The sequence below is a fragment of the Lissotriton helveticus genome, chromosome 1_1 (assembly GCF_964261635.1).
Source record: "Lissotriton helveticus chromosome 1_1, aLisHel1.1, whole genome shotgun sequence".
NCBI lineage: Eukaryota > Metazoa > Chordata > Amphibia > Caudata > Salamandridae > Lissotriton > Lissotriton helveticus.
In genome coordinates, this window is record NC_136057.1 from 195,626,010 (window position 1) to 195,698,098 (window position 72,089).

Sequence of the window (72,089 nt, forward strand, 5' to 3'; positions counted from 1 at the left end):
GTTCTCAGTTACACGGAGAAGAATAAAGACGTGCCAGCTTCCACTTATTCATCTCTTTACCAGTGCCATCACTGGAGTGCCTGAATGCATTCGTTGCTCTGAGGTTGGTGTAGAGTTGCTATTTGACCAGTATTTTACCTGCCAGACTGTTATGTATATGGCACAACAAGTAAAAGAAAACAAGGAACATCATAGCAATGTGGTATTGTTTCTCCAGTTTAACCAGTTTACCGCAGCAGCAATTCCGCCGTGGTGCGGCAGGTTTAATGAGAGGGCGGGGCCGCGTCAGCCAAGGGACGTGTGCAGCACTACAAAAGTAGTGCGCGGGATGGCCTTTGGCCGACAGAAGCACTCAAGGGGTTAATAGAAACTTAAAGGAATAAACAAAATACAGGTTCAAACAAACAAGACTACTCCTAATAAGACCTTTAGAAAAGTAAAGAAAGCAGAATGATAAATACAAGAAGAATACAAAAGACTTTGGGCCGTATTTACAAGAATCATGCGCCGCCAAAGCTTCACTTTTTTTTTCAAAGTAATTTTTATTGATTCCAAAGACAGAGGAAAAACAATCAAACATAGCGACAAAGCAGTAATTCCCACAAGGGGGGGACTCCGGGAACGCCCACCCAACAGAGCACAGTAATGCGAAAGGGCTAAGCGGCTACAAAGTGACTACAAAGCCAGTGTGCAATCGCTACGATGGCATACATCAGAACACCATCGGGTGCAGTAATCAATAGTCCAAGCTACCATCCAGGTAGGCCTCAGCTCCGGAGTCCTCTATAGTCCATTCCAAGCGCTGGAAGTCGCGTAAACCAATAAAGTCAACAGACCCCAACACAAACGCCCCCCCACCCCCCCCGTGGCGGCGACTCATCTCACATTCATACCTGACGCATACTTCCTTTCACTCAGATCTGAAACAGGTGAAGTGCACGCAGTGCTGGCGGACATACTGCTGACGGAAGACCTCGGGAGAGAAACCTGACTAATGGACCCCATGTAAATATGAAATTCTTAAAGTTGCCCAGAAATATATTGGACATCCTCTCCAGACTCAGTAATCGCCACAGCCGCGCATGCCACAGTGAGGTTGCCGGGGCCGTCGGCTTCTTCCACGCCGCCGCCAGTGTCAATTTAGCCGCACCCAAGCACAGCCAGACAATCCGTTTGTCAGCTCTAGTCTGGTGTGCCAGCATCGGATCCCGAAGCCCCAGCAGGACAAAGTCCATGGAGTCCGGGATCGGGTATCCAACCACCTCCTTAATGTGCGCCAATATCTCTGACCAGAAAGGCTTGATAGTTGGGCAATCCCACCATATATGGCGGAAATCTCCTAGTAAGCCACATCCCCTCCAGCACCTGTCAGAGGTCGATGGAAAAATGCGGTGCAGCTTGGACGGGTAGAGGTACCAGTCATACATAACTTTCAAATGTGCCTCCCTAAGTCCAATCGAATGGTTATGGGTCTTGATATCTCTCCATAACCCTTCCCACTCGGCCCTCGAGATGTCCCGCCCCAGACAAGTCTCCCAGTGCTCCATATATCGAGGTCTTGGGAATACTACTGTGTCAAGTAGTAGTTTATATATGAAGGAGATCGTCCCCTTCATACCGGAAGTACGGTTGATAAACGCCTCGAAGGGCGTCAGTTGTCTCGTGGCCGCATCTCGCACCTCCGGAGCAGTAGCCCAGTGCAGGAGTTGAACATGATGAAACCGTTCAGTGGGAGGGACCCCGTAGTCCCTCATGCAGTTGTGAAAGGAAAGGGGGTTCGACCCATGGAACAGGTGAGTAAGCGCCCTGCAGCCCCCCTCACTCCACAGCGTGAACGGCCCATCGCGCTCTGCCGGCGGAAAGGACGGATTCCTATGGATAGGGGTAAACGGGGACGGAAAGGTGGTCCAACGATCATCCCCAGTGACCGTGTCCCATACCTTCAGGACAGTACTAGTAGGAGTGCATATATAGGCATTCTTGGGTCGGTCCACCCTAGGTTTCCAGGCCAGACCCCAGATGGATCTCCCAGCCACACTACGCTCCATATGTAGCCAGTGCTTCTCCGAAAGGAGTTGCGACCATTCCACCAACACCCTCAACTGCGCAGCCTTATAGTATAACTGCATGTCGGGGAACCCCACCCCCCCTCCCCCCGCGCCCGACGGAGTACTGCATAGGAAAGCCGCGCCCGGCCCCCCTGCCACACGAATTTCAACATCAAGGTCTTCAAGCGCCGGAAGAAATCCAGCTCCACAGGTATGGGAAGAGCCTGGAAAAGGTACAGGAATTTGGGCAACAGCACCATCTTGATCGCATGAATGCGACCGAGCCAAGAAATAAACTTCGGCTTCCACTTCTCTAGCTCCCCACGGATCGCTGCTAATGCAGGAGAGATGTTAGCTGCATATAACCCCCCCAGGGTGGGGGTTAACTTAATACCCAGATAGAGCAAGGATGAGGATGACCACGAGAGAGGTGTAAGCATTCGCACACGGTCTACCTCATCAGGGGGCAGCGTTAGATTCAAAATGTACGATTTATCCATGTTAACTTTAAAGCCGGCAACCTTCTCAAACTCAGAAAGGACCTCATGTACATGAGGCAGCGAGTTGGCCGGCTCTCCTAGCGATAAAAGAACATCATCCGCGAACAGAGAGATCTTGTGCTGTTCGCCAGTAAATGGAATGCCGATAATCTGCTCCTTTTCCCTAATCGCAAGCGCCAGAGGCTCTATGCTGAGTGCGAAGAGGAGCGGGGAAAGTGGGCACCCCTGCCGCGTACCGCGGGAATGGGGGAAGCAAGCCGACCGATGTCCGTTAACCAATACCCTAGATACTGGCCGGTCATAATTAGCCCGAACCATTCGGACAAAGTGGGGGGAGAATCCAAAGGCTTCCAGCGTTAAGTTCAGAAACCCCCAATCAACACGGTCAAATGCCTTCTCCGCATCCAGACCCACCAATACTGCAGGTAAGCGAAATCGGTCGGCCTTCTCGATCAAATGCGCCACCCGACGTAAATTGTCATGGGTTTGTCTCCCCTTGATGAAACCATACTGGTCCGGATGGATAACGGCCGGCATTAGATCCTGGAGCCGTCTTGCAAGAATCGAGGAATACAGTTTGGCGTCCAGGTTAAGGAGTGCTATCGGACGGTAGGAGGCGCAGTGGGTGGGATCTTTCCCTGGCTTGGGGAGAATGGTGACTAAGGCCTCGGCCATCGATCCCGAGGTCCGCCCCTCCGTCGCCATGGAGTTGAAGAGGGTAACTAAAAAATCAGAAAGTTCTCCCGCGAATGTCTTGTAAAACGTGGCCGTGTACCCGTCAGGACCAGGGGCCTTGTGGAGCTTAAGAGCTTTTATAGCATCCATCACCTCTTCCCCTGAAATAGGGGCCGAGAGAAGCTCATTCCACTCCCCGGAGACTTGGGGAATAGGGAGGCTAGCCAGAAAAGCGGATTGAGCTGCCCGATCCAGGTCCTCCCCACCATATAGAGCCGCATAAAAACGGCTAAAGATAGCAGCCTTGTCCCCGTCCTTGTGCTGGTCCCGTCCTGCCTCATCTTTAATCCCACCTACATATTCCCGCTCCCGCTTATCCCGAAGCTGCCTCGCCAGGTGCCTCCCCACCTTGTTCCCCATGGAATAGGAAGTCCTCCGCAGCCGCAGAAGTGTAAATTCCGTTCTGTTATTATAGTGGGCCCGGAGCTTCCCCCGGACCGCAGTCAATGGCCGCAGGGTCAATCGAGATGGATTGGCTTTATGGGCCTGTTCCAGCACCGCCAATTCAGATTCAAGAGCCTCACGTTCCTTCCTCCTCTGCTTATTGAGATTTGCATTGAGACTAAGGCAGGTACCCCGCAGTGAGGCCTTACAGGCATCCCAAGTGGTATACACCGAAGTGTCCGAAGGCGGGTTGAGTTCCAAGAAATCCCGAATGGCCCTCCTTAGCTCCTTACAGGCAACATCATCACGTGTCAATGCTTCGGGGAAATACCATTTCTTCCATCCGTCCCTCCCCATTGACCACCGCAACCCAAGCACAACCAAGCTGTGGTCCGACACTGAGAGTGGGAAGATGCTGGATACCTGGAGGTCCCCCCTTAATGCTTGACTTACGAAGATGTGGTCAATTCGTGAATAAGACAAATGCACATGGGAAAAATAGGTGTAATCCCTAGACTGGGGATAAAGGAAACGCCAACCATCAACCAATCCTAGGTCCCCCACCTGCCGCTGCGTCTCAGCTGTAAAGACCCCCGCCCCGGATCTCTGGGTGCCTGAGCTATCCAGGACATTATCCCAGACCATGTTGAAGTCTCCCATCAGGAACAGCTGGCCTTCCACGAATTCCCCCACTTTATCCAACAGAGTCTGCAAAAAGCCATTCTGGGAAGCATTAGGCCCATACACCACTACAAATGTGCACATACGTCCATACAACATCCCCTTCACCATCAGCCACCTCCCTTCCTTATCTCCACACACTCCCTCCGGTTGGAAGTGGAGGGACACTTGAAACATTAGGGCCACCCCCCTATGCTTAGTGGATGCAGATGCCCTGTATATAAGTGGAAAGAGACGATGGCGAAGCCTGTGCTCGTCCTTCCTAGCTAAGTGAGTTTCTTGAAGACCAACCACATCCAGGTGGTGGTCTATTAGGTACTTCCACACCTTCTGCCGCTTCTGCGGGGAGTTGAGTCCCTTCACGTTCCATGTGCCTATACTAATAGTCATAGCCAATCAAGTAACACCCATGCGCCATGTCACCGACTTTGGAGGGAGATCCCATCACACCTCCCCACCCCGCTACCAACTCCTTGCCCGTCCCCAACCACCCAGCATATCTCTCTCCCCCCGCCAGCCCGTCCTCCACCGCGAAATGCAAGCCAAATACGACTCCCAAAATCTGAAAATCAAGAATGAATTGGAGAACACACGTCCCCCCCCACGCAGCAATCCACACATACCACACATAGCCGCCACCACTGGCCCCCCAACCCCCCCCCATGTCCCCCCCCCCAACGTTCCCCCCCGTCCCCACTCTCCCCCCTCCCCCCCCAAAAACAAGAAACAACAAAATGCAACTCAAGGCACTGAACCTGAACCTCGCAGTCAGCAGTTCCAGCAGGTCATGGTTCGGAAGTCCCCCACTGGACTGGAATCGGGGCAGGGGAGTCATCCTGGTGACCCCCAGGTCCAAGGTCCGGGGTGTCTTCTCCAAAAGTACCATCGTACCCCGGGGACCTCAGGCCCAGAGCCCCTCCGACGCCATTCAATGAGGCCGGGGTCACGCTGCTCCAGAACTCGCCTGGGAATCCGCCATGGTGGCGGAGGCCACTGAAGCCACAGCAGCTCCTCTCTCCTGTTCACTAGTCGTAGGATCTGGTCGTCGCCGCTCCGGGGATGGGCCCACCCTGTGCCAGGATGAAGAGCGATGCCGCCTCCGGGAGGGCGAGCTGCGTGCCTCCTGTGAAGGTTCCGTTTCCTCGATGCCCAGGAGAACTTTCGCCGCCTGAAGGGAATTGATCTGCCTCAGCCTATTCTCCCAGCGAAATATAATCCGGAAGGGATGGCCCCACGAGTAGGAGACCCCGTGCTCTCGGAGGAAGGCGGTCACAGGACGGAAATCCCTCCGCTTCTGCAATGTCGTCGCTGCTAGGTCCTGATACAGCTGCGGGCGGTGTCCTCTAAACTGCAGGGAAGAGATGGTTCTGGCTTTTCTCAATATCCTCTGCTTCAGCTGAAAATCATGCACACAAACGAGGATATCCGGAGGCGGACCCCCCCTCGTCTGGGCAACCCCACTCTGTGCACTCTGTCCATCTGAACGTCACGCACCTCTTCGTCCTCCAGAATCTGCAGAAACAGGGCCTGGACGTATCCCCGCAGGTCCCCCGCCTCACCGTCCCCCGGCACCGCTTTGATTCGAGTGTTATTTCTCCTAGAACGGTTCTCCAAATCCTCCGCGTGGGTTTGTAGATCCAAGTTCTGCTCAGTTAGGCGGATAACGTCCTGTTGAAGCTGGTGCACGTCCTCCGCCATGCTTAGGTCGTGGTCCTCCAACGTCGCCACCCTTTCACCAATCCCATCCACGTCCCTCCTCACCTCCCGTAGATCAGATGCTAACTGCGTGCGGAGTTCGGCGATGTCATCTTTAATGGAGGCAAAGAGCTCCACCATGAACGCTTTAGTGGCGGGCGCTTCGTCGTCCGAATGCCTCGAGGATCCACCGGCACCTGGTGAGGCCGGCTGCTGTGACGATTTGGAGGCGCCATCCTTCAACACCTTTCTACGCTGCGAAGAGGACATGGCGGCTGTGCTCGATCCCTAGAAGCACCTCACCCTGGTCCACGGTTCCGAAGGATCCCCGCCGGGAGTCAACCCACCAGGGATAGCGAGACTGCTTTCCTTCTGGTCCGTTCAGCAACTCGGCCTCAACCGTCCACTGCGGCCAGGGGCCGGTCTGCGCAGCGAGGTCCCAAGGACCGCCCTCCACTCAGGTGCACCGAAGGGCCGGCAGGTTACCCCCACAAAGTCAGTGTCCAGCTCGCAGGATGTGCTCGAGTCTTCCGGCCAGGGCCACCACCAGCGGCCAGCTCCAGGAATAAGCAGGGTGGGACCGCCGAGCTCCATGAAGAAGTCCCCTTCGGAAAAAAAAAATGGCGCCACAGCCGCAACCGGTGGTCGTGCCCCTTTCTCCGGTAGAGGCCGTGTCCAGCTCAGTCAACCCAGCCTCTGTACCTCCCCTGAGCCAATCCGCCGCCACACAGATGCCAATGTCCGGATCCAGAGAGGCAGGGCAGCCCACAAAGTCCCCGGGGGGGCGCAGGCCAGTTCGGCAGCAACTCTAGGGCAGGCCCGCCCCCAGGACAGGCCAGCACAGGCAGCGGCCTGCTCTACCGCCACTGCAGGGTCCGCTCTCTCCCCTACCGTTCTGGCTCACTCTGCGACCGGCAGCTCGGGAACTGAGCACTCACTGGCTCCCAGTCAATATGGCCCCTCCAGGCCCGGTCCGTACGTGCTCCGGTACCCCCAGCAGTCTCGGCCGGCCTGTCTCCCGCAGTCAGATGCTCCAGTCGGCACCCCTCGTCGGCCGGTCGTCCTCTAGTCCGGACCCGGCTCCAGACCTTCAGGGTTTCCGCTGCCAAGGCTCTGCCCAGCTCCACTCCGATCGATTCCGGGGGCTCCCAATTTCCCCTGACCTGTGCTGCTGATGTCTCCTCCTGAGCACTCCCGTCAGCGCCGACGAGGCCTGCCCTCTACTTCCGCTGGGCGCAGTGCACGGACCCAGGCACTCGCGATATCCTCCGGGACCGGAGGCCGCCCCGTCCCGGTCCGGCTCCGCAGCTACGCAAGTCCGCGGCTGCACAGGCCGCGACCCGGCTCCTCTGAAACGGCCGCCACAGACCTCGGTACTCTCCGCTGACGGCACCGGAGCACACCGCTAGATATCTGCGGTCTCCGCCGTCGATGAATCTCCGGGCAGCGCCCCCGGGACCCCGCTATCCGGTGCTTTGCTGGTCATGCGTCGGAGAGGCTCGAAGAAGCGTCCTACTTCGACGCCATCTTGGCCACGCCCCCTCCAAAGCATCACTTTTAATGATGCTCCAGTGGCATAGGCCTCTCAATCATATCAACAAGGCCATGGAAAGCCACCCTGTGTGGCTTGTCATGGTTCATAGATATGCTGTAAGGCAACATAGCTCAAGTCGCTCTGTTGCCTTACACTGCCTCTGGGAAGCATGCTATGGGTGTTGTGTTTTGTATTCCCAGTCAATGCCCATGGTTATTGACACATTCCCAAATTTACAAGATAGCGTGAAGCTGGGAATGTGTCAAACCCCTGCGCCTTCCCTTGGGTGGCATAACAGCTGTTTTTGTGCAGAAATGTGTGCCTTCCTAAACAAAAACCTGATTTCAATTCAGGCACCCTTGCTCCATGGTGCTAGGCAGCCATTTGTGCACAAGAGCAGTGTAGGGTGACCAACTGGCATGCGTGCAAATTCAGGACAGTGAGTTTAAAAATTCAGGACAAAGGATCAAAATTCAGGACAAAATTCAGGACAGAAGGTCAGAATTCAGGTCAAAAATTCTGGACAAAACATACATTTAACAGACACATCAGTGGAAGTCGCACAATATGTCATGAGTAAATAGACAATCAACACAAGTACAAGTCAAAATAAGTTTATATTAGGTTAAGACAACCTTGAACTGCATCTAATGTTTGTGAGTGAAACTTAAACACCTACAATTGCATATTCCCCCCCAAAAATTGAAAAAAGATCAAAAGCTGAAGGCTTCGCAGAACTTACACGCCCCCACTCCCCCATTGGAAAAAAACACCCGATCAATCATCCAAGAGGGGTGAGGGATGGGGGCGCAAGGTAAACATGAAAATAATATCAGCACAAATTACGAAATTTTGTACTATTGAAGCAAAAGAAATAAATAATAAAAGTGACAGTTTAAGAGGCTAACAGTGGCTGTACCTGGGTAACACACGCCAAAATGAAACTTCCACCTCCCCAGAGCTTGTCCCCTGGTGAGGTGACACGAGCCCATAAACAAAAGCAGTTTGCCATGCCCTGTGCTCTGGCAGGAGTAGCCCCAACAAATGCTGTCACTGAGCAGGGGGCACATTATAATTCTGTATGTGATAATTAGGCCGACCAACAGAATGATAATGGCTGATAACAGTCTGTGCCACATCGGGGAGGGATTTTGCAGGCCACAGATCACAGCAGGAGCGCAAGCTGGTCCCTGCTGTGAGAGTTACAGAACTTTCAGGCTGCTTGCAGGGGGCAGCTCGCTCCAAAGTCTGGAATTATGGACAAAAGGCGTGCATGAAAGAATTCCTCACGGACAACGCACAAGAGGCCCGAATAATGGACAGTCCATGAAACTTATGGATGGTTAGTCATCTTAATTACAACCTCCCCCAGACTACTGTGTGTGAGGAGTACAGTACTGTACTTACAGGCTCCGCCCTGAGGCTCCTGTGTGTGAGGAGTTCAGTACTGTAGTTACAACCTCCCCAGAGGCTCCTGTGTGCGAGAAATACAGACCTGTAGTTAGAACCTCCCCCCATGCTCCTGTGTGTAAAGAGTACAGACCTGTGGTTACAATCTCCCCCCAGGCTCCTGTGTGTGAGGAGTACAGTCCTGTAGTTACAAGCTCCCCCCAGGCTTCTGTGAGTAAAGAGTACAGTCCTGTAGTTATAACCTCCCCCCAGGCTCCTGTGTGTGAGGAGTACAGTCCTGTAGTTACAAGCTCTCCCAAGGCTCCTGTGTGTAAGGATTACAGTCCTGTAGTTACAACCTCTCCCCAGGCACCTGTGTGTAAGGATTAACGTCCTGTAGTTACAACCTCCCCCCCAGGCTCCTGTGTGTAAGGATTAAAGTCCTGTAGTTACAAGCTCCCCTAGGCTCCGGTGTTTGAGGGGTACAGTCCTGTAGTTCCAACCTCCCCCCAGGCTCCTGGGTGTAAGGATTAACGTCCTGTAGTTACAACTAAGCATGGGCGGATTTTGCGAATTGGCAATCCGCGAACTTGCGTATTTACAGATTCGCAATCCGCAAAATCCGCGATCTCTTGCGAATTTGCGGATTTTTTTTTTTGTGTTCGCAAGGGTTTCTGCCAGTTCGCGAGGATTTTGTACCAGTTCGCAATTGCAAACTTACTTGTCGGCTTGCAACGGCCGCGACTATGTTGTTTCTACGTCTGGTTCATCATCACAGGTTCACAGCACCCTCTGTTTCACCACTGCCACCCTCTTGTACACCCATGCCACCCTCTGGTACATCACTGCCACCCTCTGGTTTGTTTATCACTGTAGATTATGGGGGTGAAAAAAAGCAAGCACACCTGCCCTGCTTCAACTGACATGAATTAATTTGGGGTTGATTAATGTGTAACTGAATTTAAACTGCCAGTCTGGCACCTGCTTCCTTATCTGTAATTTGCTTTCTGTTGCAGTGCAATTTTTTTTCACAGGACCTTTGTGGCCTACTTGTAGCTATTCTATGAGCCTGCTGTGAGGGTCAGAGCAGGGTCATAGAATAGTTGCAAATAGGCAACTGAACTCTGTAGGGGCCCCTCAGGAAGCACTAGAGGGAATGGTTACAAATGTTAAGATTGAACTTTTGCACCTGCTGAGTGCTTTCAGTCTTGCAAAAATCGTTTTTTTGCACTTTTGCGCGATTTGCGGGGCGCGAATTCGTGCGAGATCGATTTCGAAGCCGCAAATTCGTGCAAAGACAGGATTTGTTTTTTTTGCGGCGTGTTTGTTCGCGTGATTTTTTGCGTGTTCCAAGCCGCTTGTAGCGCAAAATTTGCGAAGTTACCCTAGCGGTCGTACATGGGCGCGGCCATCTTGTTTGCGTGACGTAATTCCGTTTCCGGGCGCTATGTGTAATCTCGCAAAGTGTGCGGCTCGCTAGTACATGTTCGCGTGTGATCGCGGGGAAAATCTCGCGCGAACTTACCCACGCGGTCGTCAACGGGCGCGGCCATCTTGTTTTTCATTCATTGCTATGGTTCTGGGCATGCTTTCTGTATCCTCTGTCAATCTCTGCCATCCTTTGCTTGTTTGAAGTTGTTTTGGTTCTATTTTACTTATTATCTATCCCTCTATTTTTCTAGCTCTATATTTTTGTGTTTTCTGCTACTTTGGGTTGATTTTAAACTACTTTTTTTAACTCTTTTCTTTTCTTCTTCCCTATTCTATTTCTTCTTTATTATTTACCTTCCTTTCTGCTCAGACCATGGTAAAGGGAGCCGGGAAGCAGCCCGCGAAGGGGAAAGGTCCCGCACCCCGTGCCCGGCTCCCGTGCGGGCGTTTGAGGGGGGAGCAAGTTATAGCTCGGGAGATTTTTAGTGCGAAGGAGGTGGCCGCACTAGTCTTTCATGTCCAGCGCTGCCTCCCCAAGACCATCATGGGAGGCGGCAAGATCGCTACCGGCTACGGGATCCGGGAGCGCCGGAAACGGTGGGAGAAGGTGTGCTGGGCCATGTTTGAACACTCTGGGGTCCGGCGCACCTACAACCAGGCCACCCACCGCTGGACGGATCTCATGGACCGGGAACGCGACTTGCTGGACGTGCTCGGCGTCGAGATCCCCGGGCTTGGTGAGTAGTAGTAGCTATTTCTAGCGATTTCATCACTACTCTGTTTTCTCCCGCTCTGTGTGTTATTATATTGCAAATTTTTGTTTTTTTACCAAGAGCAATAATGCTGCCGATTACATTGTAGGTAAATTATATTTCAAAATCTTCTGTGCATTTCAGGTGCACTGCTCTCCTTCTCAGTAGCCTTGCTACTATGCTTATTTGTTTTCTATTTTGTGTTCATTTCATTGGCCTGAGAAATTATGTATGAGTGTAGTGTAAAGAACTGCGTAATGCTAGAGACTAAGGGTCAGATTTTCAATTGCCGGCGCATCCCTGCAAAGTAGCAGGGATGCGCCAGTAATTGTGTGCCACGCCACCACTACCCATGGTGCGCCGTATTTACAATGTGGCGCACCATGGGCCCAAAACGTCACAGAAGCCTTACGCATCTGTGCCGTAAAAGCGGCGCATTGCTGGAGTTGCGTGACAAGGATGGCGCAGCTCCAGCAATGCTCTGGGGTGCCCTTTCTCCCCAATGCTGCATCAAGCCGTACGTCTGCTTCAAGCAGGCGCAGGGTTTGAGTCACGCATCATTGTCCTAAAAGTGACTGATTGACATCTTGTAGATTTCCCTCAGCCACTTTTAGGATGCGTTCCTGCGCAGGAACGCCCTCCCTTGCGCCAGAACCCCCCCTGATGGCGCAGGGCTTTACAACGTGATGCATCTCCCATATGCGTCACGTTGTTAATATACGCAGCACCTTGGCGCCTCTTTTGTTCTGCTGCTGCGTCACAAAAGTCACGCAACAATGGAGCAAAAGAGCTGCAAGGGGCTTCTAAATCAGCCCCTACAGACTCAAGTCCAGTCCTTCCTTTGTACACATGGCGATTGATAGTTTGAGTATTCACTGATCTGCAATCACGATGGACTTTGTCTGTCACTTCGCGTGCTGCGGACTGCTGCCTGCCAGTCCTAGGCGAACCTTTTTAGTAGTTTGTTTAGTGAGTTACATAAGAACTTTCCAAGTCGACGGTCCGCAAATCAAGCAATACTAATAAAGTAGTAGACCACATGAGATCGGTCAATATATCCCGTGGAATAGTTGTCTATTTGCTATTTTGCCAAAATATTTTGTTATTGTTCTTTTGAAATGTTTGATTTGGTTGACAACAATCATCCATGTTTTCTGGTCTTTCTTTCTTTCATGTTGTACATCAGCTCCCCCGAGGGGCAAGAGGACAGAGGAGGAGGTGGTTGCTGCTGTAGAAGGCCAGGATCGGCCAGGCGAGGGCTCCTTTGCTGGCCCCAGTAAGTTTTCATTTTAATATAGAGTACCTATTTTTTCCTAACGTTCCTCATTCGATTTTTTCTAAATCGTCTTTGATCTTCTTGTAGACTGTATCTAAATTCTTATCCTGCCTCGACTATGACTCCCTGTGGTATTACTAGATTATTCTTATTAGTCTGTCTATGTAGCTTACTAAGATTGCACATTTGGCAATTCCATTGCACTCCCATCCCATTCTAGTCAGCAATAGCTCTATGCACCGAGCCTTCCCTGGATAAAGGAACATTTTTACTTTAGATTAGACAGTCACAAATTATTACATTGTTTTCTGTTTTTTTTCACATTTCTTTATTCCTAGACCAAATATTATATAGTAGTGAGTGGTGTATTCTAACAATCTTAAATGTACTTTGTAAGTGGGACATCTGGTGGCGGGGCCAGCGCGGAGGTGGTGGTGCTGCATGATGAGGAGGACAACGCTTCTGGGGAGGAGGCGGTGCAAGTGCCAGACGACACCAATGTGCCTGTGAGGGTTCACACGGTTTTGGCGGGCAGAGGTAAGCTATATATTCCTTACTTATTGAGATTGAAGACTGCAGAGTGTGCTTTCTGCACGGGTGTATTATAAATCAACCAGGTAGTAGCCTCCTCTAAATGTACTTCGACTTAGCTGTGAAGTTTTTGGCGAGAAGAATGCCAATCAGATCTGAGATGAACTTGATGGATGGGATGAACGAAAAGCGAAAGAAGGGTGTAAGTAAGTGTGGAAGGACGAGAAATTTAATGATGACTGGCAAAGAAGAATGATATGTGTTTGCTTGGTCCCCGAGGTGGCTGAGTAGGAAAGAATATGGTATGGTGCATGGCTGGGTGAATGATGAAGCAAGAATGGGTGGAAGGAGAACAGCCTTGGTGGGTGAAACAGAAACTGTATGTGTGCATATACTTTGAATGGATGGATGCCTGGATCATGGTACTATCTGACTCTTAGATAGCATATGTGTATCTAGAGAGAGTAGACGGTCACTGGATGAACTAAGTGTTACTTTGAAGAGCATGTAACACCGCACTCGCACGTCCGTTCCAGTGTAGGAATTAATTAAGCAGTAGCCCTTTTAACAGAGTATTCTCAGTGCCACCTGTAATGGAAAAATATGAGCTTCACCACCTGCATGTACTGTACCGGTACAGTAACGCAAGTCTGTCTCACTCATCATGGTGTGCGTCTGTTTTTCTCGGGTGCAAGTTCACTGCGCTGGCATTATGCCGGCTTGCAGAAGATAATGTACCAATTTTCCTAAACAAGAGAGAAGAAGAAGAATAAGACTGGTGTACTGTCATAGTCGACTGTAATGGAAGTCCATAGTGCTCGTAGAATTTGTTCCTTAAACTCACACTAATGTTAGAGCAAGGATGAAGAAGTGGGAGGTTAGATAGATACTGGCCTCAATAGTTATGTACTGTGCTTTCAAGTTGCCAGTTGTATTGTGACACAACTTTCTGCTCAATAATTCTGTGTTAATCTTAAGAGCATTGGTTACAGACTATGTATTTCTTTCTTTATATAGTTGCTCCTTCCAAATCCCCAAAACCATCAAGGAAGGAGCAGGCTCGAATGGCCCGGCAACGGAGGCTGGATGCCACTGTCGCAGAATATCGGCGGCTGCTGGCGGAGGAGGAGGAGGTCACGCAGTCTACTACTACATCTACTGCGACAGCTGCATCCTCTTCCGGGCCCACACGGGCTGCCAGCCAGCGCAGTGCTCCAGCGGTACGGAGCCGGGCTGCCAAAGCCAACCGCCACCACCGAGCAGCAAAGACATCAGCTGCCCCCCACAGGAGTTGCAAGGCACGCCAGCGCCGCTTAGGCCTCAGAGTGTCCTACCTGGAGCAGGAGGTCTTAACTTATAAGAACTTGGTGGAGGGCCTCCGCTCCGTCCATGCCACCCTTCGCAAGGAGTATGATGCCCTGGCCGCTACAGTGAACAGCATCCTGCTGTAGTGTCCCTTGCCCCTTTTTTAGAGACTTTTGGGGGGTGGGATTTGGGAGTTGGGTTCTTTTTGGGGCTTTTGAAGGACAATCGTTGGGGTTAGGGAGGGTCTTGCGGGAGATTATTTTGTTAGGGCTATACAAATATACTTTTTGAAACTTTATCTGAGCATACCTGTTTTTTACTGCTTTTGAGTCTGGTGGGTTGGGGTTTAACAGTAAGTTTGTTTTCCTGAAACTTAAGTCTGTGTCATTTTCTTCCTTTAAGTGTAAATGGCTAAATGTTTTCAACACTAAGTGCCTCTCAGAGTAAGTGATCCCCCCTTTTCCAACATGGGTTTTCTTCAAATCACTTGCAACCAAAATTACACATTCCCACGAGTGCTCTAAGACCCCAGAACTCAGTTGCAAAAATCAAGAACACCCCGAAACACATGCAATCCTGCTGCTAGGGCTAACCCTAATGAGCCCGAAGTTACAAAAAGTGCCAAAAGGCTTTCCCGCATGGATGTTGTCCAAACCAGTTTTATCCGGTGTTAGACCTTCCCAGCAATGGCCCCAGAGCCGTCAACCCAGGCGAAAACAAGTAGAAGACCCCCAAACAGCCAAAAAGCAAAAGTACAAAAATGGGGACTTAGTCACTTTCCTGAAAATTTGCAAAATCACTCAGTGCGCGCTCTGCAGCTAGGCCCTAACTCCCCTCTGCCTCCATGGATTCCCTTCAAACCTCTTGCAATGAAAAGTATCCATACCCAGCGTTGCTCCCAGACCCCGAAACCCACCCACAAACACCAGGAAGCCCCACAAACAGGCCCCCGAAAACGCTAAATTGAGCAAAAAGTCAGAAAATGCAAAAACTTTTTCCTCATGGATGTTGTCCAAACCAGTTTTATCCGGTATTAGACCTTCCCAGCAATGGCCCCAGAGCCGTCAACCCAGGCGAAAACAAGTAGAAGACCCCCAAACAGCCAAAAAGCAAAAGTACAGGTGAGTAAAGTTGTAATTATATTAACTGTGCAAAACAAAGAAAGACAGAAACACAGGAATAAAAGTGAATAAGTACGAAAAAGAAATTTTTTGATTCATTGGCTCATTTTCAGGGCTCGGTGTCAGGGAAGAAGAGTTCGTCCTCATACTCTGCGAATTCAGGCAGGAGTAGGTCAGTGTCACCTAAAACAGAAGAAATTCCGTCATCTAAGTTGCTGTCCTCCTCGTCTTCTTCCGTCGTGCGATCTGGTACTTTGAAATCTGGTGGTATGAGGTGCTCATTCATCTTGATCATTGTTAACCTCTCCACATTTTTGGGCGAGAGGCGGGTCCGTTTGCAAGTTACAATGCCACCAGCAGCACTGAAAACACGTTCAGAAGACACACTTGCGAGTTGAGGAAAATTATATTTTGCCTTCTTCTATGCCCCTACGTGTTCCCCATCCCATGTTATATGTGCATGATTAATATGCATATGTATCTCCCTATGTCCGAATAAAGACGCACCTATGGTTGTGTCCAACGTTAGTATGCCAGTTCTCCAGTCCCCCTGAAAGCAACGAGAATTAGGCTTCTAGGCCTACATTGCCATCTTTACATTGTGCACGTTAAAAGTTATCGAGTTGCACCCGTTTTCTAGACCTCAAAGGGCCCGGACACCAGATTCAAGCTCCAGTCTCCTGAACCCGCTCCGAGGAGCGATACAGCCCCCACCTGCATTCCTGACCCTTCACTTACTTCCGCGCAGCGCGGTGCCCGGCTCTGCCTGTCTGCCAAGAGTATGTTATGCTTCTAGTTATCAGTTCAGCTCCTCGTCTTTGCATTCCTAAGCTACTGAATCGCATCAACAGTTCCAGCTATGGTCTAGCCTTTCTGTCTCCATGTAAGAGAAATACTGTATTAATATTCATAGAATATTCCTAGCACACGCAATACATGAAGAATACTGCATGCGCCAGCCTTAGAGTCAAGTAGCCTTTCCCCTCCTGATTTTTAGTTTCTATCAAAATGTACTTCTAAACACAAGATACCAGATATGCCGTAGGTACATGTCGTCCTGACACTGTAGACTTTAGTCTCCTCTTCTAGTGCAGAAGTCATAGCCCCCAGTTCTCTCTAGTCACACGTCATAGCCCATTTGCGCGCACCATTAGGTCAAAGGTCCCAGCTGCTCAGGTAGCCCCCTCCATGTTTCCGCCCATTTCATGACACTTCTGTGACGTCTACATCACATGTCTATGTATATGCCTTGTACACGCCTTCTTGTTACACCCACTTGTCCTTATCTTTCGCGACTGCTACGAGTTACGCCTACTGCTACGCCTACTGTATTGAATGCTATTGTAAATGTATTAGTATATATACTCTGTATGGTTACTTTTGGGGGGGCAGCTGCCATCCCGTGCTTTCTATTTCAGGCTGTCCCGTTCCTGTCCCTTCCCTTATGCCTGATTAAAGCCTGAAGACTCAGAATACCTCGAATCCTGTCTCTTATTCATTGAGCTATCTGTTATTGCTAATTCAGTCAAAAATAGTACCGGTGATTAATTATTTATTTACCACATAATGGCGCCCGAATAGGGACTTGCCCTTTCCCCACGCGCCGGCGAAGCTACGCAGGCCCCCTGACCCTCTGCAGCCGTGACGGAACCATACCGTGCACGTGCAGATATTTCTGTTTCAAGTCTCCCTCAGGCCCACGGAGGAGACGGAGACTGCGGTCCAGCATCCAGACGAGGCGGTGAGGAATGCGGCGAGTCCCGACCAGAGCCCAAGCCGAGAGTACAAGGTCCGAGGTATCCGGAGGCCCACCCGTAACCGAAGTTTGAAGTCCGAAGTTCGTAGTCCGATGTCGTAGCAGTCCAGTCCAGTCCGAGGCCTTCCAGTTCTTGCTGCCCGGTGAGTACCGTTGCTGGGGTAGTATCTAGACAGAGTCATTAATTTGTCTCTGGTCCGATGGGTTTGGGTACGCAGATCCAACACGAAGTGTCCACCTAGGTGGATACGGTCCGACGTGTCTCTTTAAGTCTTTATGAGACCGGTCTGTACTGTTTAGCAGTGCATCCAGTATTTCTAGTAAGTCCGTTCTCGAGAAATTCATGTGTATATGTACCAGGTAGTATTCTGTTCGAACTGTTATTAATGTTATTTGATGTGTTTTCAATGTCGTGGTATGAGTGATTCGTTTTGCTATTCATTACTGTGTTTATTGTGTATAGTATTGTGTTCAGATTCAAGTCTAGAATGCCACTGTTTTCCAAGTTACGTCAGATAGGAACCCGGAAAGGGTTACTAGAAGAGTCAGTTCCTGTCCCGCCTAGGGACAGTCCAGGACATTTTATGTATCATAAGCATGGCTTAAGTGCCATATTGTACTTAGACTTATGGGTCGACTACACCAAGGATCTAGAAGAAAAATATAGATGGCCTGTATCAGGTACATGGGATGCCGAGTGCATCATGCGAGTAGAAGAAGCATTATGGAAAAAGAAAGCCAGACAGTCCCAGAAAGATGCCATCGAGTTATGGCGCAAAGAATCTCATAGAAGAACCGAAAAAGAAATCAGAAAAACAGAATTAGGTAGGGAATCCTCAGAGAGAGCCCAAGAAAGGGAACTTCTAGAAGAAGGTGAACGAGTTAGAGCAGAACAGTCAAACAGACAGAGAAATGCCCTTATTAAGGGTATGTATCCTCTTCTTGCCGAGGGCTTGCCGAAGGCAACCCCGGAAGCATCCAGTAATTTTCCGCCACCATTGGTCCCGACTAAGCTACGTCATAAACCGACCGCAGCTGATATTTTTCTCTCGTCCTATTTGGACGACACTGTCCCAGAATATGCAAATCCTATCCCGCCTGCTCTTGTTAATAATGTAATTCCTGCTCCTCCAGTCGCTGGTCCCGTGGGTCCAGTTAATGTTACAGCACCTGTTACAGCACCCCCGGCCCAGCCCACAGTACATGTACCCGTTTTTCCAGTCACTCTACCAGCACGTACAGTACACACCGACGATTCTAGTTTAGGAGCCGCGGGGGGAGGTTCTCCTCGTACCCCGCCTCAACCAAGACGTCTGACGCTACATGAACTAGCGTTACAGCGTACGCCAAAAGCGACTACATACGTAGATATCCAGCGAGCACTTACTGAATGTCGTTATGATCCAGTCCCAGGCGATGGTCACATGGTCATCTATTCATTACGTTTAAGACGGGTTGTCGGCTTTTTGGACACCCTGCCTGATATGAGAGACCATCTAGACAGAGTATATCGTTTTATCCGTACAGGAGTGAACCCAGAAAGTATTCACGAAGCCATGGTTCAGAGAAAAGTCGAGACTCAGCTCATGATTTTAAAGTTTTTAATTAACTGTTCAATTAGAGAGCAAGATTGTCCGGAAAAAGATCAAGAAGAAATGAAAGTCCTGACCAGGTGGAGTGACAATATAGCTGAGGGAAAACACAAGACACAAAATTGTATAGAGAGTATGTACAAGAAAATTCGTAGGGAAATCATAAAGATACACGAGAAACGAGAAGCAAAACAAGCAACCGAGAAAGAAAATGACTCTTCAAGTGAAGAGGTAGACAGCGAGAATCCCGACAGAATAGCGTATGTAGGTAGAACTAGACTTTCCGACCGACATTCACGCCCAGATTACAAGAACGTTTTTCCTCCTCCAGCACCAGAACAGTGCTCTCTTGAGCAAGTATTCCAAGTTACCGATCACATTCTGAAATCACGAATAGGTTATAGTGAACTCAGCACCATGCATGAACAAGAATTATCCCGATCAGCAGTCCGATGGACTAGTGATTCTACCACATTTCCAGACGAAATGGTGGCCCAAATGTTTCTGAAACTGCCCCCAGCCGAGCAGCGTCTGGTGGGTATGTATATGATCCAGCACCTCATTACACTGTATGAGGGTCAGCATTCTGATCCAGGTCCTTTGCATGATGTACTGAACGAGTTACTCTTGAACAAATGGAAAGGTCTAGGTACCGATTTGATTAATGTCATTCTAGAACAGCGCCACAAATACAGAACGTTCCTGACTCCGCATTTTGTTCCAGTTCCACCCCCAGTAGGAAAACCATTCTATATAGACCGACAGAATCCGTTACGAGAAGTACATCCAGTTAGGACACCGGGGGGTGCTCTAGAACGAGTATTTGTTTACACCCCTTTAACGAAAATAGAGCTTCTCGAAATGAAAAAGTTAATCCCCTGTCACGATAAAGATCCAGCAGGGTTCCACCGTGAACTCAAAGATATGCTCCGTATGGGAGAATACACGTATCCAGATATCATTAAAATGTTAAAGGTCCTGTTGCCTGCGGGCATATATGAGAAGCTCAAAGAAAAAGAATGGGAGGTGGGAGAGACCAAGATAGATTGGTCCGCCTTAGAAACTGAAGATAACACACGAGTACCAGGTACCGGTCTTGGGGATAAAGCTAAAGCTTTACCCGAACTGTTAATACAAGTCTTGCCAAGACTACTAGCAACGAAAAAGGAAGACTGGGATGCCATCTCAGCCTGTAAACAGAAACAAGATGAAGATACTAGTGATTTTTATTCTAGATTTGAAAAATGTTTTATTATTAATAGTGGTCTGAAAACAAGTAGTGAATCATACCCTCATCTTTTTGTTACCAAATTAGTCGAGAACTCAAGTCCACAAGTTAAAAATCGTGTATTAAAAGTCGAGAGTTCTTGGCAAGCTAATACTCCGTCACAAATGCTCCAGATGCTCCAGTATCACCAGAACAGAATCAGGGAAGAGCAGGAACACGAAAGGAGACGTATGAAAGACACGAAAATGAAAGTATTAGTTGCACAGTCTGTTCCACAAGACAGTCAGAAAAGGGGTCCGAATCAAGCCAGTCATCCTACAGTTCCCGTTAAAGGGACCTGCAATTACTGTAAACAACCAGGTCATTTTATAAACGAATGTGCAGTTCTGAAACACAACATAGCTACTGGTAAGACGAAAGAGAGACCAAGTCCGTCTAGACAAGAACATGTTCCGCAGAATACCCAGACACCGCAGAATGCACAACAGACAGTTACAGTACCGCAGCCTATTGCTGCAACACAACACGTTACACAGCAAATGTACCAGTACGCTCAGTCTGAGTATCCAGAATATCAGCAGTATTCATGAAACAGCCTAGAGAGGGAGGTAGGCTTGCCTCTCATCGAGATTCCTGTAGATCAAGAGGGTCCCTATGTACACAGTCAAGTATTAGGGAAAGACAGAAAGTTTCTGATTGATACAGGGGCAAGTAGGACTACTATCAGTCATGACGAGGTTCCAGGGGCTCCGCTCTCAGGCTCTAGAAATGTTTCCCTTGGATTTTCAGGAAAGCCGATTGTTAACGAAATATCGAAACCAGTTTCCCTAGAAGTAGGTCCATTGTCCCGAACTACTGATTTGTTACTTACGAAATCATGTCCAGAAAATTTGTTAGGTATTAAGACCCTGAAAGAATTAGGAGCAGTTATATGCTGCTCTCCAGAAGGAGTAAGATTGTTCCTCCGTGATTTTAAAGGTCATTATGTATTACGTGATTTTGATCCAAGATTATTGAATGTACCACAGCATTTATGGGCGCAAGGTCCAACTGATGTAGGTTGTATGCATATCACACCCCATCGTGTGACTCTGAAGCAAGGTGTTGTTCTACCACGAATCAGACAGTACAAATTGCCCCCTGAGGCTGTAGCAGCCTTATCCAGAATTATTGACGAGCTTATAGCTCAAGGAGTGGTTGTAGAAACTGACTCCAATGTATGTAATTCTCCTATCATTCCAGTCCTGAAACGTACTGATCCAAATGCACCTCCAGTTTATCGATTAGTGATTGACCTTCGAGAACTCAATAAATGTATTATACCACAGTACCCAGTGGTTCCAGATATTTCTTCCCTATTGACTACCATTGATTCTGAAGCTACGTTTTTCACTGTTATTGATCTCAAGAACGCATTTTTCAGTGTCCCCATTCATCCAGACAGCCAGTTCCTTTTCGGATTCTGTCTAAATGGAAGGAGCTATAAATTCACACGAGCTCCTCAAGGTTTCACAGAAAGTCCTAGCATCTACAGTCAAGCACTTAAGAGACAACTAGACAATATTCACATGCCAACTGACACTGCCCTGCTCCAGTATGTCGATGATCTACTGATCACAGCCCGTTCTGAACGTGACTGCGAACGTGCGTCACTGACAGTCCTGTATTTTCTGGCCGAGATGGGGCACAAGGTGTCCCCTTCCAAATTACAATTCTGTGTCCAGCAAGTGGTCTACTTGGGACACTTACTGTCCAAGAGGGGTAGGCAGTTGACACCTGACAGTATCCAGTTAATAGCACGTCTTCCACAGCCCAAGACTCAGAAGGAGGTACGAGCTTTTATCGGCCTCACTTCTTACTGCAGACAATGGATTCCTCAGTATGCATTTCTAGCCAAGCCACTGATACAGTTAACGACACAGGAGGCAGCCGTATCGACTGTCCTCCCTTGGACCCAGGAACATACACTTGTTTTTAATGAATTAAAGAAAGCTTTATGCCAAGCACCTGTCCTAGCTACACCGAACTACAGTAAGCCTTTTACACTTTTTGTCCCAGAACGTGATGGTACAGCATTATCTGTCCTCACGCAAGATCAAGCAGGACAATACAAGCCCTGTGCTTATTTTTCTAGCACATTAGACCCAGTAGCCCAGGCTTTGCCTGCGTGCCTCAAGTCAGTTGCAGCCACAGCTCTAGCTATCAGCAGACAAAGTGATTCCATAGTGTTAGGACATTCCCTGACAGTACAAGTTCCACACTCCGTGGAAGTTCTTTTAAACCGAACACAGACTCAGCACTTGACAATAGCACGTTTAACAGGTTATGAACTGACATTATTTCAGCCACACATAGAAATCAGACGCTGCAACGTTCTAAATCCCGCTACACTGTTACCCTCAGTTACCTCCGATCCTGCCACACATGATTGTGTGGAAGTTGTTAACACCATGACAAAGCCAAGACAAGACCTGACAGATATTCAGTTACCTGATCCCGACCTGACACTTTATGTGGATGGTTCATGTATGAGAACAAGTACAGGAGAACTAGTAGCCGCGTATGCAGTGACTACTGACACTGAAGTTATAGAAACACACCGTATTGATACCCTGTCTGCTCAAGCAGCAGAGCTAGTCGCTCTGACCCAAGCCTGCATACGTGCCAAGAACCTGAAAGTTAACATATACACAGATTCACGTTATGCATTCGGAGTCGTACACGACTTCGGAGTGCTCTGGCAAGAGCGAGGTTTCATGACTTCTCATGGAACCAAGATTCAGCATGGCCCCCTCATTCAAGCTCTGTTAGATGCAATACATTTACCGACAGCTATTGCCATTATGAAGTGCAAAGCACATACGAAAGTTACTGACATCATTTCCCAGGGTAACGACCTGGCAGATCGTACAGCCAAGCTCACAGCTCAGACTCCAGACATTCCAGTTAACAAGACACTGACACTCATTCCAGATCAGACAACTTGTATGACAGTTAAGGATCCTACACAAGACATACTAGATATCCAGTCACATGCAACCTCTGAAGAAATCAAGAAATGGTCCGAACAAGGAGGGGTCCAGACAGATCAAGGATGGTTGACGAAGGGAAAAGCCACATGGTTCCTCCCCGACTCAATGGTTCAAGTCATTATTAATACCGCACATAGTCCAGCACACTTAGGAGAAAAAGCCATGCTAGACAGCATCCAGAACATTTGGTTTAACAAGCATTTACGAGTAGCAGCCAAGCAGAAAGTGCGTACCTGCATGATCTGTTGTCAGTTCAATCCAGGTAAAAGTGTCCCGGTGGAACAAGGTGGATTCCATCCTCCTGACCACCCTTTTGAAGTCCTCCAGATGGATTATATTCAGATGGAGCGATGTCGAGGTTTCAAGTATGTCCTCGTAGTTGTATGCGCTTTGTCCAGATGGACAGAAGCATATCCAGTCCCAGATTACACTGCCGCGACCACTGCCAGGCAGTTGGTTCGTGAGTTTTTTCCTCGTTATGGTTTGCCGAGAGTCGTGTATTCCGACAACGGCCAGCCATTCTCATCCGAACTTATGAAACAAGTATCCCTTCTGTTAGGGTACCAGTGGAAGTTCCACTGCGTACGACACCCCGAAGCAGCTGGTCTCGTCGAGAGACATAATCAGACCCTGAAAATCCGCATTGCCAAAGTATGCGCAGAGAAAGGCGTAGATTGGTTGGTAGCCCTGCCAGTTGCCCTTTTCTATATGAGAATGGTTGCACACTCTAGATCAGGTCTGTCCCCGTACGAGGTCGTCTTCGGCCGTCCTCCAAATATGTGGGGTACACCTATGCCCCGAAAGATTACAGACGTTTCCAGTAATATGCTGACAGATTACCTAGCTTCCTTGATGTCTGCACTACACTCTTGTCGTTCACAGGTTGCCGCTACATTTCCAGACAACACCGAGGTGAAACCGCATGAAGTCGTTCCAGGCGACCTGGTGTTGGTGAGGAATTTTGATCGTTCAAGTCCGCTGGAGCCCCGTTGGAAGGAGCCCCGCCTCGTACTACTCACCACAAGGACCGCCGTCAAGCTTGAGGGGAGGAAAGGCTGGGTCCACACCAGCCACATCAAGAAGTTCCATGGATTACGAATAAAGACATTTATCAAAGACTGCCCTATTCTTAAGGACTGCCCAAAGACAGACTCTGAATTCAAACCTCCCCTGTTAGAGAAAACTCCGCAGCAGGAGTATAAAGCAAAACTCCGGTCTAGTAAAATAAGTCAGCCAGTTTAATTGTCTAAGTCCCTCTCGGGTGAAACGGTTAGACAGGTTCCTGACATGTATGAGATAGACCCACATAGTGAGAGAGTTAGTCAAAACTCTAAGAGAATCCGTTATCGAAAGAATATTTGCAGTAGATGCATTGTTACTCTGTTATTTCTAATGTTTTTGAGTCTTATGGTTACAGGCACAAGTTATGCTTTTCATTTATGTTTTCCTATTCCACATGTACATATGTTTTCTAATGTTACAGTAGAGCACACTTTTAGTGATCTGCCTCCCCACGAGTTATCCTATCGTCTTGCTATGCGTAATAACACTTTTATCCGAATGTTGCATTATTCACACCAGACCAGCAATGCCACTAATTGTTGGGTGTGTGGTCGACTCCCCCCTTTCCAGACACCGAAGGGAGTTCTGCCACTCTTTCCCTATCCATTTTCACATAATGGTTCGTGTGGAGCATGGTCCACATTAACGTCATCCTCGAATGATATGTCCCTTCTGAATAGAACATGTTTCCCAGACCAGGAAGGTCTTCCCCACAGAACAGGTTCCGATCTAGAAAATGAGGTATATGATTTAGGTAATTATTCCTCGAACTTCATGGTTTTGAATGTTCAGTCCGAGACTACTCCAGACTCGCCTTCTATTACAGTTCTGCCAGTGAAAGGTGAATTATGTGTCAGAAAGAATGGTTCCGCACATGTAGGTCATAGTGATTGTACTACAGTGGTCGAGTATAGTGACAGTGGGAAATCTATTTTCAAAGCCTCACGTCATTCATATTTTGTGTGTGGTCAGACCGCATATATACGTCTGCCCCTCGATTGGGATGGAACATGTTACATTGCCTTCCTACTGCCACCAGTTTTTCTAGCCCCATCTGATTATCACAGAAACACACATCTAGTACACGTTAGACATAAAAGGGAGATCGAGTCCCCAATTGTCGATCAAACTGAAACTGCTCTAGAACAATATCAAGACTTCAATAAAGGTTTCTTTTTCTTCATAGGTCCTGTCCAGAATAGTAAGTTAATACGTAGGTTAACCAGAACCCTTGAAGCAGTAGGGAATGAGACTACTTCCGCTCTAGGTAACTTAACCGAAGAGCAATCTGCTATGAGATTTGTCGTTTTGCAAAATCGTCTCGTCCTTGACGTCATACTGGCCGATAGAGGAGGAGCTTGTAGAGTCATCGGATCTAGTTGCTGCATTTTCATTCCTAATAACGCTCCGTCTGTATATTCAGCCATAACCAGACTTCATAAAATTGCCCATCAGTTACACCAAGATCCAGGCACCTGGACATGGTCCGGTTGGCTCTGGAGTATCATATCTGCCTGGGGATGGAAAGTATTGTCATTTCTAGGTATAGCAGTAATGATCATATTCAGTTGCTGCCTTTGTTTACAATGTGGCCCTGCGATTTGCGGCCTGTGCGCTACATCCTGTATTCCTAGTCCTAAGTCCCGTTCCAAGACAATTCGAGACGAGCAAATGATGCTATATGAACAGATAGATGGTATCATGAATATTGATGTTTCCTGATGGAAACATAGGGTCAAGGAGGGAATGAGGAAAATTATATTTTGCCTTGTTCTATGCCCCTACGTGTTCCCCATCCCATGTTATATGTGCATGATTAATATGCATATGTATCTCCCTATGTCCGAATAAAGACGCACCTATGGTTGTGTCCAACGTTAGTATGCCAGTTCTCCAGTCCCCCTGAAAGCAACGAGAATTAGGCTTTTAGGCCTACATTGCCATCTTTACATTGTGCACGTTAAAAGTTATCGAGTTGCACCCGTTTTCTAGACCTCAAAGGGCCCGGACACCAGATTCAAGCTCCAGTCTCCTGAACCCGCTCCGAGGAGCGATACAGCCCCCACCTGCATTCCTGACCCTTCACTTACTTCCGCGCAGCGCGGTGCCCGGCTCTGCCTGTCTGCCAAGAGTATGTTATGCTTCTAGTTATCAGTTCAGCTCCTCGTCTTTGCATTCCTAAGCTACTGAATCGCATCAACAGTTCCAGCTATGGTCTAGCCTTTCTGTCTCCATGTAAGAGAAATACTGTATTAATATTCATAGAATATTCCTAGCACACGCAATACATGTAGAATACTGCATGCGCCAGCCTTAGAGTCAAGTAGCCTTTCCCCTCCTGATTTTTAGTTTCTATCAAAATGTACTTCTAAACACAAGATACCAGATATGCCATAGGTACATGTCGTCCTGACACTGTAGACTTTAGTCTCCTCTTCTAGTGCAGAAGTCATAGCCCCCAGTTCTCTCTAGTCACACGTCATAGCCCATTTGCGTGCACCATTAGGTCAAAGGTCCCAGCTGCTCAGGTAGCCCCCTCCATGTTTCCGCCCATTTCATGACACTTCTGTGACGTCTACATCACATGTCTATGTATACGCCTTGTACACGCCTTCTTGTTACACCCACTTGTCCTTATCTTTCGCGACTGCTACGAGTTACGCCTACTGCTACGCCTACTGTATTGAATGCTATTGTAAATGTATTAGTATATATACTCTGTATTGTTACTTTTGGGGGGGCAGCTGCCATCCCGTGCTTTCTATTTCAGGCTGTCCCGTTCCTGTCCCTTCCCTTATGCCTGACTAAAGCCTGAAGACTCAGAATACCTCGAATCCTGTCTCTTATTTATTGAGCTATCTGTTATTGCTAATTCAGTCAAAAATATTACCGGTAATTAATTATTTATTTACCACAGAGTGGGCAAGACAAGTAATGTATAGCCAGGCTGGTGATCTCTGGCCACAATTCTTTTTTCCCATGCCAATACGCCAATGGGTCAGCATTAACATAGACCTCTGTTGAGTCTTTGAGATAGTCCTGCACCATCGACTCAAGGTTCTCCACGGTTCCTATACTTAGCTTACTTTTTGCTCAAACCTTTTGAGAACCAAACCCAAGCTCAGCTAGCCAATCCTCTTCACTATCATCACCCGATATTTCTGTTGTGTCTGGTGCAGATGATCCGGTTGCCGGTGTCTTTAACGGCTGAGAGGTCACTTCTGCCACAGCCACAGGTGCAGAAGTGGAGTCTTTTGACTGGGGATGGCCTGCTGATGCTGATGTACTGCCTTTTCCTTCAATTTTCTTCCGTTCTCTTTCAAGCCTCATGGCTGTCAAGGCTAGCCAATGTTTGTATTTTTTAACATCTTCATCACCAATAGGAAATAATGCACTGCCTGCCAGTGCCTTTTTGTAGCGTGGATGCAGAATAGTAGCACAAATGTAATGCTGTTCTGAGTGGATCTTTTGAAGACGTTCATCTCCAAGTAGGCGCTCTAATAATTTCTCCGCCAAAACAAAAGCTTCTTGCTTTTCTTCATCTTTTTGAAACTTAGAAGACACCGCCTTCAGTTTGTGCTCCAGCATGCGCAACAATGGGATAGCTTTTCCCAAATTACAGTCCTCCCTGCTGACTGCACGCGTGAAGACCTCAAAAGGATGAAGCATGTCTGTCAGGCTTTTAACTAGCTCCCATTCCGCCGCATTTAACCTCAGGTCCTTCACAGCTGTACCCAGTGTTAAGAAATACTGATCGAGTACCGTAAACTGCTCATACAGACGCTCAAGCATGTAGAAGGTTGAGTTCCAACGTGTTGGCACCTCCTGAATGAGTGTTTTCACTGGCATTCGACGTTCATGTAGCAGGCGCCTAAGATGCTTCCGGGCCTTAAAAGAATGGCTGCAATGGTTGCACATTTTTCTGCAGGTGACCACTAACTGGCATGCTGGACTGTCTTTATCCAAGAATTTTTTAACAACCAGGTTTATACAGTGCGCCAAACACGGCACTCTGAAATAGTGACCCAGATCCATGGCCCTAACTACATTGGCGCCATTGTCCGTGGAAACATAACCAATGTTGCGTTTTTTTGGGGACAGTCAGTGAAAGACCTTTGTGTTAAACTCATTCAAAATGTTTTGTGCTGTATGACGTTGCTCCAAGCCAAACATGGCTAGTGTTGCATGTTTCCGAGCAGCTTTAAAAACTTGGTCCAGGTCAACACCTGCGTTTAGCTTGGCTTTAACCCCTGAAAAAGAGACCCAGTGTGCAGTGATGCACATGTAATCAGTGCCTGCGCCACATGTCCACATGTCTGTTGTCAGATGTATAGTGTGAACAGCACTCTTCTGCACAGCTGCCCCAATCACCTCCAGCACATCTTCATGTAGTGCTGGAACCGCAACTCGGCAAAATAGAACCGGCTAGGAACCTTCCATTTAGGGCAGAGCGCTGCCACTAATTCTAGAAAACCAACCCCTTCTACAAAAGAAAAAGGGAGAAGATCCAGCGCTAGCATTTTAGCCAGCTTAGTGTTATACAGACGCGCCGTTGGGTGGTTGCGTTCATATGGCGCGTCTGAAAACAACATTGTTTTAATGTTGCCCTGGACCATTTTACGGGATGATGATGATGACTTCTTCGACCCAGTTACGCTCGCTGATGAACTTTTTCGCATTGGTGTCTCACTCTGTCCCACACTCTTAGTGTGGCGCACAGGGGGTGTGCTGACAGGGGTACTGGGTGTAAGTGAAGTCTGTGACGCTTCTCCCTCCTCATCATCAGATGGAACATCAACGTTTTCTCGACTTGCAATTCGGGCTTCCTTGATCTCCTTTAGGTGCGCAAACCATTGGACAGTGTGCTGTCTCTCAAGATGACCTCTCTGGCCTCCAGTCCCATAGTTAGTACCAAGCTTACCACGACTAACTGCAAGCTTACAAATGCTACAAATGGCTTGGTTTTCCTTTTTTTGGCAAATACTAAAGAAGTCCCAAACTGCGGACTTGAAATGTCTGGGGGGGCCGGAGGAGGCGATACTGGTGGTGGTCATGTTGCTAATGCCAGATGAAGTGGAGGATGCGTATTCATGAACTTTCCTACGTTGTGCACTTTGCCCACCACTAATTGAGGTCGAGGTGGATGGACGTCCCTTCTGGTGAGTAAGAAATATGGAAGCGGTAGGTTGTGGTGTACTAGTTAACTTCAATGATTGTGGTGTTCCCATTGCCTCCTTGTCAACTTCATCATCACGCTCAGCAGCTTGTCAGGCTAGGGTCAAAATGTCTGTTTGCTGCATGCCCGCTGGGGCTTCAGTGACGTTAGTGATGACTGCGTCGTCGTCGTGAGAGTCTTCAGCAGCAGGAGTATACGCCACTTCTTGTTGAGCGTCATCACACTCCATAACTATGAGAGTTTTGACGACCTTCCTTTTACGCTTAGCTACCTTTGTCAGATCATGGTGTGCCTGAGCCTCACTCTCAGACGGCAGTGGTGCTGGTTCCCAAGTAAGATCCATATCATCAGAAGGAGGTGGGCTTGAAGAAGATGTAGACACCACCACCCTTGATCTTTTCCTTGCTCGGGATGTGGAAGACAATGAATGATCATCAGGAGGAGTGGCTTCCTCGAATGATACCTCGGCTTGATTGTCGATTTCCAGATGTGCCCCTACTTCTGGAGGAACAACTATTGTGGCCACTTGTTGTGCCCCTCCATGCACCTCTGCTTGCTCCTCTCCTTGCGCCGCCTCTCCTTCCACATGTACTTGGGCTTGTACTTGCACATGTGGTTGTTGTTGCGGCTGTGGTTGTTCAACACTCGTCAGATGAGTTACAACAACCTGTGTTGGTTGAGGGACATTGCTGCTACTTTCTTGCGATGAGCCAACATCACTGGTCGATGGTGATTGAACAAGTAGACTGGCTGCCTCTGCAGCACTCGAGGGCTTGGACTTAAGTTGGCATGGGGGGGTGGCACTGAGCCCAATGGAGCGGGGGTGCTGCTCCCAGCTTGGTCTCCAGCAGATCCCACTGCTGCTGCAGGCGTACTTTTTTTTTTATTCCCAAAAAATGTGGCGGGCGGCACACCAGTCTGCTTGGTAACTTGCTTCTTCTGCTCCTTTCTGGCATCTTTCTTGCTAGAGGAGCTACGGGGAACTTTTTTTGGGGCCATCTTCTTCAGATGTCACTCTGAACAGCAGGCCGCAGTTGCACAAGTTGCAGAGTTGTCTGTGGCCACACGTGACGTTGTGCTGCACACACCGCAGCAGGACTTCTTCCTGGCACTGGTGGTTCTCTTGTGCACCTAAAAGCAATGGAAGACAGAGGAACATCAGTTATACACCCCAAAAAGTTGAAAAAACACACAAAAATCAACACAATCCCAGCCCATCCATGGCCTCAATGATGTTTAAATTCAAGAAGACACCCCACAGAAAGACTAGGCCCATGCACCACTCACTACCCCTGGGCATAATGGATGAAAGCTAGGCAAAATGGGTGCAGGCCTCAGACACTGCCTGTCTTCAAAATGGCCCCTTGAACCCCAAGCACATGCTGCCTGTACCAGCACTCAAGATGGCCACCACCACCACCCACATGGCCAGTCCACATCAACAGTACACCCCAAAAAAAAACGAAAAACACACAAAAATCACCATAATCCAATGCCATCCAGGATGTTTACATTAAAGAGAGTGAGACCCCACAGGCAGACTCAGTCCATGCACCACTCACTACCCCTGGGCAAAAGGCCCTACCAGCAGCCCCCAAAAACGACAAAAACCACAAAATTCAGCACAATCCCAGCCCATCCATGGCCTCAATGATGTTTAAATTCAAGAAGACACCCCACAGAAAGACTAGGACCATGCACCACTCACTACCCCTGAGCATAATGGATGAAAGCTAGGCAAAATGGGTCCAGGCCTCAGACACTGCCTGTCTTCAAAATGGCCCCTTGAACCCCAAGCACATGTTGCCTGTACCAGCACTCAAGATGGCCACCACCACCACCCACATGGCCAGTCCACATCAACAGTACACCCCAAAAAAAACGAAAAACACACAAAAATCACCACAATCCAATGCCATCCAGGATGTTTACATTAAAGAGAGTGAGACCCCACAGGCAGACTCAGTCCATGCACCACTCACTACCCCTGGGCAAAAGGCCCCACCAGCAGCCCCAAAAAAACGACAAAAACTACAAAATTCAGCACAATCCCAGCCCTTCCATGGCCTCAATGATGTTTAAATTCAAGAAGACACCCCACAGAAAGACTAGCCCCATGCACCACTCACTACCCCTGGGCATAATGGATGAAAGCTAGGCAAAATGGGTGCAGGCCTCAGACACTGCCTCTCTTCAAAATGGCCCCTTGAACCCCAAGCACATGTTGCCTGTACCAGCACTCAAGATGGCCACCACCACCACCCACATGGCCAGTCCACATCAACAGTACACCCCCAAAAAAACGAAAAACACACAAAAATCACCACAATCCAATGCCATCCAGGATGTTTACATTAAAGAGAGTGAGACCCCACAGGCAGACTCAGTCCATGCACCACTCACTACCCCTGGGCAAAAGCCCCCTCCGGCAGCCCCAAAAAAACGACAAAAACCACAAAATTCAGCACAATCCCAGCCCATCCATGGCCTCAATGATGTTTAAATTCAAGAAGACACTCCACAGAAAGACTAGGCCCATGCACCACTCACTACCCCTGGGCATAATGGATGAAAGCTAGGCAAAATGGGTGCAGGCCTCAGACACTGCCTGTCTTCAAAATGGCTCCTTGAACCCCAAGCACATGTTCCCTGTACCAGCACTCAAGATGGCCACCACCACCACCCACATGGCCAGTCCAAATCAACAGTACACCCCAAAAAAAACGAAAAACACACAAAAATCACCACAATCCAATGCCATCCAGGATGTTTACATTAAAGAGAGTGAGACCCCACAGGCAGACCCAGTCCATGCACCACTCACTACCCCTGGGCAAAAGTCCCCACCAGCAGCCCCAAAAAAACGACAACAACCACAAAATTCAGCACAATCCCAGCCCATCCATGGCCTCAATGATGTTTAAATTCAAGAAGACACCCCACAGAAAGACTAGGCCGTTGCACCACTCACTACCCCTGGGCATAATGGATGAAAGCTAGGCAAAATGGGTGCAGGCCTCAGACACTGCCTCTCTTCAAAATGGCCCCTTGAACCCCAAGCAGATGTTGCCTGTACCAGCACTCAAGATGGCCACCACCACCACCCACATGGCCAGTCCACATCAACAGTACACCCCAAAAAAAACGAAAAACACACAAAAATCACCACAATCCAATGCCATCCAGGATGTTTACATTAAAGAGAGTGAGACCCCACAGGCAGACTCAGTCCATGCACCACTCACTACCCCTGGGCAAAAGGCCCCAACAGCAGCCCCAAAAAAATCAATAAAAAACACAAAATTCAGCACAATCCCAGCCCATCCATGGCCTCAATGATGTTTAAATTCAAGAAGACACCCCACAGAAAGACTAGGCCCATGCACCACTCACTACCCCTGGGCATAATGGATGAAAGCTAGGCAAAATAAGTGCAGGCCTCAGACACCGCCTCTCTTCAAAATGGCCCCTTGCACCCCAAGCACATGTTGCCTGTACCAGCACTCAAGATGGCCACCACCACCCACATGGCCAGTCCACATCAACAGTACACCCCAAAAAAACACACAAATCACCACAATCCGATGCCATCCAGGATGTTTACATTAAAAAGACCCCACAGGCAGACTCAGTCCATGCACCACTCACTACCCCTGGGCAAAAGCCCCCTCCAGCAGCCCCAAAAAAACGACAAAAACCACAAAATTTAGCACAATCCCAGCCCATCCATGGCCTCAATGATGTTTAAATTCAAGAAGACACCCCACAGAAAGACTAGGCCCATGCACCACTCACTACCCCTGGGCATAATGGATGAAAGCTAGGCAAAATGGGTGCAGGCCTCAGACACTGCCTGTCTTCAAAATGGCCCCTTGAACCCCAAGCACATGTTGCCTGTACCAGCACTCAAGATGGCCACCACCACCACCCACATGGCCAGTCCACATCAACAGTACACCCCAAAAAAAACGAAAAACACACAAAAATCACCACAATCCAATGCCATCCAGGATGTTTACATTAAAGAGAGTGAGACCCCACAGGCAGACCCAGTCCATGCACCACTCACTACCCCTGGGCAAAAGGCCCCAACAGCAGCCCCCAAAAATCGACAAAAAACACAAAATTCAGCACAATCCCAGCCCATCCATGGCCTCAATGATGTTTAAATTCAAGAAGACACCCCACAGAAAGACTAGGCCCATGCACCACTCACTACCCCTGGGCATAATGGATGAAAGCTAGGCAAAATAAGTGCAGGCCTCAGACACTGCCTCTCTTCAAAATGGCCCCTTGCACCCCAAGCACATGTTGCCTGTACCAGCACTCAAGATGGCCACCTCCACCCACATGGCCAGTCCACATCAACAGTACACCCCAAAAAAACAAAAAAAACACAAATCACCACAATCCAATGCCATCCAGGATGTTTACATTAAAAAGACCTCACAGGCAGACTCAGTCCATGCACCACTCACTACCCCTGGGCAAAAGGCCCCAACAGCAGCCCCAAAAATCGACAAAAAACACAAAATTCAGCACAATCCCAGCCCATCCATGGCCTCAATGATGTTTAAATTCAACCAAACAGTTGTATCATGCACCCATAACCAACCCTGGTCCTACTGGATACTGTGGCTACCCACAATGGGCCCGATTCACAGAATGAACTTAAGACTCAATCCTAAACTTACTACTATTTTGGTATTCACAGAATGCACTTACTACTTTTGGCATTCACAGAATGAACTTACTACTTTTGGTATTCTCAGAAGTTAGGATTTTGTCTTAAGTTTGTCTTAAGACAGACTTAAAACAGACTTAAGACAGACTTAAGACAGATTTAAGACAAAATCCTAACTTCTGTGAATACCAAAAGTAGTAAGTTCATTCTGTGAATGCCAAAAGTAGTAAGTGCATTCTGTGAATACCAAAATAGTAGTAAGTCTAGGATTGAGTCTTAAGTTCATTCTGTGAATCAGGCCCAAAATATTTTATTTAATGTTCTGAAAAAGTTCCAAAATTGTAGTTGCAGCAACTGTAATGCCCCAAACAAACTTACTTGTGAAAGTTGATTTCTAATCCAAAAGTGATCCAAAGAAATTCAAAAAGGCCTCAAATCCAAATATCCAGCAGCATCCACAAAAAGTAATCCTTCCAGGTCAAGGTCCAAATGAAAGTGACCAGCACATGAAGAAAGCACTGGGAGGAGCCTGCTGGACAGGAACAGGAAGTTGGAGACTGTGGGGCACTTCCTTCCTCCCCCCCAAAAAAAAAATGACTCCTTGCAAAAAAAAGTGCAGGCTAATGTCAACCTGAGGAGTGATTCTGATAAAAATCATCATTTTCTGAAGGTTTATGCTGTTTGCTGGTGGATTTCTTGTGCAGAATTGCAAAATCTCCATTTCGCGAGTGCGAGATTGTAGCTGCCCGCCGCACCTACGTGTTCACAATTGCGAACTCTCGCGATGCGTGCTGTGCAAGGTGGCAAGCCGCGATTAAGTAATCGCGGTCGCCAAACTCCCGCGGGAGCCCGCAGCAAGATCTAAAATGGCGCAGCACTCGCAAAATATCGAGAAAAACAACTCGGCAAACGCTGAATGACGGAAAGTGAACGCCGCGCGCCACGCCGCGCTCCGCAATATTGTATCACCAAGCAAAAAAATCCGCCGCGTGCGGATTTGCGGCAAATTCGCGAGAGTTCGCGGATTGCGAATTTGCCGAAAATCCGCAAAATCCGCGAGCGGAACGGATTTTACGCCCATGCTTAGTTACAACCTCCCCCCAGGCACCTGTGTGTAAGGATTAACGTCCTGTAGTTACAACCTCCCCCCAGGCACCTGTGTGTAAGTATTAACGTCCTGTAGTTACAACCTCCCCCCAGGCTCCTGTGTGTAAGAATTAACTTCCTATAGTTACAACCTCCCCCCAGGCACCTGTGTGTAAGGATTACAGTCCTGTAGTTACAACCTCCTCCCAGGTTCCTGTGTGTGAGGATTAATGTCCTGTAGTTACAACCTCCCCCCAGGCTCCTGTGTGTAAGGATTAACTTCCTGAAGTTACAACTTCGCCCCAGGCTCCTGTGTGTAAGGATTAACTTCATGTAGTTACAACCTCCCCCCAGGCTCCTGTGTGTAAGGATTAAAGTCCTGTAGATACAACCTCTCCCCAGGAACCTGTGTGTAAGGATTAACATCCTGTAGTTACAACCTCCCCCCAGGCTCCTGTGTGTAAGGATTAAAGTCCTGTAGTTACAAGCTCCCCTAGGCTCCGGTGTTTGAGGGGTACAGTCCTGTAGTTACAACCTCCCCCATGATCCTGGGTGTAAGGACTAACGTCCTGTAGTTACAACCTCCCCCCAGGGACCTGTGTGTAAGGATTACAGTCCTGTAGTTACAAACTCCCCCCCAGGCTCCTGTGTGGAAGGATTAACTTCCTATAGTTACAACCTCCCCCCAGGCACATGTGTGTAAGGATTACAGTCCTGTAGTTACAACCTCCCCCCAGGTTCCTGCGTGTAAGGATTAACGTCCTGTAGTTACAACCTCCCCCCAGGCTCCTGTGTGTAAGGATTAACTTCCTGTAGTTACAACCGCCCCCCAGGCTCCTGTGTGTAAGGATTAACTTATTGTAGTTACAACCTCCCCCCAGGCTCCTGTGTGTAAGGATTAAAGTCCTGTAGTTACAATCTCCCCCAGGCTCCTGGGTGTAAGGACTAACGTCCTGTAGTTACAAACTCCCCCCAGGCACCTGTGTGTAAGGATTACAGTCCTGTAGTTACAACCTCAGCCCAGGCTCCTGTGTGTAAGGATTAATGTCCTGTAGTTACAACCTTCCCCCAGGCTCCTGTGTGTGAGGAGTACAGTCTTGTAGTTACAACCTCCCCCCATGCACCTGTGTGCAAGGATTAAAATCCTGTAGTTACAACCTCCCCCTAGGCTCCTGTGTGTAAGGATTAACTTCCTGTAGTTACAACCTCCCCCCAGGCTCCTGTGTGTAAGGATTAACTTCCTGTAGTTACAACCCCCCCCATGCTCCTGTGTGTAAGGATTAACATCCTGTAGTTACAACCTCCCCCCAGGCTCCTGTGTGTAAGGATTACAGTCCTGTAGTTACAACCTCCCCCCCAGGCTCCTGTGTGGAAGGATTAACTTCCTATAGTTACAACCTCCCCCCAGGCACATGTGTGTAAGGATTACAGTCCTGTAGTTACAACCTCCCCCCAGGTTCCTGCGTGTAAGGATTAACGTCCTGTAGTTACAACCTCCCCCCAGGCTCCTGTGTGTAAGGATTAACTTCCTGTAGTTACAACCTCCCCCCAGGCTCCTGTGTGTAAGGATTAACTTATTGTAGTTACAACCTCCCCCCAGGCTCCTGTGTGTAAGGATTAAAGTCCTGTAGTTACAATCTCCCCCAGGCTCCTGGGTGTAAGGACTAACGTCCTGTAGTTACAAACTCCCCCCAGGCACCTGTGTGTAAGGATTACAGTCCTGTAGTTACAACCTCCGCCCAGGCTCCTGTGTGTAAGGATTAATGTCCTGTAGTTACAACCTTCCCCCAGGCTCCTGTGTGTGAGGAGTACAGTCTTGTAGTTACAACCTCCCCCCAGGCACCTGTGTGTAAGGATTAAAGTCCTGTAGTTACAACCTCCCCCCAGGCTCCTGTGTGCAAGAATTAACTCCCTGTAGTTACAACCTCCCCCCAGGCTCCTGTGTGTAAGGATTAACTTCCTGTAGTTACAACCCCCCCCATGCTCCTGTGTGTAAGGATTAACATCCTGTAGTTACAACCTCCCCCCAGGCTCCTGTGTGTAAGGATTAAAGTCCTGTAGTTACAAGCTCCCCTTAGGCTCCTGTGTGTAAGGATTAAAGTCCTGTAGTTACAAGCTACCGTAGGCTCGGTCTTTAAGGGGTACAGTCCTGTAGCTACAAGTGCCGCCCGAGGCTCCAGTGTAATCTGTTAGTGTCTTCAGTTTATCAATTCAAAGATGCTGGCCTATAAGAAAGCCTATATACTTAAAAAAAGGGAAATATATTAAAAATTAATGCTTTCATTGAATCTTTAACCGGTTCACAAAGTCTTAATGAATCTGTAGTCCATTTGGAGATTTTGCAACTGTAGTGTTTCGTGAATTCTGATACTCCGTACCGGACAGTAACGGCTCATTTTAAGCACTGATCGTATTACACCTATTTGTTTTCTTTGGACATGAGAAAACTTAAGTGCAAAGTTTTCATGAAAATTAAATGTGTCTGTTTACGGTACTTCTCGGGGAGCCAAATTCCATACCTCACCTCACCAGTCTGTCTCCTTCATCTCAATATTCGAGTCTCTATCTCTGAGGGATTATTTTAATTCCTGTCACTTAGGAGATATCTTGAGGGACTGTATTATTTTCAGATATAATGATATGATCTCCATTTACGGTAAGGTAGCTCAGTAGTTGGAGCCCCTGCAGCCATGACCCATACCTAACATAAAGGTCAAAGTTTAAAATGGTGACAGGGACTTGCTCAACCATTCAACCCTTCAATCTGAAGAGAACTTTGGCCATTGATTATGAGTTCCCTTTTGTGGTTCCTGCGAAATGGTTGGAGCAGTCCAGAATAGTCATTCAAAAACATAATGAATTCTGGGAATTGTTGTTTTGGTTCACTCCAATCGCTCTATAAACATACTTGAATGTGGTGGATTCGCTAATAATACAATTATGTTTACACGCCCTGCACTTTGCAAAACTATACTAAAAAGAACACTTTGCAAATATTTGAGAGAGGAGAGAGTGTGTGTGTGTGTGTGGGGCCGCTGTAACATTTTTTTTTATACAAGCTCACATTGCATCATGAGCAACTTCCAAACCTTTGTATTTTTCCAAGTGTTCAGTTATCTTGCTTCATTGGTAGTACAGTTTAGCTCTATTCCTGATAAGGTGTGACAATGACCACATTAAAACACTTAAAGACTAATTTAAAATGAACCTACTACAATTACATTCTAGGGGCCCGATTCACAGAATGAACTTAAGACTCAGTCCTAAACTTACTACTATTTTGGTATTCACAGAATGCACTTACTACTTTTGGCATTCACAGAAGGAAATTACTACTTTTGGTATTCACAGAAGTTAGGATTTTGTCTTAAATGTGTCTTAAGACAAACTTAAGACAGACTTAAGACAGACTTAAGTCAAAATCCTACCTTCTGTGAATACCAAAAGTAGTAAGTTCATTCTGTGAATACCAAAAGTAGTAAGTTCATTCTGTGAATGCCAAAAGTAGTAAGTGCATTCTGTGAATACCAAAATAGTAGTAAGTTTAGGATTGAGTCTTAAGTTCATTCTGTGAATCGGGCCCTACGCTATTTTCTTCCTAATGTATATTGCCAAAATAGACAGACACATCATTCGGGAATAGTTGTGCTTGCAGCAAAAATAATCGCTAATTCTCTAACTCTGCACTTACCTCTTCCTAGTGAATAAACGTAGATGGTGCCTTCGTAATGTTTTTAATCAATATGGCATCAGAACGTGTCACCAAGGAATTATTTTCGGTATGAGGGGAGAATTTGCTTCTGTTACTGTAAGAGTTGTTACTTTTATGAACAGAACAGATAGGTTATTAATGGCAAAGAATGGTAAAATAATGAGGATACTTATATAACGTGAGAGAAGGCCCAGAGATCAAAGTGATTATTTTTCAGGGTTTGGCTGGTAGCAAAATAAACCTTTGATGCTTTTCTAAAGGCTCTCACAGCAGGAGCGCAAGCTGGTCCCTGGTGTGTGAGTTACAGAACTCTCAGGCTTCTTGCATGGGGCAGCTCGCGCTAATCGACGAAATTACGGACAAAAGGCGTCCTTGAAAGACTTGTTCACGGACAACGGACAAGAGGCCCAAATTACAGGTAGTCCGTGAAATTTACGGACGGTTGGTCACCCTAGCAGTGTAAGAGGACAGGAATGAGCCATATCTCATAGATACAGCACATTCCTGCCCCTTTCTCTTGAGCAGAATGTATGTAAAGTGTAAATGTATTTGAGCTTGTAAAGCGCACTGCTACCCGTCCATAGGTCTCCTGGTGCTGTATAACTCTGGGGAACCCTTCCTGGCTTTCCCTGTGGGATGGTCCCTGCTGGGAGTCCCCAAGGTGGTGCCAAGCATCCCCGGAATTGATGGGGCCGTTGTGGAGATTAGGCAAGCTAATGCCCAGAGTGGAACCCCTGATTAGAGTAAGCACCGAAGCGGTCCAAGGTACACGACCCTGCCGCGTCGGGAAGTGAACCCTGGTCCCGGGCCGACTTCTGCTCTTGGGTCTGCCGCCTCTAACCAGTGAGCCACACCAATCCACAGAACAGACCAGCAAACAGAGCAGCAAAGTGACGTGCAGCGCTGTCCTGCTTTAAAATGATATAAATGAGGAGCTTCATGTAACCTATTAATTGAGTTTCAGCTTTTGTCTCTCCAAGATCTCAAAACCTGTCCAAAAGGCGGGTATTTTTTATATATGTATATAAGGTCAACTCGCCCCAAAGGTACCGGAGAGCTTTACACGAGCGCCTGTTACATTACACAAGGTCACATTCATTTTTGAGGTACAGGGAGCTGAACTGATTTCCCCAGAATTACAGGATGCTGAGCTGATGCTAAGAGACTTGTCCTTCAATAACTGCAGAAACAGAAGTAATTCCGAGAGACTCCGCCGTCTTTTTGTCTGTGTTGAAAAACCACTCAAGGAACGAAATGACAGCCGGACATTGACAAAGTGGAACAGGATATCCGCTTACCCACAATCCTCTGCACAACATATGCATACCCATGATCCCTTTCACATTACTGCGTTAACCGCCATTCTTAAATAAAACCCACAGATTAATTTAGTACTTATGTTGTTTAGATGTATAAATCTGTCCCTCGCAAATTTTTTCACTAACAGTTATAAATTATATGTGGTGTCGGCCTAATAATACAATTGTTTATACATACAGACTATCCTTATTCAAGCAAGTAACTCTTGAGCAATGCCTAGCCTCGCAAGCTTCGAACAATATTACACTTTTATTTGCTCTTTGTTTGGTGAGCGATACGCGGTAATGTGTGAAATTTTAGAAAGATCTAAAGAAAGGTCTGTATTATCCTTGGTTTAAAGATTATCGAGACGTCGAAATGATGGTTTGTATATCTTAGCTAATGATTATACTCTACTAACTTTACAATACTTGGAAGTTCGGGAAGTATGTCCGATCCTACTACAATGGATGTTTCTTTTTGTAGGGCTCGGAGGGCGGAATTCTTAGTGGTGCCGCAGCAGCAAGTCTCTCTCTAGGGCTCAGCTCTATAGAGCGCGCATGAGCTGTCTCTCTCGAACAGAGACATGTTGGGGCAGATTTATAATTACTGGCGCATCCCTGCAAATTAGCAGGGATGCGGCAGTAATTGTGCGCCGCAGCTCCTTCACCCATGGGGCCTCATTTATGAGAAATGACGCAGCGCAGCGTGAAAGCAGCGATGCGTCACTTCTCAGTGCGCCCTCCTTGCGACATACCTGTTGCGTCATATTTAAAATATGACGCATTAAGTTGCAAGGAGTTACAGATACATCAGTATTTCTGACGTATCTGTTAGCGCAAAAGTGACGCAGTGCTGGAGTGTGTCACAAAAGTGACGCAACTCCAGCAATGTGTCCTTTCACATGGTGAAAGGGCCTGCGTCAGTCTTACGCCTGCTGTGAGGCAGGTGCAAGATTTTGACGCAACGGAGTCCTAGAAGTGACGCCGTGAAATCACTTCTACGAGGCTTTATTCGGGGGGAACGCCCCCCTTGCATACATTATACCTGACGCAGGTATAATGTAGCGCAGGGGTTTACAAAGTGACGCATCTACCTAGAAGCGTCACTTTGTAAATATGGTGCAACTAGGCACAATTTTTACGCTGCTGGTGCGTCACAAAAAGTGACGCACCGGCGGCGTAAAAGTGACGCACGGCCTCATAAATGAGGTCCAAGGTGCGCCGCATTGTAAATGCGGCGCACCATGGGGCCAAAACAGCAAAGATGCGTCACGCATCTGTGCCGTAAAGGCGGCGCATTGCTGGAGCTCCAGCAATGCTCTGGGGGGCCTATTCTTTCAATGCTGCCGCAAGCCTTACGCCTGCTTCAAGCAGGCGCAGGGTTTTGACGCAGCATTGACCTAAAAGTCACTGAGTGAAATCTTGTAGATTTCACTCAGCCACTTTTAGGAGGCGTTTCTGGGCAGGAACGCCCCCTCCCCCGCGCAGGAACGCCTCCTTATGGCGCAGGACTTTACAAAGTGACGCATCTCCCAGATGCGTCATGTTGTTAATACCATGCGCATCTTTTGCGCCGCAGCTGCGTCACAAAAGTGACGCAACGGCAGTACAACGGCAGCGCAAAAGAGGCGCAAGGGGCTTGTAAATCTGCCCCGTTGTATCTATCTGCTGTGTGTGCTTCAAGCCGCCCATAGGCTGGCCATGTGCCTGCTCTTGCTTGGCTTAACAATTCTGCATGCATCCGTCATGCCTCTTGCAGAGTTTCGCCATCCTGAGAGCAGCTACTTCTAAACCTACCCAGCGTGCATTCTGAGGCAGTGTTTCAGAGTTACTTTTTTAAGATCGAGCCTATACAGCGCTTATGCTCTTAGGCAATCCGTTGTCTGTACTTTGTGGGGTCTGACCAGTGGCGTCTAGCAGGGAACAGGGGTGGTAGACGGTGAAGGGGGTACAAAAAAAAAGAACACTTACCTTTTGCCGGCCGCTGTCTCTCCTCAGCTTCCGTTGCAAACAGGAAGAACCCATGCACCTCCCCTAAGCCAATCACAACGCTGCAATGCAGCTTTGCGATTAGTCTGAGTGCCATGGTTCGGCGCTCAGACAGGCAAAGGGAGCCTGCACATGTTCCCCACTAGACTGTGCATTGCAGCCTGGTAGGGAACATGCAAAGTGCGCATGACTGTTTAACTGGCCTAAGATGGCCGGCCAAGGAGTCATGCCCATTTGAAGTGTGCAAATCCCTCCTACCCCGTGCCAACAGCTCCATCCTGCACTAACCCAGCTCACACACTTTGCTCTGACAACTAACGTACCGTACCATTATTTCCATCCTCTCCCCGGCCTCTCTCCCGCCTGTCACATTCCACCCTCATTTTATTTTGGCAGCACGGCATGCTTTAACTATAGCGGCTGCACACCTTCTTTGCTTCTTTTTTGGCAGAGGCTGCATTTAATTAAATGACTAGCTTGCCTCCTGAGTTGGGCAGTCACAATAAGGCTTGCTTTTTTAGTTAACATTTGCAATAAGCGAGAGACGCGGTTCTAATGATGGTAGCTCGCATGCACGAAATGCCTGCATGTTACGTAGAGCGCCATGCGCTCGTTGGGACTGAAATGATTTGGAATAAAAGGAAGTGGCGTGCTATTACGCATGCACACAATGGGGCACATGTGCAGTATTGATTCGGGACATTAATGAGGAGCTTCAAGTTACGGACCAGAAGCTGCAGAGGTAGAATGGAGAAGCCTGCCCCGGAGGCAGCACAGCCAGCACACCCTGAAGGCAGCTGAGCCTGGTAGCGAGGCCTGGTGACAGGGGCGGCTCTAGGCTCATTGCGGATCTGGGAAGGGAGCGTAGGAAGGGGGCCCCTGGAGGAACGCAGGTGCAGAGTCCAGTGAAGAGGGGGGGTCAGGGTGTTTGGAAGTGGAACAGAGCCGGAGGCCGCCAAATCCCTGCCAGGGGCCGCCACGCAAATATGTATCCATCCTCAGAGGTTAATATATTAAGGATATATATTGGCGTGGCGGCCCCTGGTGTTTGGCGGCCCTGTGCAGGTGCACAGCTTGCACATGCCTAAGGCCGCCCCTGCTGGTGAGTACACAGATAACTCATCAGCACTCCATCCTACCGCTTTTGACTGCACCAGCACTGTAGGAATGGGACAAGGTACCAGATACTTGGGGGCAGATTTACAAGCCCCGTACTCCACATTTGCGCTGCCTTTGCTTCACTTTTGTAACGCAGCGGCGGCGCAAATCCAGCGCCATGCTACGGGTATTTACAATGTGACGCATCTAGGGAGATGCGTCACGTTGTAAAGCCCTGCACCACATGTGGGCGTTCCGGCACAGGGTGGGTGTTCCGGCGCAGGAACGCCTCGGAAAATATTTCACTCAGTCACTTTTCTGACACTGCTGCGTCAAAACCTTACGCCTGCTTGAAGCAGGCGTAAGGATTGACGCAGGCATTAACGTTAGGCATAGGGGCACCGTGAGCCTTGCTGGAGCAGCATCGTGCTTGCGACGCGACTTCAGCAATGCGCCACCTTTCCGCCGGGGGTTCGACACTCATCTGCCCATCCGTGCGCCAGGGTGCGCCGCATTGTAAATGCGGCGCATCAGTGGTGGCGCACGGGTGGTTTGGGGTGTTGCAACTGTTCTGGCGCATCCCTGCTGATTAGCAGAGATGCGCCAGAAGTTGTAAATCTGCCTCTTAAAGTTTATTTACCCACAGCCCACCTTGACCGGCAGCAGCAGTGACTGCAGATGGGTGGCCAGACCCTAAATACTAAGGGGCAGATTTACAATAAGTGGCGCATCCCTGCATATCAGCAGGGATGCGCCACTTATTGTGCGCCATGCCTCCGCCACCATTGAAGCGCCGCATTTACAATGCGGCGCACCAATGGGCAAACACGTCACAGATGCCTGACGCATCTGTGCCGTAAAAGCGGCGCATTGCTGCTCCAGCAAAGTTTAATCCTTACGCCTGCTTCAAGCAGGCACAGGGTTTTGACGCAGCATGGGCCCCAAAGTGACTGAGTGAAATCTTGTAGATTTCACTCAGCCACTTTTAGGAGGCGTTCCTGCGCCGGAACGGCCTCCCCAGCGCAGGAACGCCTCCTTCTGGCGCAGGGCTTTACAACGTGACGCATCTCCCAGATGCGTCACGTTGTAAGTACCCCGCACCATGGCGCTTCTTTTGCGCCGCTGCTGCGTCACAAAAGTGGCGCAATGGCGGTGTAAAAGGGGCTCAAGGTGCTTGTAAATCTGCCCCTGAAATGTTATGTTTACTCTGCACTTCACATTCTTGTTGAGTCTTGCTGTCCAGCCCCCCTTTTTTTTTGCAAGGACAATATGTGTTCCCACCCCTACTGCAACATCACCCCCAGCGTTGTTTGTTTTTATGGGGACTGTTCATCATGAATACGCAGTTGCATACACTGCAATATCAGGAACATACAAATGTGACACATCATGAAACGTTCCACAAGTGATTGAATTCCCTTTAGGTTGCTGGCGGCGTTTTCAGACCATCCCTCAACTGTCTTGTAAATAAATACTTAAGAAAAAAAATACACATTCTCGTTCACATCTGCCTAAAGGTAAACAACCATTACAACAAATCTTTTACCCCGCATACCATTACCCCGCATACCATGACAACTCAAATACCATTACTCCACAATGCCATTACAACGAAAGGCATTACATTTAATCTGCTTTTACCACCCATGCTTTTACTACGAAGGGGCATATTATTAAAGCAGGCGATAAAATTATCGCCGTTTTAGTGGCAGAATACTGCTGCTTAAACGGCGATAATGGGCTTGATAATATGCTCTATGGAATTCCAATTGAAGCCCATGTTAGATGTCTTTCACATCTAACATGGGCTTCAATTGGAATTCCACAGAGCATATCATCAAGCCCATTATCGTCGTTTTAGCTGCAGTTTTCTGCCTCTAAAACGGCGATAATTTTATCGCCTGTCTTGATAATATTCCCCGAAATTCGTTGTAAATGCATGAATGGTAAAAGTATAGGGTTTGGGGTTTGGGGTGTATGGGGCTGATTCACAGAACTAACTTAAGACAAAATCCTAAACTTACTACTTTTGGTATTCACAGAAGTTAGGATTTTGTCTTAAGACAGACTTAAGACAGACTTAAGACAAAATCCTAACTTAAGTCTGTTTTAAGACAAAATCCTAACTTCTGTGAAAACCAAAAGTAGTAAATTTAGGATTTTGTCTTAAGTTAGTTCTGTGAATAGGACCCTAAGGGAATATGTTATGGGGGTTCAGGGGTAATTTTCGGGTTAAGTGTATATTTGGGTTTTGGGGTGCTGACGCATTAAGTTGCAAGGAGTTACAGATACATCAGTATTTCTGACGTATCTGTTAGCGCAAAAGTGACGCAGTGCTGGAGTGTGTCACAAAAGTGACGCAACTCCAGCAATGTGTCCTTTCACATGGTGAAAGGGCCTGCGTCAGTCTTACGCCTGCTGTGAGGCAGGTGCAAGATTTTGACGCAACGGAGTCCTAGAAGTGACGCCGTGAAATCACTTCTACGAGGCTTTATTCGGGGGGAACGCCCCCCTTGCATACATTATACCTGACGCAGGTATAATGTAGCGCAGGGGTTTACAAAGTGACGCATCTACCTAGAAGCGTCACTTTGTAAATATGGTGCAACTAGGCACAATTTTTACGCTGCTGGTGCGTCACAAAAAGTGACGCACCGGCGGCGTAAAAGTGACGCACGGCCTCATAAATGAGGTCCAAGGTGCGCCGCATTGTAAATGCGGCGCACCATGGGGCCAAAACAGCAAAGATGCGTCACGCATCTGTGCCGTAAAGGCGGCGCATTGCTGGAGCTCCAGCAATGCTCTGGGGGGCCTATTCTTTCAATGCTGCCGCAAGCCTTACGCCTGCTTCAAGCAGGCGCAGGGTTTTGACGCAGCATTGACCTAAAAGTCACTGAGTGAAATCTTGTAGATTTCACTCAGCCACTTTTAGGAGGCGTTTCTGGGCAGGAACGCCCCCTCCCCCGCGCAGGAACGCCTCCTTATGGCGCAGGACTTTACAAAGTGACGCATCTCCCAGATGCGTCATGTTGTTAATACCATGCGCATCTTTTGCGCCGCAGCTGCGTCACAAAAGTGACGCAACGGCAGTACAACGGCAGCGCAAAAGAGGCGCAAGGGGCTTGTAAATCTGCCCCGTTGTATCTATCTGCTGTGTGTGCTTCAAGCCGCCCATAGGCTGGCCATGTGCCTGCTCTTGCTTGGCTTAACAATTCTGCATGCATCCGTCATGCCTCTTGCAGAGTTTCGCCATCCTGAGAGCAGCTACTTCTAAACCTACCCAGCGTGCATTCTGAGGCAGTGTTTCAGAGTTACTTTTTTAAGATCGAGCCTATACAGCGCTTATGCTCTTAGGCAATCCGTTGTCTGTACTTTGTGGGGTCTGACCAGTGGCGTCTAGCAGGGAACAGGGGTGGTAGACGGTGAAGGGGGTACAAAAAAAAAGAACACTTACCTTTTGCCGGCCGCTGTCTCTCCTCAGCTTCCGTTGCAAACAGGAAGAACCCATGCACCTCCCCTAAGCCAATCACAACGCTGCAATGCAGCTTTGCGATTAGTCTGAGTGCCATGGTTCGGCGCTCAGACAGGCAAAGGGAGCCTGCACATGTTCCCCACTAGACTGTGCATTGCAGCCTGGTAGGGAACATGCAAAGTGCGCATGACTGTTTAACTGGCCTAAGATGGCCGGCCAAGGAGTCATGCCCATTTGAAGTGTGCAAATCCCTCCTACCCCGTGCCAACAGCTCCATCCTGCACTAACCCAGCTCACACACTTTGCTCTGACAACTAACGTACCGTACCATTATTTCCATCCTCTCCCCGGCCTCTCTCCCGCCTGTCACATTCCACCCTCATTTTATTTTGGCAGCACGGCATGCTTTAACTATAGCGGCTGCACACCTTCTTTGCTTCTTTTTTGGCAGAGGCTGCATTTAATTAAATGACTAGCTTGCCTCCTGAGTTGGGCAGTCACAATAAGGCTTGCTTTTTTAGTTAACATTTGCAATAAGCGAGAGACGCGGTTCTAATGATGGTAGCTCGCATGCACGAAATGCCTGCATGTTACGTAGAGCGCCATGCGCTCGTTGGGACTGAAATGATTTGGAATAAAAGGAAGTGGCGTGCTATTACGCATGCACACAATGGGGCACATGTGCAGTATTGATTCGGGACATTAATGAGGAGCTTCAAGTTACGGACCAGAAGCTGCAGAGGTAGAATGGAGAAGCCTGCCCCGGAGGCAGCACAGCCAGCACACCCTGAAGGCAGCTGAGCCTGGTAGCGAGGCCTGGTGACAGGGGCGGCTCTAGGCTCATTGCGGATCTGGGAAGGGAGCGTAGGAAGGGGGCCCCTGGAGGAACGCAGGTGCAGAGTCCAGTGAAGAGGGGGGGTCAGGGTGTTTGGAAGTGGAACAGAGCCGGAGGCCGCCAAATCCCTGCCAGGGGCCGCCACGCAAATATGTATCCATCCTCAGAGGTTAATATATTAAGGATATATATTGGCGTGGCGGCCCCTGGTGTTTGGCGGCCCTGTGCAGGTGCACAGCTTGCACATGCCTAAGGCCGCCCCTGCTGGTGAGTACACAGATAACTCATCAGCACTCCATCCTACCGCTTTTGACTGCACCAGCACTGTAGGAATGGGACAAGGTACCAGATACTTGGGGGCAGATTTACAAGCCCCGTACTCCACATTTGCGCTGCCTTTGCTTCACTTTTGTAACGCAGCGGCGGCGCAAATCCAGCGCCATGCTACGGGTATTTACAATGTGACGCATCTAGGGAGATGCGTCACGTTGTAAAGCCCTGCACCACATGTGGGCGTTCCGGCACAGGGTGGGTGTTCCGGCGCAGGAACGCCTCGGAAAATATTTCACTCAGTCACTTTTCTGACACTGCTGCGTCAAAACCTTACGCCTGCTTGAAGCAGGCGTAAGGATTGACGCAGGCATTAACGTTAGGCATAGGGGCACCGTGAGCCTTGCTGGAGCAGCATCGTGCTTGCGACGCGACTTCAGCAATGCGCCACCTTTCCGCCGGGGGTTCGACACTCATCTGCCCATCCGTGCGCCAGGGTGCGCCGCATTGTAAATGCGGCGCATCAGTGGTGGCGCACGGGTGGTTTGGGGTGTTGCAACTGTTCTGGTGCATCCCTGCTGATTAGCAGAGATGCGCCAGAAGTTGTAAATCTGCCTCTTAAAGTTTATTTACCCACAGCCCACCTTGACCGGCAGCAGCAGTGACTGCAGATGGGTGGCCAGACCCTAAATACTAAGGGGCAGATTTACAATAAGTGGCGCATCCCTGCATATCAGCAGGGATGCGCCACTTATTGTGCGCCATGCCTCCGCCACCATTGAAGCGCCGCATTTACAATGCGGCGCACCAATGGGCAAACACGTCACAGATGCCTGACGCATCTGTGCCGTAAAAGCGGCGCATTGCTGCTCCAGCAAAGTTTAATCCTTACGCCTGCTTCAAGCAGGCACAGGGTTTTGACGCAGCATGGGCCCCAAAGTGACTGAGTGAAATCTTGTAGATTTCACTCAGCCACTTTTAGGAGGCGTTCCTGCGCCGGAACGGCCTCCCCAGCGCAGGAACGCCTCCTTCTGGCGCAGGGCTTTACAACGTGACGCATCTCCCAGATGCGTCACGTTGTAAGTACCCCGCACCATGGCGCTTCTTTTGCGCCGCTGCTGCGTCACAAAAGTGGCGCAATGGCGGTGTAAAAGGGGCTCAAGGTGCTTGTAAATCTGCCCCTGAAATGTTATGTTTACTCTGCACTTCACATTCTTGTTGAGTCTTGCTGTCCAGCCCCCCTTTTTTTTTGCAAGGACAATATGTGTTCCCACCCCTACTGCAACATCACCCCCAGCGTTGTTTGTTTTTATGGGGACTGTTCATCATGAATACGCAGTTGCATACACTGCAATATCAGGAACATACAAATGTGACACATCATGAAACGTTCCACAAGTGATTGAATTCCCTTTAGGTTGCTGGCGGCGTTTTCAGACCATCCCTCAACTGTCTTGTAAATAAATACTTAAGAAAAAAAATACACATTCTCGTTCACATCTGCCTAAAGGTAAACAACCATTACAACAAATCTTTTACCCCGCATACCATTACCCCGCATACCATGACAACTCAAATACCATTACTCCACAATGCCATTACAACGAAAGGCATTACATTTAATCTGCTTTTACCACCCATGCTTTTACTACGAAGGGGCATATTATTAAAGCAGGCGATAAAATTATCGCCGTTTTAGTGGCAGAATACTGCTGCTTAAACGGCGATAATGGGCTTGATAATATGCTCTATGGAATTCCAATTGAAGCCCATGTTAGATGTCTTTCACATCTAACATGGGCTTCAATTGGAATTCCACAGAGCATATCATCAAGCCCATTATCGTCGTTTTAGCTGCAGTTTTCTGCCTCTAAAACGGCGATAATTTTATCGCCTGTCTTGATAATATTCCCCGAAATTCGTTGTAAATGCATGAATGGTAAAAGTATAGGGTTTGGGGTTTGGGGTGTATGGGGCTGATTCACAGAACTAACTTAAGACAAAATCCTAAACTTACTACTTTTGGTATTCACAGAAGTTAGGATTTTGTCTTAAGACAGACTTAAGACAGACTTAAGACAAAATCCTAACTTAAGTCTGTTTTAAGACAAAATCCTAACTTCTGTGAAAACCAAAAGTAGTAAATTTAGGATTTTGTCTTAAGTTAGTTCTGTGAATAGGACCCTAAGGGAATATGTTATGGGGGTTCAGGGGTAATTTTCGGGTTAAGTGTATATTTGGGTTTTGGGGTGCTGGCGTATTTTTAGGATTTAGGGTGGGTTTAGGTTTTGGGGTACAGGGATATCTTTAGGGTTCATGGTGGGTTTAGGTTTTGGGGTGCAGGGGTATTTTTGGGGTTCAGTGTGCGTTTAGGTTTTGGGGTGCTGGGGTATTTTTAGAGGTCAGGGTTTGTTAGGGTATTGGGGTGCATGGGGTATTTTTTGGGTTCAGGGTGCGTTTAGGTTTTTGGGTTCTGGTGTGTTTTTGGGGTTCAGGGTGTGTTTAGGTTTTGGGGTGCTGGGGTATCTTTAGGGGTCAGGATTGAATAGGGTTTTAGGGTGTAGGGGGTAATTTTAGGGTTCCGGTGCGTTTAGGTTTTGGGGTAATGGGGTATTTTTGGGGTTCAGGGTGGGTTAGGGTTTTGGGGTATAGGGGGTATTTTTAGGATTCAGGGTGAGTTTAGGTTTTGGGGTACTGGGGTATTTTTGGGGTTTAGGGTGCTTTTAGGTTTTGGGGTGCTGGGGTATTTTTAGGGGTCAAGATGGGTTAAGTTTTCGGGTGCTGGGGTATTTTTAGGTGAGAGGGTGGGTTAGGGTTTTGGGGTGTAGGGGGCAATTTTAGGGTTCAGGTTTTGGGGTGCTGGGACATTTTTGGGGTTTAGGGTTGCTTTAGGGATATATATATATATATATTACCTACTGGCGGTCGCCAGTAGGTATATATAGTTAGGATTTTTTCTCTATGGGTTTTTTGAAAATTCTATGTCTAATAACTTTGGCGTTTGTGGACGGAATTGGCTGAAATTTTCAGGAAAATGGCACATTTTGTTTCTGAGCAGCCCTTGAAAATTTGGGGGGGGTTCGTCCAGTGGGGGCCGAGAAAAAAGGGGGGTCCCAAAACGTGTTTTTAACATTGAGTTTTCCATAGGGCGGTTGGCCTCACTTTTAGCCCGAACGGCTGAATGGATTTGCACGAAACTTGGCAAAATTGTAGGGACTGGTAGCCCGATGTGCCTTTTGTAGGTCTCAATATATGTGCTCCAGTGGATTTTGAGAAATTAACGTTTAAAAAAAGATATATATCTGTAAGCGCGGACCAGGCAGCGCACTGGTTCGCGGACTTTTCGCGCAACGGAGCTTTGTGAAGCGAAGCTGATTGGTTCTCCGGCGTCTGTCAACATTCCAAACAGTCCGTAGCGGCCGCCATCTTGTCTCTCGGTAGGATCGAGAGACAAGAGGAGGTCAAAACAAAGGGGGAAATAACTATAAGGGGGCATAGTAGATCCTCGCTGACCCCCTAGGTTTGATGTGGAGGTTTTAAAAGGGCCCCGCGGGGCAAAAAAAAAAAATAAAATAATAATAATCGAACGGCTGAATGGATTTGCACGAAACTTGGCAAAATATTAGGGACTGGTAGCCCGATGTGCCTTTGCTAGGTCTCAATATATGTGCTCCAGTGGATTTTGAGAAATTAACGTTGAAAAAAAGATATATATCTGTAACAGCGCTCCGCTTCGCGTACTTTTCGCGTTACGGAGCTTTGCGAAGCTGATTGGTTCTCCGGCGTCTGTCAACATTCCAAACAGTCCGTAGCGGCCGCCATCTTGTCCCTCGGTAGGATTGAGAGACAAGAGGAGGCCAAAGCGAAGGGGGAAATGACCATAAGGGGGCATAGTAGATCCTTCCTGACCTCTTAGGTTTGATGTACCATTTTGCCAAGTTTGGTGTAATTCCGTTCAGCCATTCAGGCTGTAGACGTATGTAAATGTCCTATGGAAAATTGCATGGGGAAAACACATTTGAAAGTGTTGAAATTTAGAACCAATTAAAATGTTACTTTGGTTTTGTATTTGTGTGTGATGAAAGTTAATTGGTTATGTATATATGTCAAATGAGAGGAAACCACAGCCATTTTGTGATACTACTGTCTGAGGTACATTTGTGAGGAATTTTTGGTGGTGAATTTCTGGTGTTTGATTTACACAGTACTAACACTTCTGCTACTTTTAAAAAGGTGAGTTGTTAATTTGTATGGGGAACTATGTTGTACACTTGAAGATAATTTGAAAAATGTTTTCTGTTATTTATTTGCAGTCCTTCTGTTATACTAAATACTTGATAAAGTTAGTTTTATATTATGTATTACTAAAGACGATAAATGAAAGTGATTATTTTTTTCTGCAATTTACAGCAAGCAATTTCAAAATAAAATGGCTCACAATGAAGAGACCGTGGCAATTTCTTTTGAATTGTCCAACACATTGATTGAAATTGAGAGCACCAATAATGAAATATTGTCACAAGGAGGACATGACTTGTATGATTCCATTAGATTGATTGAAATGGACAGCACCAAGAATGAAATATTGTCACAAGGAGATGACTTGAATGATTCCACTACATTGATTGAAATTGAGAGCACCAATAATGAAATATTGTCACAAGGAGGAGATGGCTTGTATGATTCCATTAGATTGATTGAAATGGACAGCACCAATAATGAAATATTGTCACAAGGAGGAGATGACTTGAATGATTCCACTACATTGATTGAAATTGAGAGCACCAATAATGAAATATTGTCACGAGGAGATGACTTGAATGATTCCACTACATTGATTGAAATTGACAGCACCAATAATGAAATATTGTCACAAGGAGGAGATGACTTGAATGATTTTTTTGATCAATCTCTTGATGGCGAATTTATCGAGTGTTTGGAGACCATAGAGTTACAAGAATCATCATTGGAGACTTTTAATGAGGACATTGCTGATGAGGACATGTTACTAGTTCTTTCAAATTTAGAAAATTCTGAAGAATAAATTTATATTTAGAAATCAAAAATTGTTTGAGACATTATTCATTTTTATTTTTAATTTATGAGGTTGTAGCGAAGTGATTGTAGTATAAAATGAGACTTATAGTATAGAGTGCAACATTTTTATGTTACATGGTAAGTTTACTCATATTTACTTCCCTTCTGCCACTATATTATCTCCAATGTGTATTTGACATGTCTTCTTCATCTCCGGCCTCCTTTCTCTCACTGTGTGTCTCCGATGCATCTTATCGCTGGTATTTTGTGTAATTACAGAAGAGAGTAAAATAAAATAGTTCGGAACGTGAAAAGGGGGCAAAGTAGAGTACTCCTCACCCCCTAGGCCTTTTTAGGCGGTCCCAAAAGGATCAGTTTCTGCTTTCCTGAGAGATTATGGTATGAGTTCCATATACCACAATAACTTGCATTACAACATGCAAGATATCTATCTCCTATTACCAACTTTTGGAGATATTCGCGCTAAGCGCGAATATCTCCAAAAAGTAACACCTGCCCTGAGCAGTTCTTAGCCATGTTATCCAATGGGAGGTGGATAACATGGCTAAGAGTATTAGCTCGGTAATGCATGAATATCGCTGAGTTTTTAGCGATATTCATGCATTGCGGCCGTTTATTATCGCATTTGCGATAAACCTTGATAATAGTAAGGTTTATCTTCGATAATTTCTGACGATGCTTAGTGGTAAAAAATTGGTTGGTAAGCATCGTTAGCGATAAATATCGCTTAACTTTGGTAATATGCCCCAACGTCTGTTAACGTTCGATTCGAAGGAAATGAGGAAGTGTTGAAAAACATTGTCTGCGCCATCTTGCCTTTTTTGAAATGCCACACTTTTGTCGTGCACGGCAGCCATTTTAGATGTCTTGACCAGACCCACTCTCTGCACGCTGTCGATTCGTAGCATGGCTCCTCACCCTCGTAAGCATCTCCCCCAGGCACTGGTCACCACCGCTCTCTGTCTTATGCATGGGCAATAAACCTCCCCCCATCTGCGCTGCTCTTCCCAGAGAATCACACTCTGTGCCCGCCCGACACCTCCCTTTCGCCCTATTCACTACCGCACCCTCTGACACTCCTCTTTCTCTGTGTCCGATTGTCCAGGCTATCAGCTAGCCCTGCAGATGTAGTTTATGGCCCCAGCTGTAAAGAATCACCCCTCTTCAAAGGAGTTATAGTAGATCAAGGCCCACACTCGATGAGATCCGTCACACCACACGTGTTCCTACTATCTGAAAACCATCCTGTATTGTGATTGGGGAGGGGACCGAGCCTGAAGCGGAAGATTCCAGGAATGACTCTTTGTACATCAAAGTTTTTACAATTATGTGTCACATTAAAAATATATAGCACTCCAACAAAGTAGTAGGAATATAAAACTTTAATAACATATAAATATATACAACAAAACAAAAACAGTAAAAACATTTAAACAACGAAGAGACCGTGGCAATTTCTTTTTAATTATCCAATAGATTTATTGAAATTGACAGCACCAATAATGAAATATTCTTGTCAGTAGCGGTCTGTTGTGCGAATAGTTCCAAGGCAGCAGAACGCGCTGAAATCTAGATGGCACGAAAGTGATGTCTAGTAAGTTGCCGCCCAGCAAAAAACGGCGTGGGGCGCCGCGGGGGTGAGTGAGTCCAGTAGGCACCACAGCTATTCTTACCGGCATTGCAGAATTACTGCTGGGGACAATGCCTGTGCTGTAGCAGGGTCACAGCAGAAACAAAAAGGATTCTGTTGAAGATGTTGTTGGTTTTCAATTTGAAAACAGTTCTGGTGTCAACTGCTATGCTAATGTAGTGGTTAATGTTTTGTTTTCTCTAGAAAATGTAAAAGAGGGGGAGGCAGTACAAAGTTCCGTTAAAAGGGCAAAGGAAAGGATCGGTGGTTTGAACTATCAGTCAAAAAGGGGAGGGGGTGCAATAATTTTTCCTACCGGGTCACACTGTGCTTTCACCGGAAGTGAGGTCTGCAGGATTGTAGTAATTCAAAGTGAGGCTGGCGCCAGCATGGGAGCGCCGACGTCCCGCGGATACAGTTTCGTCACTCCACGGGCGATCATGGCAGTCATTCCCCATCGGGGGTCGGAGACTCCCGCGGCTCCTCTAGAATCTTCAAGGTCGTGGAGGACTACGGTGGTGGAGTCAACCAGTGACCGGGCCATTTCTTTATGTTGGGCCCGCTCTTGCCAGGTCGACCGCCATTTTGAGAGTTCGGCAGCTACCGGCGATCGCGGGGTCACATGAGCGGACGGGCTCCACCCTGCCGGGCGAGACGTTGCAGCATGGCCACAGTGGAAGAACCGTTATCTAGGTCGTTCCGAAACTGTGCAGCACTGTAGTTGTTAGGATGCCACCGCCTGGAGCGCTGAGGGTGCAGCTGGGAAGTCTCCACCTGGGGAGGCGGGAGAGGCCTGTTCGCACCGTCTCTCCCTCCCAGTGCACCCCACGGCGTCTCGCTTGAGATTTGTTATGGCCGGACCAGGCGATGAGGACGAGGGGGGGGTCGGAGGCATGTGCAAGACATCCCCCCCCAGTGTTGTCGCAGCCATTATAAAAGAAAGAAGTGTCCCGTCCGTCTTCGGGCCGGGCTTCCGGTGGATGTCGGCCGGACGCCCCTGGCTCTGGCCCCATGAACGGGTTTCTTGGTTTATCGGCTGCAGCCGGATCCCGTCGGCCTCGGCCCCCCGACCGTTGGTGGTCGGACCGGAAGAGCATGTGGCGGGACTACCTGCAACTCTCAAGGGCCACCGCGGCCGGACTGGGAGAGAGAGGGGAGGGTCGAGGAGACATTCCCCCCCCCTGCAACTGTTCAGCGTTGTAAAGGCAATCCCCTGGCCGGGTCCCGCTGGCCTCGGCCTCTCCTTCGGCTACACCCTACGTTAGGATCTCCTGGCCGAGGCGTGGCAGCAGGACCTGCCTTATATGGGCTGCTCCCGGCTGGGCGTAGCCGGAACCCTGCCCCACCTTGGAAGTTTCCAGAGTGGGGGTGGATGTTCTACTGACTTGCATTTTCCCTAGTCTATCGATTTTTTTGGCGTGGCAGGCGGTGGGACAGCGAGGGGTGATTTGGTTTCTCTTACTGTTTTTCTTGTCTCTCACCACTGGCATATTTTAACGTTTTCTTGTTTCTAGGACATTAATAGGTTTTATCATTACGTTATGTTATCGTTTCTTTGTTCGTTGGTTAATAAAAGTTCATGTTCATCAGTGGCCTACTGATTTTCGTTTTCCTATTTTTTTCTTTCCAGGTTGTTTCATGGTAAAGTTTCTGTTAACAGGATACAGTGATCACTTCGTTATTATTGCATATGTCCTTTTCACTAGGGGTGCTCTCTGGTCGGGCCAGATGACGTATCTCTAGTAAATGGTCCGGGTGAAAAAGGTGCATCAATCAGTGGGGAGTAGATAGGCATGACAGATTACAACGGGGGAGAACGGTCCGCATTACGTACCCTTTCACTACTTGCAAAGATTTTCCTACGTTTATTTGCAAACAGGGAATACCTCCAAAAAGAACTAATTCCCAAACAGTCAATGTTCGGACAATCAATCAATCAATGAGGAATGAAATAGGTACGACGTGTTAAAGGCTTGCGTTACCTACCCTTCACTATCTGCAAAGGGAGATAGAATATTCCTATTCTTCCTCGTTTGCAGGTAGAGAAGATCGTTAAGAGAATTAACTTCGAACAATTCAATGCTCGATTAAAACAATCAACAAGGGGTACTGTGAACACAAATGAACGCCGCTTATATACATACGCATTGCTATTTTCAACAGGTTGTTCCTAATGTTTCTATTTTAGCGAGGTCAAAAGAGATCCCATTAGTGGCCTACTGATTTTGCTCGATTCCTTTTGTTTTTTTACACGATTTTTCGCTATCTGCAAAGACTAAACAGAGTATTGCGACTCTGTGCTTGTTTGTAAATAGAGAATGAACCAAAGAGAACAATCAATCAAATGGAGAGAGAAGCAGGCACGACGGATTACAAAGGGGGAAAGGGCTGCGTTAACTACCCTTCACTATCTGCAAAGAGAGAGTACTCCTAATAGAAATGAGGGGTGGGGGGCAGCAATCAAAGCAGATCAGTGTGCATAAACACGAAAAAAAAAATTCTTACCACGTACTTGACATTCGACAGCTTATGATATTTGCTATTAAAAAACCATTGAAATTCACTGAAAAAACCATAGGTTATAGACCATATATAGTTAGGAATTAGCATTTACAAAACCTTGAAAATTCACTGAAAAAACCATAGGTTATAGACCATATATAGTTAGGAATTAGCATTTACAAAACCTTGAAAATTCACTGAAAAAACCATAGGTTATAGACCATATATAGTTAGGAATTAGCATTTAAAAAACCTTATTTTACTCACACAAAACCATTGAAATTCCATATATAGTTAGTTGCACTAACTATATATCGCGCACCCGCAATCCACTGCTGATGATGTCACATATTACATCATTCATGACATGGTCAGTGACATCACTGATGACATCACTGATGACATCTCAAATGACATCACTGATGACATCACTGATGACATCATCCAGTGACTGTGTGTTTCTGTAAAGTTTAAATATGTTTTACATATTGAAGAATGAGTAGATGTAGAAGTGTCTGGATGAAGGATTTAGTAGGTGCGTGACTGACTGTATGAGTGAGTGATTAAATGTGTCTCACTGAGTGCATGGGTTAGTGACTAAACTGTCTTAATTTGTGCATCATTATGTCTGTTGTTCTGTAAACTGCTGCATGTGTTGATCAGTAGCTATATGAGTAACTATATGGGTTATTGATTGATTGCCCAAATATTTGTATGGGAGACTGAGTGTGTGTGTGGCTGGCTGGGAGGTGTGTGACTCTGTGCAGATCAATGTGTACTTGTATCAATGATTGTATAAGAGAGTAATTATGTGTTAGTATATGTTTCAAAATGTAAGGTGCTCTATGTTTAACTGTATAGATTAGAAAATGGAAGTGTGATTGATTCTTTACAGGACTGACTAGGTGTGTGAGTAACTCCATGGATGAGTGACAGAGTGTGAGAGTCTGTATAGGTGTATGAGTGCATATGATAGTGTTGTAAAGATGAGTGATTGTATGTATGAATGATTGTATGGGTAAATGAGTGAATGTGTGTGTAAACATAGGAATCACTGAGTGCGTATGTAGTAACTAGTATTGGTGTGTCAATGGTTTCAAAAATTATACTCTGTATTTAACACTGGGTGTAACAGAGGTTATATTAAAGTGTGAAGAGATGCATTGTATTGTCACATGAATGATATCATCAGTGATGTGGTCATTGATGTCAAATGAGATGTCATCAGTGATGTCATCAGTGATGTCATTTGAGATGTCATCAGTGATGTCATCAGTGATGTCACTGACCATGTCATGAATGATGTAATATGTGACATCATCAGCAGTGGATTGCGGGTGCGCGATATATAGTTAGTGCAACTAACTATATATGGAATTTCAATGGTTTTGTGTGAGTAAAATAAGGTTTTTTAAATGCTAATTCCTAACTATATATGGTCTATAACCTATGGTTTTTTCAGTGAATTTTCAAGGTTTTGTAAATGCTAATTCCTAACTATATATGGTCTATAACCTATGGTTTTTTCAGTGAATTTTCAAGGTTTTGTAAATGCTAATTCCTAACTATATATGGTCTATAACCTATGGTTTTTTCAGTGAATATATATATATACACATATATATTTGATTTATGAAAGCGGAGCTTCACTCCGAGGCCCACTGGAGGGTTTTATTTTGTCCTTAAACAATGTGAAGAATGCAGAAACCACTAAAGGTTGAATAAGTATTTGGGAAATGAACTACATGTCCCAGTGGGCATGGAGAAACAAACCATTATGGAAGGCACACCAGAGGCCTATAAATGAATGAGCACACAGGTGACTGTGGGGCATATTATCAAGGGTGGCGATAGTGAATTATCGCCACTTTAGCGGCCGTTTTCAGCCGCTAAGCGGCGATAATTCTATCACCCTATTAGCAAGCTGTCGCTAACAGCAGTTAGCGACAGCTTGTAGTCGATAGCGAGCTGTTTGGGGCCCGCTTTGCATGTCTGCGATATTTATCGCTAATGACATGCAAAGTGGGCGTTTCCAACCTGTTAGCGACTGACAGCAGTCGCTAACATCGCTATCGCCTATTACCAACACAAGCTTAGCGTTGGAAATATTCGCGCTCCTAAAACTAACGCCTGCACAGACCAGTTCTTAGCCATTTTATCCAATGGGAGGTGGATAACATGGCTAAGAGCATTTCGTCGCTAATGCTTGAATATAGCTGTATTCTCAGCGATATTCACGCATTTCGCCACTATTGCCGTAAAATGTATCGCTTTGGAGATAAACGTTGCTATTAGCACGTTACCTCCATTTGAGAAGTGGGTTAGCGGTTGCGCACACCACTTCTGTTAAAGCCCCTGAAGAGAATCATATGGAGCTTCGATACGCGTCGGGCAGATCCATTACGGAGCGGCATCTACAAGCGGATCCCCGTCCTCACCTACACATTAATAAAGCTGCTGCTCGTGTGCTACTCAAAGGTGGACAACCTTAGAGCGACAATATATATATATATATATATATATATATATATATATATATATATATATATATATTCACTGAAAAACCATAGGTTATAGACCATATATAGTTAGGAATTAGGATTTAAAAAACCTTATTTTACTCACACAAAACCATCTCAAATGACATCACTGATGACATCACTGATGACAACATCCAGTGACTGTATTTTTCTGTAAAGTTAAAATATGTGTTACATATTGAAGAATGAGTGGATGTATAAGTGTCTGGATGAAGGATTTAGTAGGGGCATGACTGACTGTATGAGTGAGTGATTAAATGTGTCTCACTGAGTGCATGGGTTAGTGACTAAACTGTCTTAATTTGTGCATCATTATGTCTGTTGTTCTGTAAACTGCTGCATGTGTTGATCAGTAGCTATATGTTTAACTATATGGGTTATTGATTGATTGCCCAAGCATTTGTATGGGAGACTGAGTGTGTGTGTGGCTGGCTGGGAGGTGTATGACTCTGTGCATAGATGTGTGAGCAGTTGATTCACTAGATGTATGGGTTCAAAAGTGCATGTGGAAACAGCTGCATGGGCGGTTGACTGTGTGCATGAGTGTATTGGTGAGTGAATGGATATCTCAGTGCTACATGTCAAAGTAAGTACATATGTAAAATACAGTACATGTGAGAGTTGACATATATAAATAAATGTGCATAACAGCCAGTGAATGTGTGAGTGGCTGTATGGATCATTGTGAACTTGTATCCAGGATTGTATAAGAGAGAAAATATGTTTTAGTATATGTTTGAATAAGTAAGGTGTGTATAACTGTATAACTGTGTATAACTGTATATCTGTATAGTTGAGGAAATGGAGGTGTGATTGATTCTTTGCAGGACTGACTAGGTGTGTGAGTAACTCCATGGATGAGTGACAGTCTGTGAGTGTATGTTTATACTGAGTGTATCTAAGGTTATATAAGAGTCTGAAGAGGTTCATCATAATATCACATGAATGATGTCATCAGTGATGTGATCAGTAATGTCAAATGAGATGTCATCAGTGATGTCATTTGAGATGTCATTTGAGATGTCATCAGTGATGTCATCAGTGATGTCATTAGTGATGTCATTTGAGATGACATCAGTGATGTCATCAGTGATGTCATCAGTGATGTCACTTGAGATGTCATCAGTGATGTCATCAGTGATGTCATTTGAGATGTCATCAGTGATGTCATCAGTGATGTCATTTGAGATGTCATCAGTGATGTCATCAGTGATGTCACTGACCATGTCATGAATGATGTAATATGTGACATGATCAGCAGTGGATTGCGGGTGCGCGATATATAGTTAGTACAACTAACTATATATGGAATTTCAATGGTTTTGTGTGAGTAAAATATGGTTTTTTAAATGCTAATTCCTAACTATATATGGTCTATAACCTACGGTTTTTTCAGTGAATTTTCAAGGTTTTTTAAATGCTAATTCCTAACTATATATGGTCTATAACCTATGGTTTTTTCAGTGAATTTCATTGGTTTTTTAAAAGCTAATATCTGAAGCTGTAAAATGTATTCTTCTTTAAATCCAAAAATATATTTTATATGTTTATTAATAATTTTTTTTAAAATATTTTTTTTTGTTCGATCCCGGTTCGCGAACCGGGAAGCTTCCCGTTAGCTCAATTTGATGCCGCGACCCGGTCCGCGAACCGGTAAACGTTCCGTTTGCGCAACTGCCGCGTTAGAAATCAATATCGTGACGCGTCGCGAAAGCGCGACGTATCATGTTGTCGCGTAATGCGTCTTATGACGCGCCGCGTTAGCGCACCCGAAAGTGCTCCGGTACGCGAACTGAGACGCGAAGCGCAGCTCCCCGGAAGCGATCCGGGGCGCGTCGCGAAAGCACGACGTATCGCGTTGCCGCGTAATGCGTCTTATGACGCGCCGCGTTAGCGCACCCGGAAGTGCTCCGGAGCGCGAACCGAGGCGCGAAGCGCAGCGACCCGGAAGCGATCCGGGGCGCGTTCCGCAGCGCGTAACATAAGCGTTACAGGTCATGTGACTTGTTAATAAAACTTTTCATTGGTTCATTTCACTTTTGGTTTCATAATGATGTAAGGCTAGGTCAGGTGACCTAAAAATAACACTTTTCATTGGTTTAGAACTATTGTTTTTCCCAAATGATGAAAACCCCTCCTTCTTTCCTCACTCTGACTTTCATCTTTGTGAGAGGAAGACCTTTTTTGATATTTGAGCAATGGCTTCATTAGTAGCTTCAGCTGGTGGACCCCCACCACCACCACCACCTCCTCATGGGAAGAGAGGACCACCTCCCCAGTTCATCAGCAACACAGAGGAGGAAGAGGATGATCAAGAGGAAGAGGAGACAGAAGAACCACAGTTTTTACAAGAGGTGCCCCGGGTTTCTCATCGGAAAACCAGTTTTATTTGGCAGTTTTTTTCACTCCCTGAAGGGCAGAAGAAATTTAATGCAAGATATGTCACCTGCCTCATATGTAAAGAGCAGTTATCTAGAGGCACCTTAAAAAAGTATAGCTTCGGTAACTACACCATGCATCGTCACATGAGCAGGTGGCATCCATTAAACTACAGCCGGGCAGAGATGCGTGACCTGCAGGACAACCCAACAACTCCTGTGGCCAGGTCATCATCACAGATATCTTTGACAGGAGCAGAGGCACGGGAAACCGTGCCAAGCATTCAGAAGAACTTTGTTCATATGAAGTTTACCTGCTTGTATTGTGGTGCATTGCTGTCATGTGGCAACATGAGCATTACCTTAATCAACCAAGCTTATGAAAATCACAATTGCCCTAAACGCCCCAGACAGTAATTTTTTTTTTGCTCCTGTTGAGCCCTTTCCAATGCCTGTTTTTTGTTGTTTCCCCTCCATCAAAAACAAAAAAACCATAAAACTGTTCAAAAAATACAAAAAAACCAAAAAATGTTCAGAAAAAATAAAAATAAATAAAACAACAAAAACATTAAAAAAAAGTTCTTTTCAGAACTACCTCCCCTTTCAAAAAAAATTGCTAGAATGTTTAGCACTCTGGCAAGCTCTATTTCGTTTGGTTCGCTTCCCCGTTCGCTTCCCGGTTCGCGAACCGGGAGCGAACCTCCCGGTTCGCGAACCGGGAGCGAACCAAAAAAATTAAAAAAAAAAAAAAGAAGAGTAAGTATAAGGGAAGTAAACAGAGAGTAATGTTAAAAGAAAGACAGCTATAGGGAGTAAACCAGAGATACTGTTTAATAGATCTATTTACCGAAGAAAAGATGGAAGAGGGTATAATTGTGAAAAACAAAATAGATAAGGAAGTGAAAGAAAAAAAGAGAGTAGAACAATAACAAAGAAGAGTTTCTTGGAGAATGTGAGTGAATGTTCAAAATAAGATTAAAACATGTGGAATAACAGAGAGAAAAAACTGAAAACAGAAAAGAAAAAATAACCGAAAAAGATTAATTGAAACAGCAAAGAAATGTAAATAACATAGAGCCATATCATCAACATAGGCAATAAAAGTTTTGCAGCTTTTATCGGCAGAAATGTGTCGCTAAAGCCGCTTTTGCGGCAGAAAACTGCCGCTAAAACCACTTTTGCAGCAGTTTTCTGCCAATAAAAACAGCAATAATTTTATTGGCTGTGTTCATAATATGCCCCTTAGTGTGCTTCAACTACACAGAGAAAGCATTATGAACAAGTAATGAAAGAGTGATCAGTCAAAGACACTAAGAGTAATAGAGACGGAGTGAGTGAACAAGAGTGAGGAACTATGAGAAGAGAGGGACTGAGAAAAAGAGTGGAAGGAGTTGAGTAAGTAGGTAATAGAGAAAGGAATGAGGAAAGTAGCAAAGGCAGGAAACTGAGGGTTAAAGAAATGAAGCTGTGGAACTACTAGTAGGTGAATGTGATAGAAATGTAACGAAAAGAGTACAAAACATTTACCTTATAATTGTCGTTAACTTACTCACTTTTTGTTTTTATACTTTCAATCTGTGAAAGAGAGAACAAACATTTGAAAAATAATAAAACATGTATTTAAAAATTAGAAAAGACAAGGGAAAAGATTGAAGGACAAACAGTTTTTCAACAACTTTGACACTTACAGAAGCTTCTGCTTCTCCAGGCCCCCTACACAGTCCTAAAGATATACATTTTAAACTAACAGTATCTTGATGCAGATGAAGTGAGGCCTATCTTAAAACATGGTGCATCTTTTGCACTGCTGTTGTCTCACAAAAGTGTCGCAAGACACTAACATTTTAAATGATTGCTTCAGGATGCCAATAAGATGTGTCCTATCCAGAGGTTTGTTTGAGGTGAGGCCTACTCAGGGTTCCAAATGAAATTTCGAGTTGTTGAAGAGAACAGAGGACATAATACATGTGAAGGCCTACCAATGAAGTAAGTCATGTCCACTTCACTCTTGAACAAAGGCCAGACCTCTTCTGTGTCCGTCGACAGACCTAAACTTCATCTGCACAATGTCATTCGTAAACTTAGGAAACACAGGTGATGTTATTGAAAAATGTGGAGTTTCTTTTCCTCATTTCACAATCACATCACCTGTGTTGCCTTTGGTTAGGTATCTCATAGTGCAGATGGAGTCTAGCATATCAAAGAGTACATAGAAGTTGAGCAGTATATACAACAATTTTGACATTTACAGAAGACTTAGCTTCTTATCTTGTTGGAGATGAAGTCAGGCCTGTCTTGCAACATGGTGCATCTTTTGCATCACTGCTGCATCGGTTTCATGTGGCACGGGTTTTTTACAGCATGACACATCTGCCTAGATGCATCAATTTGTAATTTTGTCGCCTCATAGCAAATCTTTTGCACCGCCGCTGCATCACAAAAGTGACGCACAGTGGCGCAAAAGAGGCATACACCTATCATAAATCTGTCCCTAACATTTGAAATGATTGATTCAGGATGACGATAAGGTGTGGCCTCTCCAGAGGTTTGTTTAAGGTGAGGCCTACTCAGGATTGCATATCAAATTTATGCTTGTTGAAGAATACAGAGGAGATAATACATGTGAAGGCCTACCAATGAAGTAAGTCATGTCCACTTCACTCTTGAACAAAGGCCAGACCTCTTCTGTGTCCGTGGACAGACCTAAACTTCATATGCACAATGTCATTCGTAAACTTAGAAAACACAGGTGATGTAATTGAAAAATGTGGAGTTTCTTTTCCTGATTTCACAATCACATCACCTGTGTTGCCTTTGCTTAGGTATCTCATAGTGCAGATGTAGTCCAGCATATGAAACATTACCCAGAAGTGCAGCATTGCATGCAACAACTTTGACACTTACAAAAGCTTCAGCTTCTGCATACCCCCTACACAGTGCTAATTATATACATTTTAAACTGATGGTATCTTGCTGGAGATGAACTGAAACCTATCTTGCAACATGGTGCATCTTTTACAGAAAAGTGACCCACAACGGAGCAAAAGAGGCGCACGGCCATCATAAATCTGACCCTAACATTTTAAATGATTGTTTCAAGATGCCGATAAGGTGTAACCTATCCACAGATTTGTTTCAGGTAAGTCCTACTCAGGGTTGCAGATGAAATTTAGGTTTGTTGAAGAATAAAGAGGAGATAATACATGTGGAGGCCTACCAACGAAGTGAGTCATGTCCACTGCACTCTTGAACAAATGTCAGATCTCCTCTGTCTCCTGGAACAGGCCTAAACCTCATCTACACAATGTGATGTGTAATGTTTGGAAACACAGGTAATATAATTGAAAAACGTGCAATTTTTTTTGCTCATTCCACAATCATATCACCTGTGTTTCCTTTGCTTAAGTATCTCATTGTGGGAATGTAGTCTATCATATGAAAGACTACGTAGAATGTGAGCACTGTATGCAACAACTTTGACACTTACAGAAGCCTCTCCTTCTCCATGCCTCCATACACAGTTCTAAATGTACATCATAAATGCAAACAGTACAGAATTAATTATACATGTTAAATGGTTTATTTTTGCTGTTCTCAGAATGTATCAAATTTCACTAAAAACAGTGACTTGAAGGTATTCATCATATAACAGCGGGGAAAAAAACACAATCAAAATGATTGTGTTTAAAAACCCATACAACATAACAAATCAGAATTCAGAACTCCTTAAAGTTAACTTACTTTCCATGACGTCGAAGGATGTCCTATGAACAGCTTACACTCTGTTGTGCTGTTATTACTTTCAGCCCGCCACTTTCTGAAAGAAAACCTCCATCGTTTTGAAAAATATGTTACATACAATAAATGACTTCTCGCTCTCTACCACACGTTTCCACAAGGCCAAATCATGTAAGAGCCATTGATAACTCTTGGAATTCTTGTAAGCCAATCCCGTCATTTTACATTGGCGCCGCGGCCAGGGCAACTGACGCTGGAATCTGGGGATCACGGTTCGATCCCCGGCTCCGGCGGCAGGTTAGCCCAGCACCATGTGACTCTGGGTAATAGCTCGCTTAATCTTCCCGACGGCCCCCAGCGCCTAGAGACCCTTACGGGTGATTGTGCGCTTTACAAATGTGGACTTTACTTTACTTTACATTTCCGCAACTTTCAGAATTAAAATGTTGAAGATCATTTTCACAATCCTGGAGTACTAATATCTTACCCTTCTTGCTCACTCATGTTGTACATTTCCTATGACACTGATACTGCTTACTATGAAGCAGACTTACACTACCTCTATGACTACTACAATTATTTAATTCTCTACATCACTTTTAATCACAAAGCAATATAAAACAGTAGACAGCATTGCAGACTTACATTCCCTCTACTCCATGTTTTGATTGGCTGCTTGAAATAGCTTATAAAAAGAAATAGTTTTTCTGAACTCATTCAAAGTGCAGTTTTTTTCCATGACGTCCAGTGTTATGGTAAGAAGTTATGTCTCTGTACTACACTTATCCTCAAGGCCAAATCGTGTAGGAGCCATTAGAACTTCTTGAAATTCCTCAGAGCACATCCCGAGATTCTTTCCCTAAAATTTTGGTTTTAAAAACACCAGGTAAGAATTTTTAAGGTCATACGGCAATTTTTTTTGAAAATTAAAACAGAATCATTGCAGAATGACCAGCCATTTCTAGACTTTAAATAAGCTGTGTAATGTCCTGATGTTATTGAAGGACCGTCATGATATATAATTGCTGCAGTTACAAAAGTCCTTCCTGATATTGACAACTGTGAAGCCACAAAATTTTTAATTAAAGTTGTCAATTTTGTTCCATCAGGCCTACATCGTTGGAACATTAAAATGACATACTGGCCATATGTTCGTATAAATAATGTTGACATCATTTCAGATTTACATTGGCTACACTCCATGTTGTGATCAGCTGCTTTTACTATCTTATTAAAAGAGACTGATTTACTGTCTGGCAAAGTTAAATATATAAATCTTTCTGAGTCTACACTAGTAGTACTTGATACCCTACAGTTCTCGCAGTCATGCTGCCATTGATAAGAAAGCCCAAACAGGTGATCTACATCTACACCTTCAGCATGCAATACATCAAGCATATACATTAAAAACTCCTGACAATCTTGCTGAATATTTTGAGAGAATTGTGTTTGGCCTGAACATCTGTCTAACAGATTTCGAATTTCAGACACACTTTCTATTTTTGTTCTATCAGTGCTACATTTCTCTAACACAGAATTTAACAAACTGCAAAATCTTTGATCAGAATTGACCACAATCTCTTCTTTTACATTTTCTAGAGAAAACAAAACATTAACCATTACATTAGCATAGCAGTTGACACCAGAACTGTTTTCAAATTGAAAACCAACAACATCTTCAACAGAATCCTTTTTGTTTCTGCTTATAATTTCAGGTTCATCGACTTTTCGTCTTTTTGCTACAACCTCCCTAGTATTGGTCACATTATTTCGTTTCCGGCCTACCACACGTTTCTCAAACAAAGGATATTGAGGCAAATGTGGCGCATACTCTCTTCTTAACCTATTGTATTCCTTAACACAATCTAGATCCGCACAAATGTTTGTGACATCACACTCAATCAAGTACAATCCCGATAAAGTTCTAACTCGTGACAATGCCACTTATGCCATACCCTCCTTGAACACAGAACTGCCAATATTCACCAATGCACTGTCTACACTTAAACCTTGCGATTTATGGATTGTCACCGCATATGCCAAGCAAACAGGAAACTGCTTACGGCGAACATAAAAGTCTTTTACAAGCAAAAATCTAGCAGAACAACGACCAATTAGCTGTACTTCCTCAATGCCATCAAATTTAATTTTTAAAAATTCAATTCCATCTCTATTTCTGTATTTTACAAAATCAACAACATTACCCATTGATCCATTTACCAGACCTCTTTCAACATGTAAATTCCTTCTTAAAATTATACGGCAGTTCAAGCACACATTCAGAGTCTTTTCAAAACCTGCAGTTTTAGATATAGTCTTCTCTAATGAATCCAATTTTGTTTTCAAATTCTCAGACAAAATAATTGCTGATCCCATATGCTCTACTCTGTCAATAGCTTCCAGTTTGACAATCTCTTGCTTTTCTAAATGCAACATTTTGTTGTTGAATTTGGCACATTCTGCAAGAGTTGGCATCAAACATATTCCAGATTTCTTCTCAGTAATTTTCTGAAAAATATTCTCAGGCACAACATCTTGTTCTGGATATAAATTTGACAGTAATCGTGCATGTAAAGCTTCTTTCCCATGCTCGGTCACTTTTCCAATTCTAACATCTTGTAGAATATTCTTGTAAACTTCATCCTTCGCCTGACGCATATTTTCATGCAGTTCAGCATAATTGAAGTTTAACCATATATTGACGTTGCCAATGCTCCCTAGGCACTTCCTGGTATCTTCATGCGTGAGCATTTTGAACACAGGTTGCCCTTTCACTGGTGTCAGCTGCAGAAGATCTCCGAAAACAATGATGTGTTTGCCACCAAATAACACATCATACTCTGTTTTGAGAACTTCTTGCATTCTCAAATGCACAAAGGCAAGCATGACATTGGAAACCATGCTTACTTCGTCAATGATAAGAAGTTTCATTTTCCTCAAGATTCTTGAAACTTCACAACAAGCATCTCCAGATAGCTTGTGATATTGTAATTTGTTGTCATGCTCCACTGGCAGCATCAGTAAACGATGTAAAGTAATCCCTTTAATGTTATGTGCTGCCAGTCCAGTTGGAGCGGTGACAACACAAGACAGCGATGACTCAGTCCTTTCCTGCAAATAACATGAAATTGCTTTAATAAGGAAACTTTTTCCAGTTCCCGCTTCTCCACTCACGTACAGTCGGACAGGCTTCAACGACGTACATGAGCACTCTTTCTTCTCATGACTTAATCCATGATCAATTTGCATGGTAACTTCGTCATATATTTTCCTCTGCTCAACGTTGAGTTGTCTTTCCAACTCTTCTAAGTTAACCGCATCCTCCTGAGCATGTGCCATGGCTCTTTCCACTTCATTCATAGCAGTGGCAGCTTCATTTTCGATAACAGGTCCTCCTAGTGGATCCTGACTCAATGAAGCAGAACTCTGACTGTCCTGAGAACTGTCTCTGGCAATCTCGGCTGCAATCGTTGCTTCCTGCTCGATTTCCGCATTCAACATTTCTACATATTTGGGAAAAGCAGGACATTCTATGGTCTCCTTGGTGGCAGTGAAAGAGTCTTCGTAACAGAGGAAATCTCCAAGCAGTTCCTCTTCTGCACGCCAAGGCTTGAAAAGTTGCAAAAGTGCTAAATAGAAAAACTCCTTTTTTTCAGGAGATTCGCCACTCAATTTTCGATGGCTTACCAAGTGGCATTTTCTTTGCTTGACCAGACATCCCTCACTTCCAATTACAGCATACACTCCTTTCTCAGTATCTTCTTTGATGTTCCTCTTGAATATGTAATTTTGAAGAACCTCATACAGACAAACATTCTCGAGATGACTGCTTCGATTTGGATAATATGTATCCAACATGTTGGTCTTCAAAATGTCGGTACTGTTTGGCTCCTTTTCCGCCAAATACTCAATTTCCCGCACAGGTTTCAGAACTCGATTACGCGTTGCAGCAAGACCAAGACTCGCCCAAACGATACTCCTAGATTTGGCATAGAGACTTGCTGAAGACAACCGGTCAGAACATTCGTAAGCTCCGATTTCTCGATGCGACAACATCTTCAGACTGAAACTGTACAACTTCTTACTGAGGCTCTTTTCATGGGAAATGTCCTCCCACATATCCTTCAATTCTGTCTTCTCTTTTTTGGTGATGTAAGATGTCACATACTGAGCCACAGCCATACAGTTATCAGCCACAAACTGTATATCCATGTTAGCATTCCACATGGACAAAATCACTGGGTTGTAGTCGTTGATGTACTTGGACTCTTCGTTCCTCTTCAAATTGTATGTGTTTTTAGGTGATTTCTTCATCACATTATGTCGTAGCGAAGACATCAAACTGTTTACTCTTCCTTTAGAAATCACCGGTCGTGGAAAGCCGAAACGACATTTGGTGTAGAACTTGTCCTTGTTTCGGAATTGACGACGACAGTACTTTCCACAACGATGGCTTTGGAAACGTAGAACTTTTTCTCTTAGGCTTTTCTTCTCCTTTGCGTTTGGAACAGCACACGTAGAATACTGTTGTATGAAACTCATCACTGAGTCTTCTGGATCCGTTCCAAATTTAGGTGCATCCTTGATCCACAGCAGCATATGTATATGAGGAGCACCTCTTGCTTGGTACTCCTTTCTCCAGAAGAAATCCAACACCTCTCCAAGAGGTGGATTCTTCTTATTCATGATGAAAGACATCATAGCTTCAAATCTATGATTGAAGTACCTGCATACATTGACTGGATCCAAAGAGCACAGTTCTCCAGGTATCTTGAATTCGATGTTTTCAATGTTTCCATTTGCCTCTCGTAGAAATTCAAGTAAGTCTTCCCAGCCATACTCGGCACAGCTCAGAGTGAGGAACCATGTGGGAGTTCCTAAGTTCCTCAGCATACATTTTAAATCACCATGACGACGGTACCAGTACTCATTAGTACCACACTGACACGCCATGAGATTAATCAGATGACAATCTAAAATACTGTCTTGGACATTGACTTTATCCATAAAGTCACTTGCTGAGATGTTTTGCATGTGTATACCACTTTTCAAGATGTGGTTTACTGCATATGACAGTCCAGACAGATCGCTTTCAAACAGGAGATGAAACAAATAGGGAATACATTGTCGAAACCTAGCATCTCCTGCATACAATCGCAAAGTCCGGTATTCAGAAGCAGGAATTTGATGAGGTCGCTCATCATATCTTCCTCCCTGACCTGTTGGAAAAAGCTGTGGGAAACACCGAGCTTCCAAACTTTCCTCCCAAACACTAATGGGACTCCCTTTGGCTTGTTTCATTTGAAATAACTCAATAGCATTCCCCATGACTTCCTTGGAATGCAAAGGATGAACACTATAATGTTCATATATTTCTTCACTAGTAGAGGGTTCTACTTTCTCAATTTGACCAGCACACAAATCGCTATCCTCTTCCTCACTTACTTCCTCTTCTGCAACATATACATTCTTATAGTATTTATTATTTTTTTTCAAATACAATGTTGCCTTTTTGACTTTCCTAACATCCACTAAATCTTGCCATATTTTCTTATTCTTTGTCGGAACCCCATTAACTAAGATAACCAGAGGTTCCTCTTCCACTTTTTCTACTCCAATTGTGTTAATGTTTTTCTTCAAATCTAGAGGCAAATAAACAACTCTTCCCTTTAATCCTCTCTGTAAATCTGATGGAGGCAATTTCCCTGTCTTTGGCTCCATTCTTACAATAGCCTGACAGGGATGGATACTTTGAATCAAAATAGATTCATAAGTATTTAAATCCTTCAATTCAGAAGGAATCTCAACCAATTCCAGATTATTATGAACTGCTCTAGCAGGCATCTGGTTTTGATTTAATTTGTTACAACAATAAGTACACACACGTTGATCCAATCCCAAATCAAAACAATTTTCTACCATCAAGTATGTTGTGAAATCCTTCCATTCACTATTATTTTCCCTTTCACTTTTTGCATATAAATCCACTAACTTAGTCTGATTCTTATAATAAGTGCGTCGACAACACACACAAGTGAAATTTGGCCTCTCACTTGATTTCACCTGAAACGTCGCAATTTCCCTCTGAAAATTATCTGTACTGGAAACCTGTACACTATCTTCCACATTACCCTCTTCTTCTTGGTCAATTTCAACATTCTCCTCTTTACTTCCAAAGTAACAAAACTCAATTTCTTCACATATATTCTTCACATCTATTTCAGAACCATGCAAAAGAGCAGCGCATAATTGTTTAAGCATAATTGCTGGACTCTTAGCATAATACAACATTCTAACTAATTTCCTCACTTTATTATGATGCACTGCTAGCATCCTGAAATGATGAAAAACACTCTGGCATACTCTCCTGGAAAGACAAGCCAGTGAATGACCATGCAAACCTGTCACTTCTCTCACTCTGCAAGGATCTAATTCTTGCAACAACTTCATTTTCTGCTTCAAACTTTTCTTATTAAATGACCGTACAAAATCACAAAGCAAATTGATGGAATCCTGTCGCACACTGCAAATACTACTACACTTCCAGGTGTACACAGGACCCTTAGGA